A 72,089-nucleotide genomic window follows, 5' to 3' on the forward strand; every position below is an offset into this window, starting at 1 on the left:
TGTGTGAGTTGCTGGCGTATGGAACTAATAAGTTATAGATTATATCACGAAACATTGAAAAAAAATGATCGAGCATAGATGTAGGGATGCGATAAGGGTGATAGAACTAGGTTGGTAGGACTGCTATAGACACTAAATTTTCTAAGAAGATTAATAGAAGTTCTTGGGGGAGAAAATGAAGGATCTTCAAATTTATAGTTATGACCTTGAGAAAACTTATATAGTGCAGAGGAAGGTCCTTTGGTGAAGCTTGGAAGAGAAACGAATGCCACACAGAAATCAAGAAAAGGAAGGAATAACTATTAAATGCGTAAATGCCATAAAAGATGTATAAAAGAGCCATCATAAGTGTGAATGTGTGATAACAGTTGGAGGGAATATAGAGGAGTTTGCATCTCTTGTGCCGTGGGCTTACGACTTGTTTATGTTAGTCTAGGGATTAGTTAAGTAATAGGTTCATGGTGTACAATATTATGTGAGTTGATGAAATTAGCACAAGAGTCATTTAAAAGCTTGAAATGGAGAAACATTTTAGAGAGTAAAATGGTTTTAGAATAAGTCGAAGTAATATAGAAGATATGCTTTTCAATTTTGTCCAATATAAAAATTAATGAGATTGACATTCAAATCCAAGCAGAGTAAAAAAAATACTAGGTGATTTTCTGTCATCTATCTAAGCCTTGGCGGGTAGAGTTATTGATACATGTTGGTGGGAGATAGCAAGTGTCCGTTTTAATAGTCGAGGAGTGTTCAAGGCTTCAAGCTAGCATGTACGCCATCATTACAAAAAGATAATGATATTGAGGTGAGACTTAGTGGGATTGCGGTTTCCAAATGCAAATGATCAAAATTGATTCTATATATTACATCTCATTGAATTCTGATTTCTCCTTCCAAAAAAATAGAAAAAGAAGAGTCAGGCATCCAGAGAGATGTAAATATAGAATCAAATATAATGATTATATGGTTTCAAATATGATGATTGAAATGTTAGAGTGCTATGGGGAGTGTTTCTGATAAGAAGCCAGGTATCCAGTAATATCTTTTCTTTTTTTGTTCTAGTCATCATGGGATCAAAGTAGAATTATTGGCAGAAATTAAAGGAACAGAAAGTTGTGGAAGAAAGGCCCTATGAACAGAACAGAGATTTTGTATGCCATGAATTTAAGCAATTTTTGAACACAAGAAATGTTTTGTTTTCAGTATATTTGGAAAAAATATGCCCCCTATCAGCCTATCTGGTCAAAATTGTACAACAATACCCCGTGAAATCCCAAAAGTGGGGTCTGGGGAGGGTAGAATGTATGCAAACCTTTGGGGTGGCCCAGTAGTTTGAGCTTGGGATTTCCACGTTGGAGGTCTCAAGTTCGAAATTACTTGGCAGCGAAAGTAAGGGGTTTGCCTTCTGGGTCGAGCTCGTCGCACCTGGCTTGCCTAGTGCGGGTTACCTCTCCTATGTGGTGTGCGAGCTATTGCATAGGAGTGGGTGTTATATCCTATGCGCACCCAAAGGGAAGCGGCTGCAGGTTTTCCTTGTCATCATAAAAAAAATAAATAGATGTAACAATTCCATATACAAAGAAGAAAATATAGCTGGTCAAAATTGTAGGCCCCTCGATTTTCTTTTTTGCTGACAGCACATATATAAGCTTCTAATTGTTGTTTCTTATTGTTTCTGTGCTTTTTACTGGAAGATATGAAGAAACGGGATTTTGTATATTAAAATTTGAACTGAACGGTGAATCCATATCTTTCAAGGAAATAGTGCATGTAAAAAGTCAAGTGATTCCTCTATCATCAGTTCTCTGTCTCTGAATCCATATCTTGCATGAGATGTTCACTATGTGAAACCTTCAACTTTCCTTCTCTACTAAGAATTTCAATTAGACAAAGAGGGACCATGACTTCACTTTCTACATGGACATGTATTTTCTAATTTGTATCATTATGCATCATAAAAACACCCCAGGCATTTCTTCAATGCCATTGCTTCTGTATAGCCATTATCACTTATAATATATTCTGCTACCCTCTCTTTTATCTTTCCTTGTACTATTGTTATTGGGCAGCAGGTGTATTATACGTATGTATGCTTTGCCTTTGTGTTTCTCATAACCTTCTCTTTCATCATCTTAAAAGCTTACTGATCAAGAGATTCTTTACTTGCAAATTGAAACTTAGCAAAATGAACGCCTGCTTATCGTGAATTGCAACTTGGGCTGCTACAAGAAATCTCTTAATATTTTTGGTTGATCTTAACATAGTTTTACCTTCTTTTGATGCAGATACTGGATACAAACCCCCAGCTCTTTTTCCACCTCCAGCAACAAAGGCTGATAGAGTTGATAAGGAATGGAAAGATTGAGGAGGCTTTGGAGTTTGCTCAAGAGGAGCTCGCTCCAAGGGGAGAAGAAAATGTAATTATTAATATATAAATCTTTTCTCTTGCTTTCCCAAATCTCCTTTTTTTAGGCAACGATAGACCTGCTCCTTTAGTAACATGTAGGTCGCGAGTTTGAGGCATGGACACAACACCCCGTAGCAGTTTCCCCTACTCAATCACTTGCTAGGGAGATGCCTTTTATTAGAGCAATACAAGCCTTTAATCTAAATGACTGTTTAATCTCGTAGACTATTTATTATAAATGTCCGGAGAATTTTGATGCGTGGATGCTAAAAAAACCTACGGTCTCTTAAAGATTGCTGAATTTCTAAGTGGTCTTTCCCTGTCTCCACCCCTAAACTGCCAGCACCACGGGTTCCTTTCTCTTGGTCGACCTCCCTAGGAGGGGAGGCTGACGAGGGTAATGGGATGTGGGAAAAATCTGCTTTTGTTTCTGAAGAATTGGCTTGAGATTGACACCATCTTTTACTCTGAAAAAAAAAAGAAGCTTTGGTTGGCGCTATCCCATGTGTAACCCACCTCTTTAGTACATGACAATTTTTTAATTTCTTTTCTGCAGCAAAGCTTCTTAGAAGAGTTGGAGAAGACTGTTGCATTGTTGGCCTTTGAAGACGTGTCCAACTGCCCTGTTGGAGAGCTCCTGGATGTATCACAGCGGCTAAAGACCGCTAGTGAGGTCAATGCTGCAATTCTCACCAGCCAAAGCCATGAAAAGGGTTAGTCTCCTTTCCATTAAAGTCTAGTGTGTTTGAAAAAGCTTTTGTCGATTTCATAATTGGGACACTCGAATCAAATCAAAGAACTTGTGTGATATATAAACCTAATTAGGAATATTTATGTGTAGAAGATCATGGGGTGAAATGCTTCTTTTTTTAATGATTATTCTTTGATTTAAACAGATCCAAAGCTTCCAAGCCTATTGAAGATGTTAATATGGGCACAGAATCAGCTTGGTGAAAAAGCTGTGTTTCCGCGCATAACTGATTTATCGACTGCTAAACTGGAAGATCCTCCTGTTTGAAAGAAGACCAAAACTTGGTCAACTGCTTAAAGACAATGTATCTTTTCAACTTTCAAAACCTATAGATGCTTTTGTTCTTGTCAAATTATGGATTCTTAGATTAATGTTGTGTTCGTTTATCGATCACAATGTACATGAAGATAGTTTGTACTTCGTATCGTGTCTAGGATTCACAAAATTGGTTTGTGTTTGAAACTTGTGGAGAACATACAAAGAAGGTAAGCTATCAATCTCAAATCTGTCAAAATAAATACACTAGACTCCCATTTCAGAATTCCAATCATAACATCTTGAATCTTTTCTTATAGGAAGGAGTTTTAATAGTTTATATACAATATTTTTACTTAGGTGAAAGGATTCACATGAACTCTTTCCCTCCATCTTGTTTCGACACGGCTTTATGTCAGGTATAGTTGGTTAGAATTAAACGTTAGTAGATATATCCAAGTGTGTTAGGAGTGCAACTTAGGTATAGTAGCTCCAGACACCTAGCAGCATCGGTACCAAATTAGTTGAGGCATACACAAACTGACTCGACAACACTATTAAAATAGTGTAGACATATGCAAACTGACTCAAGAACATTATCGTACAAAAGAAAAAAGAGTGAGTTAATGCATCTTAATAAAAGAACCTCCAAACTAATCAAATGAAATGAGGTAACAAGTGAAATGACCAGAATTTCTAAATCTCCACCCATACTAGTACATAAACAAATGTAGCAGTACTACTTATTGAACAACTCTGAAGTTTAGAAGTTTGCTGATGAAATGACCTAAATACCCTTTCTCTGTCTCCCAAATCAAAGTTTCCATCATCAAAGTTGAGAGCATAACTTGAAGGATCATACTGGAATTTCACTTGTCTTTTGTTCTTCATTGCTAATTTCTTCATTGCTTCTCTCATTCTCCCAAATAAACACTTGCATTGCTTCTTGCTGTAGTTGTTTACACATAAAAAGCTTCTTACAAATCCACCCATGATAAAATCAAGAAAACACCTTCAATAACCTTAACCTCTATAGCCAAAATTAACTTGCAAGATTTGACTTTTTGTGTTTTTGAACAAGTTCACATTATCATATTATCAATATCTATCAAGAACAAAGAAAAAAGGATAAAAGGGTGTTTGAAAATGGCAATCTTGGACTTGATAAAGGACTTAGGAAAGCAACTGCCTCTAATAACTTAACCTCTATATCTAAAGTTAAGTTCCAAGACTTGATCTTTTTGTGTTTTTGGTCAAGTTGCACACTTGTATGTAGCCAAATCTATCAAGAACAAAGAAAAATGACAAAAGGGTGTTTGAAAATGGCAATCTTGGACATGAGAAGGGACTAAAGAAGCAAAATTAAGAAGCAAGATTTGATCTTTTTTGTGTTCTAATCAAGTTTTCTCATTTGTATATAGCAAAAATCTATCAAGAACAGAGAAAAAAGGCCAAAAGGGTGTTTGAAAATGGCAATCTTGGACATGAGAAGGAACTCATATTTGCATGTAGCAAAAATATGTATCAAGATAAAATAAAAGGGCCAAAAAGGGTGTTTGAAAATGGTAGTCTTGGAAATGAGGGTAAGAAATTTTTGGCTTATGTGTGATGAATGGTATGTGAAGGAACTTTATATCATAAAAAGAACCTTAAGAAAAAATGTGATCTTTTTCTTTTTTTTCTTTTTGTGGGGTTTGGTTGTATTCAATGGAAAGCAAAGAGAAACAGACATGAAAATGTAATGTTTTTGGGTCTTTTAAAGAAGCTGTACCCTTACCACCTGCAGTATCTTCATAGTGTAACACTTTTTATTGCATTGGGAGACTCAAATTCCATGATCCATAGAAAGAAAAAGAGGATTCTTTTGTGTGGGGCTGGGGAGTGGGGTGGGGGGAGGGGTAAAAGGCTGTGGGGTAGAGAGCCCACTACATGGTGATGGTGGTATCACTATCAAAATATGTTGCATGGAAAATGGCTAAAAAAAAGTGATGCTAACTTATTAGAAATAACTCAAAAATGTAAATATGGTATATAAATAATACATTCAACTATTTTTAGTTTAAGGGTGTGTTTGTATGAAAGGAAAATATTTTTGGCAAATAAGTGATTTTCGTACTTATTTTTTGGTTTTCGATTAGAACGAAGAGTATAGTCCCTAAAGCATTTGTTTATAATCTGAGCAAATACTATGACAAGAAACATATATTGACTCCTATCTCGACCCCAATATCAACCCGATACACGACCCTAACCCTATCCTCGACTTCGGACCTGATCGTCGATGCTAATCTTGACCTCGTTTAGAACTTGTTCCTCAACCTGACCTTGGGCTAACCCTAACACGAAACTTGACAATCGGCCCCAGCCACAATGTCGACTTACGACCTAATCCCGACTTGAGATCAAGACTCAAACCCGAGCTAGGACCCGACTTTGATTCTGAGTAGGTTTCGGGATCAGTGTCAGAGTTGGTTGAGTTTTGAGTCCCAAATCGAGGTCAAGAGTCTAGTTCGTTCCCAAGTCGATGTCAGTATCAATTTCATGGTCAAGAGTATGGTCCCGAGTAAGGGTCGGGGTTGAGAGTTGGATCTTAGGTCAGGGTCCAGGTTGAGAGATTGAATGAGAGTTTTAAATCTTTAAACTTTATATAGAAAAAAAATACTCTTCTTAAAATAAATCCAATTAAGTCCATTTGAAAAATATTTTCCGAAATACTTTTCGTCAACCCAAATATGAAACTAAAGTCCGTGATTTAATTCTTGGAAATTAGCCTGCAATGGAATAAGTGGAGGATAAGACCCTCATTGATCAATCAAATCAAAAGTAGGTCTATTTTTGTTAAAACTCCAATTGTCTCCACCAAAAGGCAATCTTGTATAGGGTATAAAATTGTGTTTTTTTCTCTTACTACTATCTTTCCTTATTGTCTTCATACACAAATTTACTTTTAACTTTTTCTACATTTTTTCATCAAAATTCCATTCCATTTTGGCCCATCCTACCTCATGGGCCTATGTGAGTTAGTCCACTATTTTGTCTTTGATATTGTCATCACTTGTAATTTACATACTTTAGGTGAACTTTTGGTATTGGTGAAATTTCATAAGATTGTCTTTGATATTGTGATGGTAACAGAGGCGAAATCAGGATTTGAATTCATAACTCGTCATAGTTTTTATTGTAATTAAATATTTGTATAGATTTAAAATATTTTCTAAGACAAATACATGATCTACCAAATATTGTAGCTTCGCTCTTGGTGATGTGTACATGTTGAAGAAAAAACCCCTCAAGAGCGCGATAAATGCACAAATAAGATGATTTGAGGCAAATATTTATATTTTATCCGAGTTTCAAGATTTTCATTAAAAAAAAATTAAAAGTCTTAATTATTCGGAAAAACTAAAAAAAATCATGCTTCTCAATTGTTCACAAGTATCTTTTGTCAAGTGGACATGACTTGATTACTATCTTAAATATACCTATTTGTCAACTCATTATTAAATTTATTCGCGATTTTGTTTTCTTGAGCTTTAATCCAAAAGACGCGCCTCAATAATTGAATTCTAAATTTGTCTTACAATACCCTTTAACTTTCATTTCCAATTTCGATACGAATTTTCTTAAAGACAAGCTTCATGGAGAATATAACTCCTCTTGTATTCAAACGTCGCAATGACAAAAATCTTATGGTGAAATAAAAAAATCAAGCTAAATCAAATACAAACAAATAATAGCATATTCAGTGTAATCGTCTATTAAAGATGAAATGTACACAATCTATAAAAGGTAAATAAATTATTTTTGATAGATAATCGACTCAAAAGGACAAAATAATATATATATATATATATATTGAATTCAAAATTTTAGATTCCCTTTGGATGAGTGCTTCTTACTTGCAATTGGCCATTGGACTGAGATTGGTCAGACTCACCAGCCCACTTTTAAGGAGATAAAAAGGCTTATTAATTACAAGTCCAATGGTCAATTTTCAGCCCACTAAGAAAATCTTCTCACAGAAATGGATTTATCTTCTTGTTATTTTCCTATGTAGCAGTAATATACTTTTCTTGTGATTTGAGATTCTTTTTTAGTAGTACAAAGTTTTTTTAGAAAGTTGATATTATTTGGAGTCTTGACGTAACTAGAAAATCGATATCATATGATAAAGAGTTTACAAGTTTAAGATGTGAGGAAAATATTAAGTGGTGCTTGAGAATTACAGATAACGATCCATAATATTGCTTGATTACTCGATCACGTCAACTCAATAATTGATCATTATACTTTAATTAGTTACACACTCACACTACTATAGTTTGTTTTAATTGAATATCTAAAAACATAATAATGTATTTCTGTTAGATATTTTTGTCGCTCAAAATTTGAAAATAAAGCTTATTCTTATATTTTCTAGTGTACATTACTTTGGATAAATTAATTAATTCAAAATATGTTATCTCCTTAATTAATTTTTTATATATATAAAAGCAGTCGTAAGATCTAATATTTGTCTCAGTTCATGTGATTTGATGTGTATAATTAAAAAATATAACATATTTTACGTGGTTAATTTATTTAATTAAGAAAGAATAAAGCAGCTTTTTTTCTTGATAATTGCAAAATATTTTAGTATAAATATAATATAATTGTAAAGTGCTGAATTTATGCTTGGCTCGATGAGAATAATGTAAGTGAGATTCTCACATGTAAATTGTAATAGTTTCAGACAGACTGATAATATTAGCAGATTTTAGAGTATCTCATTTGGATTTGGTCCCTTCACCTTTTATTATTTTTTATTAATCGATCATATTTATTGATTTGATTAATTAAATTTGTGTAGTATATTATATATTAAAAAAAATATTTTCTCCTAAAGAAGTTTTATTTTTTAAGATTTTAATTTTGAGATTTTTGATTAAGAGCGAAATAATTTTATCTACTAATAACGATGAAGTTAGAAATTTCATTAAGTTCATAAAAGACGAAGAAGTAAACAGAAGAAAAAAAAAGTAAAGAATTTAAAATCTATTATATATATAAAAAAAATAACTTTAATTTTGAATATATAGTATTTTTTTTCATCGAATGGTTCGAATAAATGAATTTTTTTATTTGGATTTTATTTATTTAGCAGATTTTAGAGTATCTTATTTGGATTTGCTTCCTTCACCTTTTTAGTAGCTTTATCAGCAGTCATATTAGACAGTATAATAATTATAATTGATAATTAATTTTGTTATTCTTTTGGAATTTTTGAAATTTTTTTTTACCTTTTTAGCTTCGAATTATTGTATTGTATCGTTATGATATCTACAATATTTGTTTTGATTGTTCCTTAAAATGTATTGTATTGTATTGTTAAATTTCGTTGTTACGTAACAATGAAAATCCTATTTTATGGAACAACCAATTTGGTGTGTTCCTATTGTTACTTAATTTCTTTTTTCAATTATATATTTACACAATATTTCAAAATACTATTTTACCTTTTATCTCAATTATTTAAATCTAATCAGACCTCGTACCCTAGAATAATTAAGGATATTTTAGTAAATTTATAAATTACAATACAGTACGATACGATCAAACCAAACAATTAAAATGTTATTACCAACAACAAACAATACAATCTAGTCAAACATTGTACAATAGAGTACAATACATTATGAAACTATGGATAACAATGATCCAAACAAAGTGTAAATATGATATTTTCTCTGTTCTCTATCAATTGTTCACATTATTAAAATTTAATTATTAAACTTATTTAGTATTAATTTTTCTCATTTTATTCTTATAATTAATTTTTTTAAATATAAATAACTTTGTAAAATTTCAAAAATATTTTATATAAAGTAAATTAGTAAAATTATTCCTCTATTTATGATTCTTTTAAAGAATGAAAATAAATAACTACTATGGAGTTGACATAATGCATAATTTGTGAAACTACATTAATTCTTGCTTATCAAGTTCTTTTTTTACTCATATTTTATGGTTTTAATTAAGATTTATTGTACTTATACGTAACTATAATATAAAATGCTATTACTATAATATGGTGCATAAAAATTGCAAGCAAGCAAACTCATGTAATATGTAACACATGATTAATAGCTTAGGTTTGAGATAGACATGAAAAGATATTTCGGAGAAAACTAAATTCAAAATCTATAATTGATGATGAACGAATACATATAAAAGCAAAATGCATTTACATAGAGTATTTCAAATTCTCGTAGAGTCTACAAAATAACTTTCACTTTGAGAAAGGACTACATATCAACAAGTGTGATATAAATAATCTATAATGATCTATCTGCCTATTTTTACTGTTCGAATTCATAATCTATACATGTTTTAGAGATAACTTTTACTAATATATGACCTTTATAGCATATTTTATTTTAATTTTGTATGGAGTTAATTTCCTTGCTTTAGAATAGAATATTAGGTGACATTCATTATTGCCATTTTGACTATGATTATGTTGTTTTTCATATTGTTTTCACTCATTTCATAAATGTTGTGAGATCCAATTGTTGTTTCCTTTTTTGGTTCAAGTCCCTCATTCTTTGGATCTTGCCCAACTAATAGAGGAAAATAATAATAACGTTATTTATCGTTTCACTTTATTTGTTTTATTTTAATTTAATATGAAATTTGAAAAAGTACAATTTTCATAAATTATAATTTTAAATTAAAAGGAAAATGTATAAGTATCTTCCTAAATTATGATCGAAATTTTAGAGACACACCTTAATTAAATTAAGATCATGTTACCTTCCGAACTCATTTTTTTTTGTGATTTTGTGCACCTTTTTGACTTAGGTAATATCTAAAGTCTAACAAGAACATAAATAATACAAATATTTAGATCAAATTTTTTCACCAATAAAAACTATGATGCATTTTTGATAAATACTTTTTCTTTCTTAATCATAAGTCTTCGATTTTAACCCTTCTAAATACAAAGTCATAACTTTTATTAATCAAATTCAAATTTAATCGAATGCCAAACGTCTAACAAAAAAAAGGTTTACACTTCAACAATAGTTTTTGCTTTGCAGCTTCTTCTATTATTATTATACTTCGACTAGCATATATATATATATATATATATATACATATATATATATATAGTAAATAAAAAAATAGTCAAAAACAATTATATTTAATCATTAAAAGAAGAGACTTTTGCTCTTTCATCTTAGCCTTCTCCACGTGAAACCTTCAATTACTAATTATAGCTCATGAAGAGTCTCACACGAACCATTAGGTCCACAATAAATATATTTAATATAATTTTACATTTATCAATTTTTATTTTTTATTTTAAAAAAAGTTATTTTCAATAAATTTCTTATTTAAAAAAATACCTTGTATTCGTGTGCAATTTAAGGGCGTAGTCATTCGATAAAGATAAATTCCTTCCGATAAAAGGTTATATTCTTTATATATGATCAAAAATTTTCTTTATATATACATTAGATGTTCAATATCCTTTGACTAGTTTATATATTTATTTATTTTTATGTTTTAGACCTTCATAGTGAAATTTTTTTATGAGTCCACCATTGACGTTTACATATATAACACTCATTTTTATAGTAGAATACACTATATTCATGCTTAGCAACAAAACTAGAATTTCAACTAAGAATATGTTATGGATTAATTTTGTAAATTGAACAAGTATTATTAGACAATTATTATTTTGTATAATGGACAAATAAAGATAAGAAACGTATATCTTTAGTAAGGACAACACGATAATAGGAATGGAGGATGAAGGAGTATCCACCACTATATCATGCCCAATGGCGGAGTCATGAATTTTATTAAGCATAATACATAAATATATCGTTTAACTTAGTCTCATTTTATATTTATGCCCTCGAACTTTGAATGTGAACAAATAGACACTGAAACTTGTCTAAAGTCGAACAAATAGACACACAAATCATACGTGTCATAATACACGTAGGACACAAATTTCCATGTAGGATGCAATGTAGGACGTTTGTGTCTATTTGTTCAATTTTATACAAGTTTAAGTATCTACTTGTGCACACCCAAAGTAGGAGGACATAAATGTGAAATAAGGTCAAGTTAAAAGGCATATTTATGTGTTATTACATTTCATAAAAGGGTGTCCAGAAATAATAGCTTGTTATGTTAAAGGTATCCAAAATATATTATCTAATTATTTCGAATATCATTTTACTTGTATATATATTATTTTTTTCCCGTAAAAATTGGACACCCTTATCACTACGTAATTACGCGACTAATCATGCACATAAGTGTATTTTTGCGTATACAATATAACGGAAACCCCTAAAACCCATTGAATTTCACACGCGATCTCACGTGCGTAATTGACTGTTCATTTTGCATGCGCGTTTGTGTTTTTTTTATTTTTTGACCGTTGAATTGACTCGTGGACCAAGATGATCTAACGGTGGATATCGCACGACAAAAAGTACAGTAACTAATCGTAGCCGTTGACATGTTGAGATTTGTGTGTCCCTTAAACCTGGGAAATCCGACAATAAGATGACATGTCGGGTTAGTAGGGTAAGACATGACATAAATTAGAAAATTATAGGTGGTACTTTTATTTATTATATTGCGTTTTTTAAAAATTAATTTTAAAATTAAATTATATTATATTATTTTGATATTTAAAATAAAATATTTAGATATTTGAAAATTATACGAAAAGAATTATAAATTGTAATTTTTTCATATTAATATAATGAAAAAAAATATATCGTAAAATGTTAGTGATTCTTTTTTATAATTTTACTCTAAATTTTTTTTATAACAATTAAAAGTTAACGGAGATAGTATAATTCCTTTATTTTATATTAGTTGATTATTTTATTATAAATAGTTGTTTCATAAGAGTATCCATATTATTTTATAAAATTTTCAAAAAGTTTTTAGGGTTGAATATTTAGTAAAATTCTTAATATGGGTATAAAAAATAACTAACTAAATATGAGTATTATTTACCTTGTTTGTTAATTATTTAATAATTAATTAAGGTGCAAGAAGTTACATATAGTAGGCGTGAGAAGAGAGATTAAGGTGAAGAATATTGGGGTGAGACGATAAAATTAGACGTGAATCGAGGATATAATCTTAGATAACTGAAGAGTGAAGAGTATGAAGATCACAAATTGTAGAAAGTTGATTGATAGTTAAGAGTTGTTTCACTTTTCAATAGAATTATGCTTCGTAAGACTTGAGAGTGAGCTCAATGTTTGTCGGAATATTAGCCTTATTGGTATAGTTTCTTAATTACTTATAATTTTTGATATATTGCATTTCATATCACATTATTTTATTATTCGTTTTATTAATTTAATACAGTTGAGTAAAAATCTTTCGTAAGTAATTATTACGAAATAAAGATATAATTTACATACTCTCAAACCAAAATTGATTGGACTCCATCGTTTCTCAAGTCTCAATCCCTTTTTGAATAATTTATTTAATACTTTTTGTGAATTTGAAAAAATAGTTCAAATGTCGTTATAATAAATGCAACCAACCAAACGACAAGCATACTATTTAATTTAAAATGCATGCATTATATTATTTATTAATTTGAGTAATATGTTAAGAAGTTGTAGTATAGTGATATTTATAAGATTCTTCTTCATATGATTAGTATGAGTGTAATTTTCACAATTTTCTTTCTGCTATATCCTTTTTTATCTGTTTTGTGGTGATTCGCGATTGTACAAGTGGATGGGCTAACACTTATATTAAAAATTACATTCTTTAAAAGATTTAAGAAAGATTAAATTTAATTGAGAGTGTTTTTTTAAAATGATAATAAAGCTAGATTGTCAAAAAGAACTTTCTAGAATTATATACTTAGTTCATTTTGAAAAATTCAAAGTCCTTTCAAATTAATTTACAGAAATAGTGAATAAGAAGAGGATGCTATTCAAAGTTAGACAAAAGCACAAAGAGTTATTGGGCTGGGCCATGAGTGATGAACTTTGATTTGAAAAAAGTGAACTGATGGGCCCTATCATTTGCAAAGATAAAAGGAAAAAGTAGTTCCAATGTGGCTTGTTCGATGGGTTACCAGAGGCTACCCAACGTTTATTGTGGGCACGATAACTGATACACAAGAGGTGTGTTCTTCCCGGTTCTTTCGTACTAGAAAAAGGTCCTATCAATGCTCTAACACATACATCTGATATAGATCGAACTATCTCACGATGTAAAGCTGGCGAAAAGCATATAACGTGTGTGGTATGCTTTTGCCCTTCATTTGTCCACGAAGTTGAAGTGGCATGAAAATCATAATTGTTTGCAACAAATTTCAAACATATGGAAATAAATAAACCTTACAAATAAAATATGAAGAAACATGATTTTATTCATCAAGATAGATTGTGGGTACAAATTTGTTTCTCCCTTGATTCTACTCTCTAAAATTTATCCATGATTCGAGGGCCGTTAGTAGCGTATTTCTCGAACTAGGATGATTTATATTTGACCTCTCTATATGAATAATCCATCAATTTGCAGATTATTCGAGATGTTGATCTCTTTATGGATTTTCCGAGAGCCCTTTTAAGAGAATTAAGTACCCTTTATATAGGCATAAACTAGGGTTTAGGGTTGAGTAGCCTACAAGAATCCTAATTTGAGTTGAACACAATTTGTAGAGTCCCAACTCGAATTGAACGCATTTTGTAGAATCCCACATAATTTTAATGTCTACAGTTATGCCTTAACGTTATAGGTTAACGTCAAAGTAATCACTCTCTCTTTTTGGTATAAATTATAAACGACCCCTTTAACTTGATTTAACCTGGCATCTATGTCCTTCAATTTTGCTACCCAAAAGTAATTCCAATATTGCTTCTTCAATGGGTCGATAAAGGTAAGGCTAGCGAAAAATATAGAGCTTGCGTGATACATTCTTACCCTTCGTTCGTCCACGAAGTTAAGGTGGCATGAAAATCGTAATACCTCCATAGGTCAACATCAAAGTAAATCACAATTTTTGGCATAGTTTATAAACGAGTCCTTTAACTTGACCTAAACTAATATGTATGTCTTTTAATTTTAGTATATGCAAGTAGATACTTAAACTTGTATAAAGTTGAACAACTATTAATTAACAAGTATACTACATGGAATCCTACATGTCAATTCACATGAGATACACTCAAATTAATTCATATTATTCAACTTTATCAATTATCAAGAACAAATATAGGAATAAAACACAAGTACCCCTAGACTGTGACATAATCCAGAGACACAATTTAATCAAACAAGTTTTTATTATCCATCTGAACTTTTCTTTTTTGTAATTTTGTACACCTTCTGAGGTACGCGATACACTTCGTGTCTCCACGTAATTAAAACGCATGAGAAATATTTAAATGTCACGTAAGTCAAAAGAAATACAAAATTACAAAATAAAAGATTGAAGAAATCTTAATATTTTTTAACTTAATTAAAATGTATTTTTAAAAATTCGATCATAGTCTAAGACTACTCGTGCTTATTCCACCAATATAAAAGAGCTAAGAAAAAGGACAATCTTGAGACTTGGCTGCTGCAGTGCACTAGTCTTCACAGGGTTAAGCTAATTTCAGCTCAAATTTCTCTGCTTTCAAATCCCAAAGTTCTCTTTTCTTTTTCAAGAAAATTCATGTCACCTCTGTCTGTAAAGTGAAAAATAACCCAACCCCTCTTGTGTTTTTTGCTTTCTTTTCTTTCTCATTCATGTTTTGACTAGTGTCTAGTACTTTGTTCCCTTTATATAATGGTGTCAAAATCTTGAAAAGCTCATAAAACTAGTGTTTCCAATGTCTTGAGTTTCTTGAAGAAAAAAAAAGTTCAAAAGACATGATCTTGTTTTTTTTGGATGACATTTTTAGCTCTTGTTTTGGTGATACCAATGGTGTCAAAATCTTGAAAAGATTATAAAACTACCATCAAGTGTCTTCCCAAGTTCTTGGGAAAAAAGAGGATATAATATTTGTTGGTTTTTTACTCTTTTAGTGTTTCATTTGGGATTTTGAAAAGCTCATAAAACAACCACAACCTCCTCTCAATTTATTGAAAAAAGACTTGATCTTGGTTGTTGTTTTTTTTTGAACATTTTGAGTTTTTGGTTTGGTAATTATAATACCATAACTATCTTCCCAATTTCTTGGAAAAAAGAAGAGTTAAAAAGACTTGATCTTGGTTTGTTATTTGACATTTTTATTTGTTGGTTTGGTACTTATAATACCATAACTATCTTCCCAATTTCTTGGGAAAAAAAAGAAGACATGATTTTGGTTTGTTTTTGACATTCTAAGTTCTTGGTTTATAAATGGTGTTAGAATCTTGAAAATCTCATAAAATTACCATCAACTGTCTTCCTATTTTCTTGAAAAAGACATGATTTTGATTGGTTATTGACCTTTTTTGGAGTTCTTGATTTTGGTATAACAAAAGAATGGGAGAAGTGGAGGGGTGGGGTTGGCCACCATCACCAAGTGGATCACCAATGTACATAACAAAAGATGATCATTGGACACATTTTGATAATTCTGTTAATGCTGTTTCTTTTGGTTTTGTTGCCACTGCCATTCTTATTTCTATGTTCCTTGTCATGGCTATTTTTGAGAGGTTTCTTTGGCCCAATTCACAAGCTTTATCGACGTCTCGTGGCCGGAATCTTGGTGATATTGAGTCTCAGATGAGCTTCAATGGAAAACTTGGTCATCAAACATCTAAAGTAAGTGTCTTTAGCTTGAATTTTTGGTCTAAGAAGTTGTAATTTGTAAATACTATATATGTTGTATCTGTGTCCTTGTAATTGTTAATCAACAAGTAAATAATCACAGTTAGCTCAAAGGCGAGTTACGATTTAGAGTTTATGAGTTCTGAATTCTAAAAAAAATGTAGAATATTGGTTTCTTGATAAATTGTTTATACATTGAATCAATTTTTAAATGCAAATGCAGAAAGCTATGAATAGAAATTTAGTTATTCATAGTATTAGTTTCTTGACTTTTGATTTTTGCTACTATATGTTGATTCTTGTACCTCGATTATCATCGTATATTTTGTTGTAGTTGATGATCCCTTTTTCGTACTGCTTTCTCATTCTCTGTATAGAAATTTATCATGTCTGGTTAACTTCCGTCATTTCTTTTTCTGAACTGCTTTGAATTGCTTTTCCTTGAGCGGGTTTCTATCAGAAACAACCTCTCTACCTACCAAGGTAAGAGTAAGATCTGCGTACACTCAACCTGACCTAGATCCCACTTGTGGGCTACGAGGTTTTGTCGAACCTGTAGGCGAAGCTCTAGCTCCGGCCCTGAGTCGGGGCTTCTCTACTATCTATGACACATAGCTAATCTAAACACAGTCAGGACACTGAGGCTAAGTAGTAAAAAAGTAGTTCTGCAGCAGTATCTTAATATCTCTTTGAACTGATCTTACATTACAAAGAAGTGCAATTTAGATAACTTCAAGAAGTTCAACATTGCTGAAACCTTTTGCTTCGTCGAGTGAGCAAGACTATCTTGGTGAATACAATTAGAACTGGCTTCTATGCATCGCCTAAGAACTCAAGGGGTTCATGCTTAAATGTCGAGTTTGCATTCCTTTTCAGCCTAAAAGGAAGGGAAGTGACTATCATCGGATAGTCATGACTCACGAACACTTAGAGGTATATATGAAGTTGAAGCGAATGTTACTATCTCAAGAAGCTTAGCTTCTTAAAGGACTCTTAATAAAGAAGGCAAGCCTTTCAAGTAGGGCTTGAAAGAAGGCAGTTGAAATCCGGTCAGTGTAAACATGATATTAATTAGTCTTTGTTGCTTAATTGTCGAGTTTGGACCGACAGTCTCTGCCATATCTTCATTGTAAAACAACAATCTTGGAACATTTATGATAATGAAAAAGGAACAGATAGAGAGGAAGGCTCCAACAACGGTTGTTTCTCTTGGTTTCAACATAGAAATGAGAGCAGTTTTAACAGATGCCTTTTTCCTTTGTTGAATCAGTCAAATCAGTAGCCTTTCTTTTATATGGGGGAATGCTTTTCTTAGTATGTCGAGGGTAGATTTATGAATGACTTCTTTAGCTCTATCAATAGAAGCCTCCACCTAATGTTCTGACCGTTGCTTTAAGCTCTGCAACGGAAGAATGCCCTCACCCGTTATGATCAATCTCTTGTTTCATTTTCTGCTTTACACAACATATATAAGTGAATAGATGAGTCTTAGGTGTATTCTTCACATACTTCAATTGATCTCTTGCTTCCAAATATTTTCCTGACAATCCAGGATGCCTATTGTGGTTATATGAACCCTGGTGGTTGTTGCATGAACTATTGGAGTAATCACCGGTTTGTCTCCGATTGTGTCTCTACTGCCTACAGGCTTTCTGATTGCACCCTAGAGCTAACGAAGCTACCAAAAATCACAGTTGGATTCTTTCTTGGTCTTCCATATCATATCCATAAGATGAGTATCGCCGAAAATGCAAAACCTAAGATGGACTTGCGGTCATTCAAGGCTAGATAAGATTGAAAATGACCACATTCGTCAGAAAGTGAAAGTTGCACATATTGATGATAAAATGAGAGAAGTTATGGTTTGGTCATGACCTATGTACACCAACGGTCCGTACATGTGACACAATGATGAGTAAACGTGTTAAAAGGAGATGGAGTGTTATCTAAATTACATAGAGGAAAGTTTGTCTCGAAAGACGTACAAATCCTTGGAATCAATACAAACTTGGCTATAGATAGAATATGTTGGAAGAATAAGGCATAACTAGAATAGTTTTCAGTATTCGTCCCTTATCATTCACTACTCATATAGTATACTTTAATTCGTCTGATTGAAACTCGTGATGTGCCCTTAACTCACACATCATGAGATGCTCTCTTAATACTAAACTAATGCCCTTACAGGAGGGGAAGCAAAGTGTCTTCAGCCATATGCCCCTTGCAATAGTTTTTTGAAAATCTTGCTCCGTGATTTGGCAGAGGTAATATATGGTGAAAGGGGCCAGCCTAATGTTTTTCTTGAGCTGAGGGTCTATCGGAAACAACTCTCTATCTCACAAGGTAGGGGTAAGGTCTGCATAAACTCCACTTGTGGGATACACTTGATATGTTGTTGTTGACGGGGTCAGCCTACCAACACTATTGTTCTACATTCGTGTGCTAAATAGATAAAACAAGATGGCCTCAAATTTTATCTAGCTATGTTTTGTTGTTTCGACTTCTAATCAACTCGATGTTTTACAATCCAGAAAGATGGTTGCTTCAGTACTAGTACTGATTCTGTTACATGACATGATCAAGTCTAGCTTGCTTGGTTTGTACTTCTTTAGTTTCTTGAAAGATTTATTAACAATGTGGTTGTTGATTAACTGATGAAGTGACTTGGCTTATGGCTTTAGGTGTCAACGAAAGCTCGAGAAGTTTCTGTGTTAATGCCAGGAGAAGATGTCCCTACTTTTCTAGCCAATCCTGCTCCCGTACCCTGTCCTCCTGAACGCGATCCATGGCCTCTCCATCAACAGAATTCCTTGCCCGGTCTCTTGAACTTGGATTCGAATGCTCAATCCTAGCTAGCTCAATTTGAAGGCAATATAAACATTGACAATACCAAATTGATGGAGTTCACCAATTGGTTTTTTTGTCCCTCCCCTTGGCTCCTTAATTTAATGTGCATATAGCATATAGGTATTGGCTTGTTAAAAGCTTTTCTTATCTATTTAATTGAGCCGAGGGTCTTTCTGAAATAATTTTTCTATTTTCGTAAAATGAAAAGTTGCATACCCTTATTCAGATCGACGATCGTAATTGTTATTATAATTGTGTTTCTTGTCTATGATTGGATCCCAAAATTCTTGACCATGTTATTGTATTTGATGCAATCTTACAAAAGTACCTGTACATAGCAGAGGCGAATTGAGAATTTTATGGATTATGAATATTAAGAAATGACATCTTATTGGATTAGAATATTATTTATAAATAAAATAATGTCTTTTAACACAAACATAAAACTTAAATCAAAACTATTGAATTTTATCGAAATCGTAATTTTCTGTTCTTTGTCTTTTGCCATGTTTTATCATTCTTTCATTTGGCCATTTGAGGGTTGTTGAGATGAATATTGTAAGCATAAAAGCTAACAGTCATAGTGTGAACCTACCCCATGGTGACAACTGACAAGTAATTATATGAAACAGTTTGAAATTCGAAATTCAGATAAATCTATATTTTATCATAATTTTTTAAATATATTTTTTAAATATTTTGAATTGATAATTATTGTGATTTATAGTAATTTTTTTGTAGTTTACAGATATATAAATTTTATTTCGGAAAAAATTAAAGATTTCATGCGCAAATTCTTGATTAAATTTAAATTGATTGACTCTCAAAAAATTAAATACGTCAAATAAATTGAGACAAAAAAGTATCTTTTTTGTTTTTTTTTCTTGGGAGGAGAAATCAAAATTTTAACAATTGAATTTTAGAATAGGATATTAAGTGTTATAAATTATAACAAAATTCTAAATTTAGTATTTGTATATTTAATAAGTTTTTTTAAATATAAAAATACTTGATCAAAATCTATTAACTCGATTGAATCGATATCCATGCTTCTAGCTCTGCTTTATTTACATATAATATTCAATATTTAGTGTGTCACCTGATAAATATCGATTCGCTCAAATAAAATTCATTAAAAGAGAAAATATATCGATTATCAATTCTTTATTTTAAAATTTTTTATTAAAAAAATAAGAGATAATATTAATTCCACCGTAACCTCAATAATTACAAGCCACAATTCAATATTAGTCAAAGTTTCCCAATGCAGAAATTGTGTATCAAATATATATAAATGCGATCTCATTTAAGTTTCCCTTTATTATCTCACATGCTATCTCCTTGGTAGATATATCTCTCATTTTATGATAATGTTTAATTGTGTGTACACCTATTTATTTTAAAAAATAATACTCTTCACACACATGAAATGTGTAATTAATATACTCTATTTATGATCATTTATTAGCTCATGATGAGTAAAGAAATAATTTTTGAATTCAAATAGAATCAGTCAAATATATTTTAAAAAATGATTTATTAATAATATACATAAAAAAGTGAAATAATTTTAAAATTTTATTTCGAGAAACATAATTTTTTAAAAGAGAGAGCAATGTATATTCTTGAAAAATAATGTCATTCATTAGGTTATCACGAACGGAACAGACTTTCAGCCCAAATAGAATCTATTCAACATATTTACAAAAATTCATAGATTAATATACATAAAAGAAATAAAGATAATTTAAATTTCCCATTTTATGATTCATAAACTCTAAAAAAACTATGCATAGACTTTGTGGTCTTCAATTTATGGTAATATCTATATGTAATATAATTACAAAAATTTCTCGTTAAAAATATATATATATATATATATGTAATTTGTTTTTCTTGAAACGAAATAAAAAGAATAATATCAAAACAAAATGAAACACAAGAAATATAACATAAGATTAGTTAAATATCCAATCTAACATTATGGTACAATTTTTTCTCAAGAATTATTACTTCCAACAAATTTTTTATTTTTATTTTTTAAATAAAAATAAAACATTCTAAGGTCACAAGTGGATTTTCAATAGATTCATTATTTCCACTTGTTAAAGACCTCTTGTAATTATTATTATTTTCTCTATTACCATTTCCAGCCTCCGCCGGACTCCGGCGCCGGTCACCCAATTCCGATCTCACCCTTCCCGGTGACTTACCGGATTTCCTCGTAGACGGGCATCGACTTATGCTATTCCTCGTTCCTCCGTTATTTTGATCTCCACATATCACCGGTGACCTCGATCTCCGGCATGAACTCTCACCATTATCTTTTCTCGATAACCCGCCCGTATTCTTTCTTGACCCGACCCGACCCGGAGAATGATTCCGAATATGACCCGACCCGTATAAGTGATCGGATTTTCTAGCGGGAGATGTGTTTCGAATCTGACCCGACCCGGATAGGTGATTAGATTTTCTAGCTGGAGATGTGTTCCGGACCTGACCCGACCCGGATAAGTTACCGGATCTTCTAACTGGAGATGTATTGTTCCGGTAATTTGCTGGAGACCTCTGCCGGAATTCTGTGATCATCTCTTTCGAATCTGACCCGACCCGAATATGTCCACCGAGATCTTTGATCGTATCTGACTCGACCCGGATGCTCTTACTGAGTTCTTTGGTAATCTCTTTCGGGTCTGACCCGACCCGGATTCTCTTGCTAGGCTCTCGGGCTATCTCATTTTGATCCAACCCGACCCGGGAGAATTCGTCTTTTGGATTGAAAATTCTTGCTATTTTGAAAACATGAGTGTCATGAATGTTATGGGACTGACTTTTTTCGATAGAGAATTTTTTTTCGAGAATATTATTTTTTTGGTCATGAATACTATGATTTATGGGGTTATTGATAGTAATTGGAATTTCCGATAGAATTTCTTTGACTTCTTCTTCTTGTTCTAGAAATGGAAGGGTTAATGGTGGAGATCTATGAGTAGTTGTGATTTGTAATTCGATATTAGATTTTGACGGAGTTTTTTCAATAGAACTAAGAACACAACCCATTTTCTTGTTGGATCTTTGACAAATTAAAGAAGAAAAAAGTTTGACGATACAAATGTTGCTTGAGCTTATAAAAAAATATTTGAAAAAGCTAGGTTATGAATTTTAAATCTAGGAAGAGAACATCAAAATTCGATAAAATGGATATCAAAATATATCGAAAGATACTATCGATATGAAGTTGTGCTTCGAAAGTGATGTAGCATAGACTAACACATTAGAGCAAGTGTTTAGATGTGGAGGAGTTTTTTAATTGAAAGAGAAATATAACAAAAGTTTGAGGCAAAAATTTATAAATAATATATTTTATCAGATAGAGTAACTTATCGATCAATAACCTTGCGATCTAAATCATGTTTGATATTAATACAATAATAAGTAATAGTTAAATCAAAACTTAGAAACTTAAAACTCGAAACTTAGAAAGAAAAAAATTGAGAGGGAGTGAATGGAGGGAAATGGAGGAGAATGATAAGTCAATGAAGTGTATATATCTATTGGTATATAATTTAATTAATTATATTATGTATAGACAGGTAGGATGATATTGATTTGCATTAATTGCATGGGGTTGGCTAGTCAAATAATTAATAAATGAATAAATAAGTAAATAAATAACATTAATTTAAAATGAATGTAATTTTATTTCATATTTGACTTGTCAAAATAGTCTTTGAAATGTTTTTTTTATTTTAGAAAAATAAGTTTTTTTTTAAAGACGATTCAATCAATATAAAATATCATTTACAGAACTTATTTTAAGCTTCCACAAAATAAGTTATTTTTCTTAAAAAAAATAATTCTAAATAAAATATTTTTCAAAATTTAATTTATCAAACATGAAAAAAATTGAAAATATTAACTCAACCTTAAATGAAGGGCAGGGGTGGCGAGTGGTGGTAGGGGTAGGGGTAGAACCATAGGATATGGAAAAAAGGAAGAAATTAAGTGCCCATTTAGGGAAATTCAAATTAAGAAATGATTAGGGTTTAGTAATCGTATTTTCTCCGTCCACTATTATTTGTTATGATTTTTATTTTTAAAGCAAAAAAATTATAATTTATAATACTTTCATAGAGTTTTTTGAATATCTAAATATTTTGCTTAAAATATCGAATTGATATAATTTAATTTAACTTTGAAAATGAATCAAATCGACTTTCGAAAAGCGTAACATGACAAATAAAAATAAACGGAGGCATTAATCTTTATGATTGTTGCTGCTAGATTAGTAATCCGTCCACTAATCACATGCAGAATTTAAAACATATACATGTGAAATTATGAAATTGATCGATATGGATTGTGGTGGAATAATTAGGATTCAACAATCCTTAATTAAACGTCTAAAATTCAAACTCCTTAAAATAATTGAAAGTGCCGCCCTAAAAAATAGACCATGTAATTCATAAAGTAAACTTAGTTTAATTCTAATGCGAATATCAGACATCAAGTAATACCAAAAACTACAACAGTGATACAACAATATGTATAACATTGGTTACTAAACTTTGTTTGGCACAAAAATATCTTAATTTTTTGACAAATTTTTGAAAATATTTGAAGTAGTTTTCTATTAGTTGACTGAAATCGTATCGTTCTTATTTAGAGTCTAATTCTTTTATCAATATAGATCTCTCTATTTTTAATTAGAAGCCCTAGGTTTGAGCATCGAAAATGAAAAAATCTTATCGAGTGTACCTCTACATTTTTAATCTGTTCTCAAATATAAATATTGAACCACGAATAAAAAATTATTAGCTTGCATAAATATTATGTAAATTGTGATTGGTGGCACTAGATCTCTCTCCTTATGATATTGTAAATTTAGTGATAGGGGAACTCCATTCTTTTAAATTAAAAACTTTGACTTGGATTAATCTAATGTATATAATTAGATCTGATCTAATCCTTTTAAATCTCTAAATTTGTATAACTATAATATTTTAATAATTAATATTTTGAAAGTTTTTAAAAAGTAAAAAAAAAAAGAAGGTGAAATTTCACATGGCTTAATCATATTTGTAAATGTGATTTTTTTATACACATGGCCTGTTTCTATTCCAAATCCATTAAATAATTCTTCAATTTCCTTGATACAATATAAAAATCTTAAATTCGTATATGAAATAATTTATTAATTCGTTGAATTTTACTTATTTCTATTATTGATCAGAATTGAGTTCTGAACTCTGAAAATCAAGAAATTTTTGAAAAAAAACACTCTTTAAACATAAAGAATATAAATTTAAATATTAATCGATGTTTAATAAAAACAAAATTCAAATTATAAATCCGTCTAAATTTATCTTGGGATTGCTTGTGAAGTCAATTGGCTATAAATGGTGTGTGTGACAGAGTATAATAACAACAACTTCACAAATGAATTAATGAGCTTCTGAATTTCCTCAAACACATGACAATTCAATGAAAAGATTGGTCCATGACACAAAACAATTATGATTGAAGTTCATGGCTTTGTCTTTTGTATAATAATTAATTTATTTGAGGTTCGATTAAATTGAATATTGAAATTCGATTGAATTTTGAATTTGCGTATTATATAGTTTATTTTTAAAAATGACACTCTCGACACAGTTTGGGAACTCTGGAAGGAAGGCAATAGCAGTAAATTAGAAAACCCAATATCTCAACCGGCTGCTATTATTCAAAAAATTATTGACTGGCTGAAAGACTGTTCTCAGCTTCTTGACATCAGATCATCTTGGACGTTTACTGATTCTATTCTTCTGGATGCGCTCTACATAATTTTTTCATTTTTAAGAGTGTGATCTTTAGTTAAAAATAGAGAGCTCGGGATGGAGTAAAAATCAGTGCTTCGCTCCATTATTTTCAAATCTTAAGTATTTATAACGTTATTCGAAAATAGAACTAATTTCACTCCTAGTTCTGATAGCCAAATTTGAAAACAACAAAACGTTAAAATAGTTTATAAATATTTTTTTTTTTTCAAAATTATCAACTTAAATTAGGGTTCAAGACTATACTTCAATTGAGGAAATAAATCATGATGAGGATTTCATTTATTAAATGAGGCAGCATGGTCCATTAAGTTTCATCATCTAACATTCAGTCCTGTCCATTTTGCATTTAATATATGTCACCTACTAATTTTGTTTGGTTATATAGGACTTTTATTTATTTTCTCTTAATTTATATGGTGATATTTGACAGAAAAATTTAACCCCTTTCTTCTCAAAATAAGTATTTTTCAAAAAAATTAACTTAACTAATCTTTAAATTTAAATTGGATTAAATCGATACAATATCACTATCACTTCAAAAAAAAAAAATAGAACTCTCTACTGTCCGAGCAATTCCCTCTTTGTAGTCACGTCTTATCGTCCTTTTATGGAATGAGGCTTTAGGGTGAACCATGAGCCCATTCCAATTTCTTGAATTTGTTGGGCCAATGGAAATGGTTGGCCCAATGAGAAACATTGAGGAAGAGGATTACAATTATGGCCCAAATAGAAATATTGACATTGAGGAAGAGGATTACAAAAATAGCCCATTTGTGTCCTAATGATGTGTGTTAAAGAATAAAACAATACACAAATATAATCATCAAAAATTGTTTGGATAATAAGACACTACTTGTTAAGCAATTTGATCAACACTTCATCATGGTTACTTGAAAATGTTAGAGAAACTTGGAATGCAAGATGTTTCTTCACGGTGATCCGTCATTATTGTGTGTTCTCTGTCCTCCCTAGGATCCAACTAACTTGAATTCGACAAAAGATTCAACTTTCAGAAGTAAAACACTACATACTAAAAACGACTTAAAGGCACTACCCATTGATTCGAAGTTGGGGATTCGAACTATCATTCAAACTTAAAATTAGGTTTTAGTAATTCTAACTAAAAATCGAAAGTGCTAGAACTCATATTAACAATTTTTAACTTCTATTCCGCAAATCTAAGTTTGATTTTTAGGGCTTAATTATTTTTTTTTAAAAATATGAACTTTGTCCATGATACAATTCCCCATATTTTTATTGTACATAGCAAAGAAATAGATATATTGGGAGATGAAATATCAAAATCTTATCAAATTCTTTTTAGCGTCCGTCTTTTCCTATCTTTTAACAATTTCATATTAATCAATTTTTATTCTAAGAATTGCATCCTTGAAATGCATTTTTTTTTAAAAAAAATCTTACGTGAACGCAAGATATTTTATATTTATTTATTTATTTATTGAAGAACTCAAGATGATTAGCTATAGAAGAAGTTCATTAATTTACATATTAAAAGTCACTTGTAATAATAGTCAAAGCACCATTTCTAATCTCAAAAATCATGGTTAGGTGTGTTTTGTATTTATTCTTTTGTCCTGTTCTTAATTATTATTGATTAAACATGATTTGGAATTCAAATATTATTATTGTGTCATCATGCATTTGTATTTGTATTGTAGAAGTGCCCAATTAATTATGGAGCCTAAACTAAACCAACCTAATCCATTTGATAGAATTTGATTTATTAGCATTATCAGTTCATAACACGTATTATTCATCATAAAGATATATTTTTCGAATTATTTCATTTCGAACTCCAAAAATATAATGTAAATTCGAGTAATTCTAATTTCTTTTTTATCGTTTCGATATGTGAAATATCCACCTAAAATGTGATATACACCTCATCATCAGAATATCCACCTAAAATGTGAAATATCCCTTTAATTTCTTTCCATATTATTCATAATACAATTGTATTATAATTTCATTAATTTTTTTTAGATGCATTAATCACATTTTAAGAAGAAAAAAAAAACATAAAAATAAATATTTGATACATTTTTCCTAGATCATGAGAAGATTACCCATCACATCCAATAATCTTTTCTCCACTTCATCATGGTGTGAAGTGTGAAGCATTTCTCCACTTTAGTGAGTCATGTATCAATTTTATTTTTAGTAAAAATAAATTTGATTTTAAATTTGGTATATTAAATTAGATTTTAAAAACAATTAAACCCAAATTCATAATAAATAGAGAAAACTTAATTTAAAGCATAATTATGAAAAAAAAAACATAATTATTACATCATACATAAGAATTGTATGAGTTAAAGAGTTGTATTTAAAGGATGAGTATCAATTGTATCAAAGCAGAAATCAGTTAAAAATGTGTGAAAGAATTGTATCAAACACATGTATATTATAATACCCAAAATATAGCTACATTTCATATTTTTTTGAAATTATAACTATTTGTATCATAAATACAATATAACACGTTACATATTTTTTCTTTAAATACTAAGTTTTTGGTTCTTCCAAAACTTTTTTTTTTGTGTATATATAAAAAAAAGAGGGGCTACAAGAAGAAACATGATACCTTTTCATATTCTTGAAAAGCTTTATTGTAAAGTTTAATTTTTAAGATTTTTTTTTCAACATCTCAGATAATAATTCTTAAATACATTGACAAAAAAAGATAATACATCATAATTTCCTTCATAATAGTGTATTACAAGTCCTTATTGCTTTAATTATTACTTTTTTATTATTCATTTAGTCAGAAAAATAAAAATTAATTTCATCTTTCAATCAAATTATTAGTCGAAAATAATTATACCACTCTTTTCATATACCATTAAAGGTCCGATTTTTTTGTATTGTATAAAAATGTCTTATCATAAATTATTAATATTTACCTAATGTTCCAATGTTCCCCTTGAAGGTATTACTTAATTAGTACTCCACTTAGCAATAAGGTTATCTTATTTTTATTTTTTTTAAGGAATATCTTCTTCGTATCTTGTCAGACACATTTAATTGATCAAAATGACTAATATTATTTATAATAAGAGGAAATAACATATATAGGAAAAGTGTAATGTGTAATATTCCAATAATTTTTTTTAAAAAAAAACACGATTTGAATACTTTTATCCTTAAAAGGAGTCTGATAAATATGAAAACGAGAATCGAATCGATTAAATTATGGTTCATGTAAGAGTGGAATAATCAATTGACTTTTTATGTTTAATTTAGAAAAGTATTTATTTAATTTAATAACTTTTTTTCTTTTTTTGTCTAAAAGTAAAATAAAATAAAAAAGTGGACCCACCTCCAATAATAAAATAAAAATAATTATTTGTTTATGCATGAAAATTCCAACTAAGAATAACTACCAAAGACGTCCTCTTCCACGCGCAAAGATTCCAATATAAAGCCACAATATATGATTTTCATTATTCATAATTATTATTATTTTTATTATTTTAAAAAAAAAAAAGTTGTCCACTTTCAAATTTTCTTCTTCTTCTTCTCTACTTTCTCTAAATATTAGAAATAGAAAGAAAAAAAAAGTTTTTTTTCTTCTTTTTTTATAGTTTTTTGGGATTTAATTCCAAGATGAATGAGAAATCAAGAGTTTCAAAGGAGCTTAATGCTAAACATACAAAGGTAACTTTGAATTTATTTGGCCTTTTTTTTGTTTAGTTCATATATGTTGTAAGAGAGTCGATGATTTATTGAAAATAGTTTATTTATCTTCAAATTAATAGGATATAAGGTCTGCATACACATTATTCGAGATAACACTAGTATGTTGTTTTGTACATATGTTGTAAGATTACTTAGAATTTTTTTGTTGTTGTTGATGATTTTTTAATTAACTTGAATTTGATTGTTTAGCTATAGAATTTGTTATCATATATGTTGATAACTTATAATCATTGTTCTTGGTGTTCTCTTTTTCTGGGTTGATTGTTGGATTATGTACAAATAAACTCGTATTTCTGTGTCAAGTCAAATGTCGTCACATAAATTGAATCAAAATTAAATTGGGAGGGAGTAGTATTTGTTGCTCAAATACCTGAGTTTTTCCTTATTCAAGTAAATTTGATTGTGATTCCTGGAATATATAGTTCTAAAAAAAAAACAGAATTTTTCTGGTTTATGAAATTCTTCAATTAAAAAAAAAAGAAAATAAAAATATATGAACTTTTTCTGGTATTTTGAAAATTTTTCTTCGGGGTGAGGCTACGTACACAACATTCGACCCAAAATTTTATTTATAAAATTACACTCGAAATGTTATCGTTGTTGTTGATATTTGACTTTCTTTGACAAGTAGGTGTTTTAATATTTGGACTTATTATTCCTTGACAGACTGCCACATATATACATGTATTTCAATAGATATTGATTTATACAAGTCTTATTTATTTGACATGTCTGAGGTTGGTTAAGCATGATAGACCACATTTATCTGTCCAAAAGAAATAAAATATATAAATAAAACGATGTCGAATTTCGAGTTCTTTATCCTTTTAGAATATAAAGGATCTTGATTTATATTTGATGATATTTTTAAAGAGTATGATGATTGTTCTTTTGTTGAATTTGGTGGTATCTACCAAAAATATTGGGTCAAATTATTATATTGTGGCTGTACATAGCTGTATGTATGTGTTGAAAAGGTCATTAAAGATTTTCTTTTTACTTGTTTAATAATAGCAATCTTAGGTGTAAATGGAATTTTAATAATCTTCAATTTTTCTCGTGTCCTTTTTTTTATACAGTGCCTTAGCTTTTAGTCCTACGTGTGTCGGACCCTCCAAAAATAGTGGATATCTTGGAGGATTCGACATGTATGCAATAATATTTTGAAAGAGTCTGAGCAACGTAGCTTATGAAATGTTATTTCGGGCTGCTGTTGGTTTGGGAAAAGGTAGTTCTTTGTAGACAGAACTGAGACAGAATTTTGAGGCTGGATATTGATTGAGTTGCTAAGAAGTTTTTTAATACTCGCTCTGTTTCAGTTTGTTTTTCTGGTTTGGACTTTACACGTAGTTTAAGAAAGGAAAGAAGACTTTTAAACTGTGTTGTTGTAAAACGAAAGATATGTAGAATGTACCAAATGCTCTTTAATCATATGATGCTAAACATGTCATGTGGAAAGTTGGAATCAAAGAGTTGCCGAAAAAGAAAGAGACGTTATTTTTGAAAAGGACTAAAACAGAAGCAAGACAAACAAACTGTAACGGAGGGAGTAGTACTGGTACATATTCTTGTGATTTGCAATGTAGTTGTATTAAAGCATTTCTCTATCTTCAAAATGGACGACTTTGAAGGTAGATTTCCGAAAGGTATTGTAGAGAGAAACATGATCAATGTCCACACTCAGTTTGGGACGGAGGCATAGTAGTAGTTGTTGTTACATTGCAAAGTGAACATCTACGTAACATGATCAATATCCACGCTCAGTTAGTTTGGGACGGAGGCATAGTAGTAGTTGTTGTTACATTGCAAAGTGAACATGTACGTAACATGATCAATGTCCACGCTCAGTTAGTTTGGGACGGAGGCATAGTAGTAGTTGTTGTTGTATTGCAAAGAGAACACCTACGTAACATATATTCAGTTAGAAGTATTCTGTTTTCCCCTTTAAGAAGCTAGCAATGTCTCATTTTATTGCAGATACTTGAAGGACTACTCAAATTGCCACAGAATCGAGAATGTGCTGACTGCAAAGCCAGGTATGTCTACGAGCATTATTATCAGTAACGTGGACTAGAAATGAAACGGAAACAAATGACACAAGTCAAACGTCGTTTATTGACTACTTACTGTATGCAGAGGTCCAAGATGGGCAAGTGTGAACTTGGGAATCTTCATATGTTTGCATTGTTCCGGTGTTCACAGGAGTCTTGGAGTACATATATCAAAGGTGTCGTCTTCACAGCTCTGCTTCATTTTGTCTTCTTTAGCTTTATGCTTTCGTCTTGTCATTACGACTGATCACAACCCTTGTGAACAATTATATTTACTGTTTCCACGTCCGTTCATTTGCATACTGAAGTCTTGAGTTCAAATTTTAGACGTTTTCTCATAACCTGCTGATGGAACTTTATGCATTATCTGTATGCAGGTAAGATCTGCTACATTGGATACTTGGCTTCCAGATCAGGTTGCGTTTATTCAAAGTGAGCCAACCGTGTTTTCCTTTTCTTCATATTATAGTATCAGCAGTTGTTTCTTCCTCTTGAATAACTTAACTTCTTCTTGCTTTTAGCAATGGGAAATCAGAAATCGAATAGCTACTGGGAAGCCGAGCTGCCTGCCAAATCCGACAGAGTTGGTATTGAAAATTTTATCCGAGCAAAGTATGACATCATAGTTAATCATTCCCCGAATTATCTTACTATTACTATAGTGAAGCCTTTGGTTTCTTAACCTGAAATTTGAAATAGTTCACTACATGATCAACTTTACTAAATACCGCGAATGTGCTAGATATGTGGAGAAAAGATGGATACCACGAAACGAGAGTGTGAAATCATCTCCTGGTGCCAGAGGGGAACGTAATTCAGCTAGTAAAACTGGGACTGCCAGGGATGCAGCGTATATCAAACGGACCATGTCGTTGTATCAAGAGAGGAAATCTTCTCCATTACCGGATGCAGATAGAACAACGCTAGCTTTGAGGAACAGATTACATAATGCACCTTCCGAATCACCTAAGCAGCTGGTAAATACAACTTTTAGAATCATTTTGGATTGTTATATGCTCCCTTCCTTCCGTTTCAATTTGTTTGTCTTGTTTTGATTTGACACGGAGTTTAAGAAAATAAAGAATACTTCTTTTTCAAGGAAAGAGGCATTCTTTTTCAAACAAACTAAAAACGAAAGTAAAACAAATTGAAACGGAGGGAGTATCTAGTATGAATTGATGTAATCTTGGTGTTCAATGTTCCGAGCAGGCTGCTCCTGATCCCAAACCAGAAGTTATTCAGAATGCAAAACCGGTAGCCTCCGTGGAAGAACCAAAGGCAAAAGCTAATGTAATACGTCGCTGTCTGAATAACTACTGTTTTTTTACTTTCTCTTCATACTTTCATGATAGATAAGGAATTTGATGTTTAGACATGTTTAACAGGTTTCTCCTGATCCCCGGGAAAACGTTCATCAAAATGTAGAACCATCAATCTCTCAAGTTGCAAAAGCAAAGCCGGAAGCAAATTTCTCCCCAACTCTATCAACCGCTACCATCAACCATGCTGCTAGCGTTTCTAAAAGTTATACAGAAGCCACGAAAGCAAATGATTCAGTTACCAAAACACAGCCCGTTGCAAGCCCCAAGCGTATGTTCCTCTATCTAAATGATTTATGTGGAGTAAAGTGGAATCTTTATACAGTCAGGCGGATCCAGGATTTGAAGTTTATGAGTTCCTAACGCGATCTCAAATTCATATAAAACACTAATTAGGTCCACAGTCAAATATTTATAGATATCTTACCTACTAGTTCCCGTTACTCTCTGGATCCGCGACTGATTATGCTCAACTGCTTACTCTTCAAAACTTTCATCTATCTAATAACTTGACTAGAATTGTTGATGTAAGATGCTTGAATCTTTCAACACTGACATCGTCTCCGACATTTCCAGCAGCGGAACCAAAAGCAGTAGTAATCCAGCAGAATGCTACTATAGAAAACAAGAACAAATTTGATGCTGGAATTGAGGAACTGATCAAAGATTTTCAATGGAATACGCAGCCGGTATCAGCAAACCCCTTGAACAATGTCACTAATGAGGTAATGGATCTCTTCGACCAGGTCTTTCCTTTGTCATTTCTAGTTATAATTGCAAAAATCCATCAGTTATAGCAATCATTACTCGCATATAATCCCTTTTAATTTGGCTTGTTCGTGTGTTTGCTTCTTTATATTCTGAATCCTCTTACTGAAAATCTTAGCTCCGCCACTAACTACTGTAATAGCACTTAGGCTGATACTTGACAGAATCGATCCTGCCCCTTGTAGACATTGAGTCTCTCGTCAGATAATAATCTGGTGCGAGTCACTGTTAAAACGTGCAAATGTGCTATTATCCTCTACGCTTCATTTCTTTATCTGTTTTACTCATTGTACTCCGTCATGGATTGTCCTTCTTCTGTGCATCAGCAGCAAAAAACGTCGCCAGCTCCACATCAGCCTCAGCTCATGCCTGCTACGATGAATCATTTCAGCGGTTCACAAACCGCCTATCAATCATCAAATGTTAACCAGTATATTCCTCAAAACTGGGGAAGCATTGGCACTCAGGTGATCCATGGGACTAAACAGGTTAGTCCATTGAATCGAACGAGTTTTTCTAAACCTAAATCAAGCATTGTTTCTTACTCATCCTCGATGTTTCATCCAGATGGGAGGCACTCAATATATACACGCGTCTACACCACCAGCTTATGCTATGAATCCCAGGTACTCGAAACATTATCTAAGGTTTACAAATTGTTCATACCGCGCATTCTCCTCCTTGTTGAGAGTTTAGACCACGTATAACAGAGGAGGATTGCCCAAGCCGATGTGGGACTTTTATGAATCTTTAATACCCCACTTCACGCCCAGTGCTTACATTTGGTGTGTGGACAATTTTGATGTAGGAGGATTGCCCAAGCCTTATAAGAAGTCCACTCATCTCATTAACCACCGATGTGGGACTTTTGTCATTCTTTAACAGTTCATACATTGAGTAGATAAACGATAAGTTAATAACTTTTTTTTCGAATTTGCAGCATGTTTTCTGCAATGCAAGTAGTACCAATATTGCATGGAACAACAACAACAACAACAACAGGAGCTATTAGGCCTTTATCAAGTTTTCCAACAGTTCCTGTTGTTTCAATGCAATCAGGATATAATTACGATTTTTCATCGTTAACACACCAAATGTTATCGAGACGATAAACTATATGTACTGCTCGATTATTTATCGCGATTTTTTTTCCGATTTATTTAGAATCTGCAAATATTGTAAAGGTATACACATTGTTACATAAATTTCTCCAAAAAAAAATTTCTTATAGGTGTTGAGCATTACAGGGGAACTATACTTGTGTGCAATGAATTATTGGTTGGTCAATGTTATATACAATTTTTTTTATATTTATGTACATATATATATATATATATATATACACTCTCTATGTCCGGTATTGACATTTTAAGATGTATTTTTCATCATATTGATATGCAAAAAATTACAATTATAATACTTTTCATATAGTTTTTGAATATTTACATTTTTTGTTTAAAATAATGTAATCTAACTTAACTTTGAAAATTAGTCAAATTGACTTTTGAAAAGCGCAAAATGACAAATAAAAGTGGACGAAGGGAGTATTAGATAAACTAGAAATGTGGTTCTCTACGTCATTGGATAGGGAAACACGTATTCACAACTGATGTTTACATCAAACCAATCTGATTTTCGATGATTGTGTGTATTTTGATACTTAAATAAAATCCTAGATCAGATAAATTTCTTTTGGTAGGTGAGTTTTTTGATGAATCTTGAAATTTTGAAGAGGAAGAAAATATTGGACGACAACAAATCACAAATATTTATTATTCCCAGTCCAAATTTATGTGAAAATGTTTCTTTGGGAGTGAAGTTTAAGAATTTTTTAAAAATTAGGGTTTAAAATAAGTCATACACATAAATGTGGATGTATGTAAGTGTTATTAAAGGTAAAATAAAGTTTTTTAAACATTAGATTATTTATGACACATAAATTGAAACAGAAAAAATATTAGATTGGACTTATCTTAAATAGTCAACATTGTATATGACCATCAAAGGTTACAATGGAATCGTAAGTACTTTTATATTTTTATTTAAAGATTTTGAATTCAAGTCTTGAAATAAATCGAATTATCTTTAATTTATAACATTTAACTCTTAAAATAAAACTTTTTCATATAAATTTAACGTAGTTAAACTCAAAACGACTATCAAATACTAGGTGAAAATCAAAAACCATCATGTATGGATTAGTTGGCCTAATTTGCTACCATCAACTTTGGACTAAGGTTTCCCATCAATTATTATGTCATTATCTAACATTAAACTAATAAGTTAACATTTGACTTATATATATTTTTATTTGACCTAATCACTTATCTTTCCACATTCCAATTAATGTATTATTTTAATTTGTTTTATGAAATAGAGAAATAACTTCTATGAATCCTTGACAATTTTTTTTTTGTATTTCTGAATTTGATATCGATAATTTGAATAAGCTCATGTAAATATAGTTAGAATCTTTACAAAGTAACATATTTAATTAATCCATATCAATGTATGATTATAGAGTATCCCCATAAACAATTAATTAGTCTAAACAATATATATATATATATATATATATATATATATATATATAAGAATACTAGTAGCTAGTTATCAATGAATTAAAAAATTTAAAAATTTTAATAAGTTCTACCTTTTTTATAATTAATTAATGGAGGATATAATAGGTAATCTTCTTTCTTGATATGTTAAAATTAGTAAAAATAAAAAGAGATAATAAAAAAAAAATGGACAAATAATTAGGAACAAAATACTTTAAGTTTTAAAATTTATTTTTATTTATATTTTTGTTTTACATTTCAACTACTTTTGTTATTTTGTGTTTGTTCATAATCATGTTTGCTTTGTTGATTTTAATCCAGTCTTTGTTTGTCTAAACCATTCTAAAAGTTTGAGCCAAATGAAAATTATAATAATTGGTTAGAACTTTAGTTAATATATTTATTATTTCATTATGTATAATTAGTTAATATATGATTTCTTACTTTAATTCGTGGAAAACCTATCTTATATCGTTAAGTGTACGTATACTTTATACATGTGATTGAGATGTTAAGCAACAAAAAAAATGGACAATATTATATACACAAATAATTACGATTATAATGAGATGAATATATATATAAAAAAATTAATCAGAGAGTTTAAATTTAAATATAGTATATAAAATCTAATCTTTAAATAAACCTTATACAATAGAAAAACAGATTAAGATATCAATAAGAATGTCAAACGCGAAATGAAAAAAACAATATCATACACAATTATAAAAATTAAAAGAGAATTAACCGTTAAAATTTGTTTTGAAGGGGCAAAAATACTACATATTTTTTTATTTGTAACTAAAAATCTCAAATTTAAATTTTAATATGAAGTTATTTTTCATAAAATTTATTTTACTTTCAAATTAAAAATTTTAAACATAAATTTAAATTGATCGGACTTCAAAACGATAATAATAGAATATAGTTAATTAAATTCTTCGTACTTGTAAGACCAAAAAGGTCATCTTCAATATGATTCTATTATAAGTTTCTTCTTTTTTTTAATTGTACTTTTTCTTCAACTCATTTTTTTTCATTTTTCTTTTTCTATTATTTAAATTAAACGTATTAAACATTAATACTAAGTAATTTGTTATTACATTTAACGGAACTTACAAAAAGATCATGTTGATAACAAAATCATTTTAATACAATAGGTGTCAATCTTTAAAGGGTTTATTATGTATTTTATCTTGTCCCTACATTGTATAAATGGGAAAAATGGAGTCCTGCCGTAGTAAAACTGATTTTCTTACGTAAATATCAATTTTATTTGTTTGATTTGCTTTGTTATCAACGATCGATACAATGAATTTGATTTTTTCAAATAAAAATGAAACTAGATTTAATCATGAATATTTTAGGAGAGGAAATACAACCAACTAGTCAAGAGGTTTAAAATAAGTCAATAAATTTGTTGAACAACATATCTAGAATCAATGTGTAATTATTCCTATCTTTATGGGGTAGTAAAATTACTTCTAATAATTAATAGATAATCAACTCAGTTACCTAACTTTTAATTTGTGTTTAAAGTTCATTTACAATATAGATTATTTATTCAAAATCAGTACAATATCCTTTTTATAATTCAGAACTCTTAAAATTAAAATTATAAATTCATCACTACTACTAAAATCTACCGAGTTAATACATAACAACCTCCCCCCCCCCAAACAAAATCCCCAAACAAATAATATAACAATAATTATATACTCAATGAAATTCAATCGAGTAAAAATAAAGACACAATTTTCAAAAGAACCTGAAGTCTCAAATAAAGAAAAAAAATAACAAGAAAGTATAGTCATTAATAAGAAAAACAACACAGTCTAAAAAAATTTACTAACAAACATCATAATAATTAAAAATAAAATATATAAAAAAAACTATGAAAAATACAACTAGTACTATGACTACTAACCACAAATACAAATATAAATTAGTATTTGAAACAAGTTAGAAAAAAATTAGTTCTTTTATTTTGTTTGACCAATGTTTATCATATGACTTTAAAATATTTTTTTTTTCTCAAAAACTTTATAATCAAGTAAATTATATTAAATATTTAGATCAAATAGTACTTGTTTGTATTTTGTTTGACCAATTGTGCACAAAAAGGCAAATTGGTCGGCAAGAAGGCAGCCAACCACGAGCCGGTCCACATAATACCGGCGCAGCCATAGCCATTGGTTCCCAAATTTTTGAATTTTGACTTTTTCAATGCTAAATTAATACTAGTAACTTTTTAATTACAAATAAATAAAACTTAGGTTAAAGTAACATACATAAAACCCAATTTTTCATAGTAGCCATTACGAAATTATATTTAATATTAAAAAATGAATAATTGTTAAGGATGAAGGATATTCGATTGGCTACTTTAAGTTCTGAACGTGCGAATATATTATAAAAAATAAATACTTTTCAATTTAACTTATCATTGAATCCAAATACAAAATACGAATTGTCAAGCGTTATGTAAAGATACTGTTCGATTTTACATTAGCTAATATGAGAAACTTAACAATTGTTATAAAAGATACTTCAGATTTGATTCAATCTCAAAAGTTAACTTGTTTAAATAAAGATATAACTTAACCATCACACCTGTTGTGCACAAATGTGGGACTCAACACCGAATGAACAATCGAATAAGTCTAAATTTGATATTATGATTAAAAAAAAAAACACAAGTAGTGATAATTATCGTTATCCCTTTACTTGATCCAACAATCCATATCTCATCATATCCAACGTGCCTTTATTTAACCTTCTATGATTATATAAACACTAGATAATTACATTTTCTATTTTAATTTATATGACGCAAATAAAATTTAGATAGTTAATTAATTTTTTTAAAAATATTTTGAGTAATAAAATTTTGAAAAATATGAAGCAGGCGCGTGGACCACCAGTTGCATGGTTCTAACCGCTTATTAATAGTTGTTACACCCTTAATTTCAATCATCTTCACTCACACAATAATCATTTTTTTCATCTGTAAAAAAAAGCTTAGAAATATCAAACGAAATCGAAGAAAATGGAATCATCGACGAGCAATTTGATGTTAACGGTGAAATTTCTGTTGATTTCAATCGGAGCAGTTTCTTCAGCCATTGCTATTAAATCCTATGTTCCGTTGATTTTGTATGAATTTCCTACGATTTGGTCCGGTTTGATTTCATGGCTAAAGCCTCCGTATCTCTACATTTTACTCAACGGTATAATCATTATCATCGCCGCTACTTCTCGATCAAATCGTAAGGAACAACAACAACAATCCGGCGAGCAATCACGGTCCTTAATTTCTGCCGAAACGCCTCCGGTGTACTCAGATTTGGTAACGATTTCCAGATCTAAAATGTCGGAGTATGCGCCGGAGCTGGTAGATGAACCGGAGGTGTTTGAGGTTGTGCCGTTGAATTCTATCGGAACGCCTCCGGTGAACTCAGATTCGGTAGAAGTTTCTACATCGGAGATGTGTGAGTATGCTCCTGAAGTGATAGATGAACCAGAAGTGTTTGAGGAGAAGACCGAACCGGTAATTGAACCGCTGGAGTTGGTTGAAGTAAAATCAATGGTGACTGTAGTGAATGAAAACGAAGGTGAAAATGATGAATTTGCGAGTTCGAATTCGGTTTTTACGCCGTTGCCTGAAGTAGAAACGGAGCTAATTCAACGGCTAACGACTGAGAAACCGCTAGTTACTTCGAGGTTCAGTCATCGGAAACCGCTGATGAGGACGAGTCCTGAAGGTACGAAAAATCTATCAATTTTTTTCATTACGTTACTCCGTCGGCCTAAGCATCTGAATATATGATAAAGTATTTTTATTGGATATATTTAGATCAACTTTCGAAAAAATTTCTATATATATTTTCAAATGTTATAAGTTAATTACTTAATATCATTTTACTTTTACGACATAGATAAGTTAATTATAATGCGTTTAGATTCAAAGTAAAGGATAAAAACCATGCCTAAAATATCTCGATTTTTTCAGTTTCTTAAATGAAGTATCATGTTAACACGTTAACTATTAGTAGTTGTTTGAACAATCCATTGTTCATGTGTGTTTCGAGGTATGTTTTTGACATGAAATATATAGATATTCGATTGAAATTGATCATGATTCAAGTATCTAAATAAATATACTCGTTTAAAAGATTATTTATGTATTCCGTCTTATGTTTAAGGCTAATTTCGTAAATAATTGAATTTTTAAGGGGTGAAATCACTAAGGGTGGCTAGAGTAAAAAGGCAAGAGACATTAGAGAGTACATGGAAGAAGATAACGGAAGGGCGTCACGTGCCTCTCACGAGGCACCTGAACAAGTTAGACACGTGGCAACATCAGAACAAGAACCGGGGAAGTGAATCCCCGGTTCAAAACATTAAAAAAGCAGTTGAACCATCACCTAGTCAAGATGAGCTGAATCGGCGAGTTGAAGCATTCATTAAAAAATTCAATGAAGAAATGAGATTACAAAGAGAACAATCATTACAACAATACACGGAGATGATTAATCGGGGTGTTTAAATTAATTTAGCTATTTATACTATTTTTTATTTGTTAGAAAAGGTGAGAGTTTATTTTATTTTTTGTGAATGTGTGTGTATATATAGGGGAAAGATAGTGCAAATAGGGCTAGAGCTTATGTAAATAGAAGAATTGTAATATGTTCTATTATTCATAAACTTGAGATAAATGAAAATTTAGTTAGTTATATTATTTTTCGTTTTAATTTGTTTGTCTAATTTTGACTTATATGAAATTTAAGAAGTAATAAAGATGGTTGAATCTTGTGGTCTTGAACTCAATCAAAAAGTTTTCGAAGAAAAAGTATGTTAAAAAAATAAGATAAATAAATTGAAGCGAAAGAATATAAAATATCTCCATTATCAAGTCAAAATTTTTGGCACCTCAAAACACTTGTTTCTTCTCGTGCCAACAATTTATTAACAATGATTTGTGTGGTTAGTATGAAAATGTAGGGCCCGACCCGTACTTGGTGATTTCACAAACAAAAAGTCATGTGTTTACTATGAGGCTTCAATAATTATAAATACTCGGACGAGGTTAGTGACACGTAATAAATTTCTAAATAAAATCAATGAACATTGGTCGATGAGATGTGAAATTTACGTATACCAACAAAAATCTAATATTAATAGTTGAAACTTGAAAAGAAAAGATAACTACACTGTATAAAATATCAAAAACACTTCTAAGAGCATCATGATTGTGATGCAATAGTAATATTATTTCAACCTTAAGCAAAGGTCTCATATTTGAGCCCTAAGTATGAAGAAAATTATGTCGGGAATAGGCTGTACAGTGTTCTGATACTTCTTTATTCTTTCTTTTATTTACCCTTTTTATTATCATAGTATATACATGACTTTGTTTAATCACAAACAAAAAAAAATCTCCTTCAAGAGAAAAATACAAGCCAAAAAATGTTATTAAGAAATGATACTAGGAGAAAAAACAGTAGCCAACCCTTGATCTACTTTTATATAGAGTTTGTCATATGTCATCAGTGTCTTGTAATTTGACTTGTAAGTTCCTTTACCTCTTGCAAGAACCTCACCATCTACATCTATAATCCCTTCTTTTGATCCATCATCTAACTGTGTGCCAGGCTCCAGAACAAACGCTTTAACCTGTAGACGTTCAAATTAATTATAAAGCATGCATTTTATCAGTAGTTTCAACACATCACATGCATGGATCGGAGCAGGAAAGAGGTATTATGTCGTTCATATCTCACAGGCTCACCAAAATCAAATGATATTTCATGAGTTTGGTGTAGGAAGAAGAATCAGCAAAACACATGACGGGGCGTATTGAAACAAAATATCAAACAAAATAATGTTGATATATTTCAATAAGTAACACAAAAAAATAGAGTTTGCTTGAGAGATGAGAGCTAGCAAATGGATGAAGTGACAACTCTACCTTGAAGTACAAGACATGTGGTGATTTTACATGGCTGCCTTTGTTCAACTCGGTCATCAATGATAGCAACGTTAACTTTGGACAGTCCTTTATCACGACCAAGTCCAAGTAACCATCTGAAAACTGCAAAAGTACCAAAGGGTTATGTGTGGGTTCAGGAAAAGGGCGGACCACAAGGGTCTATTGTACGCAGTAGTCTTACCCTACAACAGCTTTAACCAAGTGACCTTTTAATCACATGGCAACAACTTTACCAGTTATGTCAAGGCTCCGTCTTTCAAGTAAAGGATGTACTAATAGGTACCAATATGTTCAAAGTAACAAACACCAACCTTGGCATCAGGTGCCGCGAGAGCATCTTCACCTCCCCAAGGTACATTATGAAGCCAAACTGATACAAAAGGCCCCTCAATCTTACGGTTGAAATCCTTCATCTGCAAAGCAGGACCACAATATGCCTTGTGCTGAACTAAACTCGATTTGACTTCACTAATAGTTTCACCTTTCGGATCAGCTGGTTCTCCAAAAGTTTCATAGCCTGGTGCAGCCAGAAATTTTATACAACCATTGTACCTCCTAAGGCGGAATATTCGTTGTATTGCCTGATCAAATAGTATCAAACTAGAGTGTAAGAAGCATAATGATGATGCTTTAAGCAACCTGTGTACTTAAAGTACTCGGTACCACTGCCTTAAAGCAGTGTTAGCTGTTATGCCATTAAATATGATGATACGAACAAAATCCAATTTGACATTAAGAGGTAAGAGAATAATCACGAAACTCAAAGGAAACAGAACCTGAAACATACATAATAATCTATTCGAGCACTGCCCATCCATCTATACTTCTCAGACTCGATATCAATATCAGCTATAAGTCCTGGAAAACAAGAATCTTCAGAGTCTATATAAATCTCAGCTATAATTGTCTATTCTGATTCGTTGAGTACTTAATTATAGGACGAAACTTAAATCAGTGTCTGTGAAACCACATGAAAGAACGGAAGATGTAATACCCCAGGCGAGCATCAGCACACTGAAAAACCTGTTCTGCCCCTGTGAGATAGTAGCTACATCTAGTGATTGCTTCTGTCCTGCAAGAAACGAAGCTTCTTAGCCATAATTGATAAGGAAAGAGTAATTGAAACTTCACCACGCAGATACTACAGGTTTTTTTTCTTTTAAAAGCCTAGTATTCTCCACCTCTAATAATAGCAAGTGTTGCATTGGACGCAGTACAAGATAGACCAACAGCATCTAGAAGAGACTTTGCCATGCCATTTCCGGTGCCTGTATTAAAATTATGACTCACAATTAGAAAGAAACTGAAAGGGTTTCTACTTTCTATATGCCAAGCTTTTCCTAAAAGTTACTAACCAACCACCATGCAAATCATACTATAAAAAGATCAACCAAAAGCCAATGATATCAAAAGCGCACATAAATCAAAGTCATTAGACACCGAAGTAGCTCTGAGTTCACAAGTTACAAGCCAAATATCTTCAAACAGTTAAAACTAGTTTACCAAGATTAGACATAATGCATAGTGAAACTAAGACACGTTAGCTTGGTGAATTCCTTTTGTTGGAAGTACAGACCTTGATTAAACGAGAGTTATGTTTTAAACATTGGTGTCCGCACATTCAGGGCATCCAATTATATGTTGAGATGTTATCATCAATATATTGGTTATGAATTATGATTACAAACCTTAATTCTAATATGTATACTTGTGAAAACAATCACTTAGTACAGTAGAAAAACAATTCATAAATCACACATCTTATTTAATGTGGTTTCCACATAAAGAAAACCAGGCCTGATGCCAAAGTGAAAAAATGTCGAATTCCAGTGATAAGAGCAATCTTAAAAACATGGGACAAACAGTAGCCCATAAAAACTACAATGTTTAGGCAATATTACACTCATTAATTCTACCGATAAAACTCCCAGTTTATTGCCCAAACAAATCAGGGAGGTAGTTATGCAATATTAGGGGGGTAAATCTGATGTAATCCAGCTAAAATCTACATACAACAGTGTGCATGATGTGATTGAAATGAGAGCTTGGTTTCCCACGAGTTGCCATATAAACTAAAACTAGTATGAAACAACAGACTAAAGCTTAAAACTGGTCCATTCTCATCCTCTATATATGATCGATTGGTTGCACCATCATTTTTGTGCTGGAACAGGTTGCGTAGCATCTCACTTATCCTACAATGTCCTTGAGGTGAAAGGATTGTTTAGTGTCCAACTTACCTAACCTTACATGTTCTTGAGATGCACCTCATTTTTATATTTCTGTCAAGTGTCGTTAGCTTGTTTGTCAGGGCTCCCTTACCTTCCGCAGGAGTTCTCTTAATCACCTGTCTCTCATTCAAGAAGTCTTTTATATTTGCGGACATTTCATGTGTTAGTATATCTATCCTACATGTACAGGTAATAGAAATGCGTAGCAGCACCTCATACTTTCCATTACTTGTCCAAGAATTATATTTGATCAATAATCCAGTAGTTAAGAAAACCATTTTTATTATTTGTATAAACATGAAAGAAAACTGGCTATGTAAGAAACCAAAATACTTGATATCAAGAAGCTAATCAGAATATGCAAAATCAGCTTAGCGTTAATTGAAACGAAAAAAATAAAAGGAGACAAACCTGCAGGTACTACTCCAAGAGGCATCTTTATTGCAGAATCCCAATCCTCTCTCTCAAGAAGGCCATTAACTACCTACTAAAAGTTGAAAAAATGGAAAGTGTGACCATGTGGAATCACTGATATATTTACCATCCATTCACTACAAAAAAAAAGTTTGAGCTGAAATATATACTTTGCTCATGAACCAGCTACTTTTCCTTTTATGCATCCCTAGTGTCAACAATAACAACAACATACCCAATGTGATCACAAGTGTGATTTGCGTACAGTAGGATATACGCAGACTTTATTCCTACCTTCTGTCTTCTGTGGGGTAGAGAGGTTGTTTCTAATAGACCCTTGACTCGAAAGAAAAGAGAAGAATTTGACGCATGGCAGCACGAAAACATTTTGAACTTGTAAGAATCTTGAAAATCAATTTGCTTAAACGTCCAGTGATGCCCCTTTTCTTATATTGATAATTATTTAAAAGGTTCATGTTTGATCTCCTGTTTTGGATTCGCAGCGAATCAATTGATGTCTTGAAAACAAAAATCATCACCAGGAAGGAGAAAGTATTACATGTATTTATGATACTTCCGTCTTTGACATCTTCGAATGGGAATCATGTTTCAAATAAAAAGAATCCATTTAGCTTTGTATCTAGAGAGCATAACGCCAATCCACAAACAAGTAAAGCCCTTCCTTCGACAAGTATACAATGACAGAAGCTCTTGAGCATAATTGTTCAACTATGACTGTGCAAACGCAAAAAGACGATAGGCTTGACCAACCAATAAAAGAATAATAAATAAAAAGTTGCAATAAAAACCTACCTCAACCAAAATTCCATCCCCGCTGACACAAACAACTCCATCATATCTCAGAATATCCAATGATTTAGCAACTTCCTTTGCATGTAGCTGATATTTAGTTTCTAAGGGCAAAAATTAAGAATAAAAATCACAACACAGACTGAAAAATCATATAAGAAACACGAACTAGAAGTAGATAGCAACCTTATTAAAAAGGAAAACTAGAAGCGGATGGAAAGAAAATTTAACACTGCTAACCTTGCACTGTATAGTCGATATTTGCATCGTCAAGTAGTGGCTTTACACTATCAATAAAAATCTTTGATGCAGATCTCTTTCCGCCATAAGGATTCACAAACACAAAAAGTCTCTTTGGCCGACCTGAAATTCCATAAAGTCACATACCTCATATCCATCATATAAAGATCCATGAAAGTAAAAAAAAAATAACTACAAAGTCAGCCATTATAAAGAATACTATCAAAAGTTATGCTTTTACTAATATTGAGAGCTAATGAGTCAATCATTTTGAACTATAATCAGAGTGAAGCATGCCTGAAATGTTAACTTAGCTAAAGAGATCACGGTATGTTTAAGAACAATGCAATAATGAAGAATAAGCTTTTCAGCCACTTTTCAAACATTAATTATGTAATATTTGCTAGTAGGATATCTCATATTTCATGTTCAATTACGCAATGAGATCAAGCGTTGAAATAGAAGGAAACAAAGAACCTCAATTGGAAAAACAGAGAATTTATATATAAAAGGGCAGCCCCGTGCACGAAGCATCCAGGGGACCTGCACGCAGAGGTAGGGAAAGGGCTTGCACCACCACTTGACTCTTATAAAAAAAATTGAGGGATTTGATTCAAAAGTCGAAAATATCTAACTCCAGTTCCCTTGAAATCAAAAGTCAATCCTACTTCCAATGATCTCCTTATAACAAACCATTGAACAATAGTCAGACATGATAATGTCTTCAACTGTCAACCAATGAAACATTTTTAAGTCAAGAGAACTCTTAATCCTAGAAGAGCTACTCTGAACTTATATCATCATTTTTGTTCAATGAGCTCATGAGTGTTCTAATTACAACTACAATTACATACCAGTATCATTCCACAAATAAGGTCTGACATGGATAGAATGTATGCAAACCTTACTCATACGGTCCTACCTCATAAAGTAGTTGTTTTCACTAAAGCAAACAGAGATGCACTCAGATATTTTCTAGATTCACTATCCAGTAATAACCAACCAGATCTTTACTTACATATCCTACATTAAATTTTTACCAATTCTATAGTATCATTTTTATATAATACAAGCACATACTTTTACCAAAATCATAGCCACTTTCCTCCATGAATCTAGGCTATATACAATGACATAATTTTTGTACTATATGTCTAGTTAATAACCTCTTTGTCTGTATACAGAGGACCCACACCCACATGTATTCAAGGTGTCATGGTCAGAAAATTACTCTGGTAGCTAGGTTAAAAAAGTTCTTCTTTTTATGTATACTTTATATTGACTCCCTTCGACTATTTAAGTGAAAATTCAGGTTCCGCCACTACATATAACACCATACTCATAGCTTGTTTCAGCTAATTGGTTCGCAATTAACTATTTATACATATTTTACGGATTTTCTAGTACAAATATAAAGTTTAAATAAAAGCTATTGGGTTTATCGAGTACCGGTATAAAAGTTAAAGATTTTAAATTTTTGCATTATTGTGGTATTAAAGCATGTTATTTACTTTATTCTCAAGCTTTTAGGCATAGTGTTTATAACTCAAAAAGTTTATTCTGTAGCTTTATTACTCAATAAAGTGGGTTCTCTTTCTAGTGACACATTATTATGTTGCAACTACTAAACAATAAATATAAGACCATCATCATATCACCAAGTACGTGACCTAATAGTCAATGAAATCGGATTAAGAGCCATATTTTTAAGTTTAACCTCTAGTAGAGGCAAAAACGCTTACGAGTCATTTGGTAGGTTGGATAAGCATATATAGACCTAACTCCTAAGATAGTGCTACCTTATCTCTAATTTGCTTACCGGGTTAAATCAACGAAAATGACAAAACTACCCTTGACCTTGAGTCTCAAACTCTTTTTCTACTCCCTCTGTCCCGATTTGTATGATATACTTTGATTGTGCATAAAGTTTAAGAAATACGAGAAAACTTTATAATATTTCAAAATTAAAAAAGTACACCTTAATAGATATTTTGCAAGTAAGTAGGACCCAACATAGATAAAATATTGATAATATCTTTAAATGTTTGTCAAATTAAGGAATTTTTCATTCTTTTTATTTTTAAGAATCATACCTATAGAAACCGCAAGACTACTAAATAAGTTCAAATAGTATTTTTCTCTCAAATAAACAACTTTTAATACAACAAATCAAACTTTTAATAAGAAATGAAACAAATACAATTTATCTCAAACATAATTAATTTTGATATTGTGATCATGAAAAGGTATCTCGTTTAATTAGCGGAGATGCAAATAAAACTAATTCAAAAAGTTTTAGTAATTTAAAAAAAAATTACCAAGTGAATCAATGAACTCTTGAAGCTTTTGACTCCAAATTCGAAGAGAATCCTCAGTTAACATTTCCAAATTATAACTCCTCCTCACAGTACCTTTAGTGTTCCCACCGCAGCAAATAATTCCACCATCGTCCTTCTCCTTAATAGCCCTAATTTTAATTTTCGAATCTTCGACGGTAATCCCGAGAACCTCTTTCGCAATCGACAAGCGATTTTCACTCCATCGGAGTATACCTTCCTCCGCCGTAAACGTCACCGGAGTTTCAACTCCGTTAACCCGAACCCGGTCCGATAGAATCGGAGCTGCAGTAATGGGCTTCGTGTTACCCATAATTTAGCGTTGATTATTCTCACTCTCTGTTGTTCATGGAAGCTCATTTTTTTTATATATATATATAATTTTAAAAAAGCTTCTCTTTGAATTTATCGCATGATTTTTGTTGTTTCTTTGTACATTTCCCTTTTCCTTGTTTGGAAATGGCCGAGCTAAAAAAAAAAAAATTACTTCCTCCGTCTTAATTTATTTTTTGAATTTTGAGATTTAAATAAGTCTGTCTAACTTTAATCAATCTTTTTGAACTGATAATTACGATAACTTATAATACTTTTTACGTAATTTAGAAATATATAAATTTCATTTCAAGAAAAATTAAAAATTTCACGTATAAACTTTTTTTTACTTTGAAAAAAGGGAGAATGTTACATAAATTGGATAATTTGAATGAGTCATGGTTTTTTTTTTAGAATCAAATTACACTAATATTTTGTGATGTATTTTGTATCATATTAATATGTAAGAAATTGTAATTTATAGTATCTTTTTTATAATTTTTGAATAATTAACTTTTTTGTTTAAAATATTGAACTAATATAATTTAATTTAATTTTGAAAATTAGTCAAATTAACTTTCGAAAACATGACAATAAAAAATAAACAGAAAAAAATATAAATTATTTTTTGATTTCATTGTAGCTAAATATATTACTAGGTAATATCTATTGATGTGGTTTTATTGTTATCTTATTTTTAAAAGGTTGGCTATGTATTAAACCATTCATATAGTGATCAAGTTGATTGGATGATATTATTATCTTATTTTTTGAGTTGAGCGTGTCGTAAATACTCTTATATAAGATATAGATAAAATTTATATACATATAAAGATGATTCTAAGTTTATTATCATTTTTATTTTTTTATTTTATTTTATTTATTATTATTTTTGTCTTAATTTGTGTGAGATGTTTCATGTTTGATTAGATATTAAAATTTAAGAATAAAATTATATTTAAAATAAACTATGCATACTTATGTAATGATAAATTATTTCATTAAAAATAAATAATAAATAGATTTAAATTATTCTTAAATAAATATTAAAGAGGAAAATCCCATAATTTTTAAGAGCGATATATTGAAATAAAAGTGACATTTAATACCATCCTATTTTACGTATAGGTTAAAGCTTTTCTTTGGATTGCTCGCACAATTTTATCGTTTAAATTATGTTTTTAGTTGTGATACGTTATGTATTACATTAAGGTTTTATTAAATTTAAATTGATATGTCATAAAGTTCGTTGATTACTGAAGTTTAATTAAGAATCTTTTTTTTTCAATCATATTGACCCAACTTATATTGACGTTAGCGGTGATTTTAAATATAATATCTATTTTGATTATTGATAAAATATTAGAATACTTGATTGTTAAATTAATTGTTATGGAATGAAGTGTTAACCATTAATTTTTTGTCTTCTTCTTTTTTTTCTTTTTTTTTAATCTTGGCCATATTTTATTTTTTCCAATTGCTGTTTTGATTGAGGGTGAAGTTTAAAAATAAAAGAAAAACTTTTCAATTCAGAAATTAAAATAAGATATAAATAATTTTTTATAGCTACAAATAGTCTTACTAGGGATAAAATAGCAAGTACAAAGCAAAAGCACCACAAAATATAAAAATATGTCAAAAAATACTATCTTCTCAGTCCGCTCTTATTTGTAATGATTTTTATTTTTAGGGTCAAATTATAAAATTTTAACTAACATTCTAAGATGTATTTTTTCATCATATTAGTATGCAAAAAATTGCAATTTATAGTACTTTTCATATAGTATTAGAATATCTAAATTTTTGTTTAAAATATCAAATTAATGTGATATACTTCAACTCTGAAAATTAATCAAATTGACTTTCAAAAAACACAACATGACAAACAATACCGGACGAAGAAAGTACATACATTGAAGTAAAGAAAATATTTAAAACCACCGAAATATAAGGAAGAAAAATGAAGTAACAACTCAATCACACTAAATTAATAATTATTTAACTTTTTATTTTTACGTAATAATAAATTCAAAAATATAATATAACATTTAAAATCAATTGATTAGAACAAGAAACCACCATCCAAACAAAGTAGAAGAAGTAGATGTTTTTTGCACGATTTGTTGACATGACTCATGAAGTATTCCTAATTCGTGCAAGAGATAACATTTTATTTAATTTAAGCATGCTATTATTGACTTACTATTACTAGATATAATGCAATGTATATAAACATATTTAAATGAAGCTAATTGTAATAAACGGAAAAAGGTTATATCTACTTCTCAAACTCTTTGGATTTGACGTAAAGAAACTCTTCATTAGCTTGATAATAATGATAGTGATATATTTAATGTAAATATACGAACAATATTCAGAGAATAAAGTATGTAAATTTTATTTTTATTTTATAAAAATATATAAATCGTATTCAGATTTTAAACTCAAATGTATTAGATGAAGCTAGTAATTAATTTGTATGTTAACAACGACTTTGTTTATGTATATAACAAGTACAAGTGCAACAAAATTTATTATCCTTATAAATTCATTTTATATGTATATATATTAAAATGATAAATTACGCGATTTTTATTATATTATTAGGCATAAGCAAATCATGAAAAGATATTAAAAACTACATTATTTTTTAGCCATGGAATTTGCAATAGGGTTATCTATCAATCAATCGCTTACAAATTTGGGTGTAATATAATTATTTTTGATATTATTGAAAATTCAAAAATGATATAACTGTGAAATAATATTTCATTACATTATGAGGACATAAATTATTATAACTTTAATAGAAGTGAACACAAATTAGGGGTCACAAAAAAAAAATGGGAGAGACATATTATTCGACTTTCCTCACTAGTTCAAAATTCAATCTCTTGTTTTGTAATAAGAATATTAAGTAAAAGAGTAAAAGCACAAAGAATATTTAATAATCTTTTCTATAGACTTTTTATTCGGTGTTTGAAATTCGTATTAGATCTTTAATTAAATTCAAATGCATATACTGCAGAGTTCATTCAGGATACACTCTCAATATAGTGACTGGCGGGATTCAAACCCTCGCCAGTGGCTTCGCGCGCCTCTTATTGCAGAGGTTTAAACCAACTCACCCACAGCTGCTTTTGTTCTATAGGTGCTTATTTAAATTACAATAACATATGTATCATATTTTCTATATATATATATACAAAAAATTTCGGAAATCAATAGGTGCTCGAGCACCCGCGTCTGGCTTACTGAGTCCGTCCCTGTCTCAATATAATTTTTTTCATACTTCAAATTTAAACTTCTAATTAAGACTAAATTTTAGCTCATTCAGAAAACATTTTTAATATAATTTTTCTTACTTGAATAATCTAAAATTTCTAATTAATAATAAAACAATTTTATCGCTACAATTTTGACTCAAGTTGAGAGCATGTTAGTTCATCATTTGCCTTTTTGGGTTAATAAAAGTTATATTTGGTGTAAAGATGTCTCTGACACATAAAAAATAAAGCATAAGATAAAATAGAACATGGATGAAATTCAAAGAATGTTCTACGAATAGAAACTAGAAAGAAATATTAAGAAAGAGGGCCCTTATATTCTTTATATATTTCGAAAGAGGTGAGATCTGCTGATTGGTTTTATATTAAAAGAAAATTATATTATGATTATTCGAGAGATAAATAAATTATTTAATAATAACTAATAATAGAATGGACTTATATATATATATCAATGACGAATATAAATTTTTATGTAAATGATGTCACTTTTAAAAATGAATATATTAATATAGACTATGTTCTTTTAAAAAAAAAACACAATTAAGACATAATTCATGTATATTATTATAATTTTTTCTTAAAAAATTAAATAAAAAACACATTTTTCATGAGTTTTTTTTATGAAATATATTCAAATTAATTTCCTTAAACATAAAAAAAAAATGTGACTATGTAGAATTGACATACAACCTAGCCTAAGGAATTTTAACAGAAAACAACCTAAATAAGTATCAAGTAGAAAAAAAGTATCAAGTAGAAGAACTAATTTTGAATTTGATTTTCATATTTTGTTTTTATTTACATTAGAAGACAAATTGTCATGAAGCCAGTAAACTTTAATTTTTGTAACTACTTAAGATAATTACAAAAAGAAAGAAGCAAACACTTATTTAAAGTGGTTCAGCCAGTGATTTTCTTCAATTCTCTTAATTTTTTTTGTGAAAAAAAAACTATGTTCTTCGATTCAATTGTGAGAATGAATTCTCTACTTACTTCGAATGTATCGGAACATCAACCGGACTATGGATTTGCGTTTAATAATAGAAATTACTCAGGTCGAATGTTGATGATAGAGGTCGTACCAAATTTGATGGAGCTCAAATCAGAAGGTTGTTGCAATGTTGATGATTCAGCGTGGAAAGGCAAGCGTAAGAGAGAAGAAATCAAAACAAGAAGAAATGGTTTGTTTTTCTTAATTTTGAATTAGGTTTTAGTTGCATATTTTTTCCATTTTTGGGTACATCTTTTGTTTGAGAAGAAAAAAAAATCACGAAATGCTTGCCTTTTTGAATGTTTGATGATTTGATTTTATGTAAAAGATTTTTGCTTTTAAATCGAAGAAAATGACCGGATGATTTTACACAAGTGTTCAATATCTTTAAGTCCATAAATTTTTACCTGTCATGAGCAATTTCAGCATAAATATACTTCAAATAGTACCCTATTTGATTTTTAACTTGATGAAGTTTTTTAATTTACAATTTTATAGATATGAAAGGAAAAGGAGAGGGTTGGGAATAACAAGTGTTTAAATATTTCCACGATTAAACTTTGGTGAAAACATTTTCACCAATGCAAAATGATTATTATGATGATACAATAGTAATAAGAATATTAAGTATATTTCATTTGATAACTCAAAATCTCAATATTTAAAATTTTAAATAGATTTTGAGTTTGAACGTTTGCTATTTTTAATTAATTTTTATTCAACCCACTGGCCGGTTCAATCTATATTGCTCAAATCTCACAGACTAGCAAACTTATCCGATCGTACTAAAAAAGTTATTTTCTTAAATAAATTTCGAAAATCTTTATTCAACCCTATTATATTTTGAATTATATCAGACCAGCCCAATAAATTTAACCCATATTTACAACTCTATAATATCATACACTAGAAAATAGTTATAAACAAACAATTTATGAATAATATCAATACGAATACATATTTTAGCTGATAAAATATATTCACTTGACTTTCCACCGAGGCATTTGCTAGTTAGTTGAATAGAGTTATATAATAATTAATTATGATTGAATTTATATATATAGATATTAATTACGTAGATTTATATAAATATATATTAGTTCTTCTATTTTTTATTTTATATAGTTTGATACATAATTCTTTTCAAAACTTGTATATATTAGTCATGCGACTTTTAAATTATAAATTAAATATTATATTTATGAATAATTTTTCTTCTAACCAATTATGATATTATTATACAAATTATGTATTCATTTTAAGAAATTTTACTAGATATTTAATTGTAAATTTATTATTATTATTATTATTAACTTAAAATTAATCTAGAACTCAAGGTTTAATTTGAGTCTTGAGAATGATGGAGACGGTTCTAGAAACTTGACTAATTGTATCCCTTATCAAATCCTTGTACGTATTCATATTAAGAATTTTTTTGAACTTTTGATGATAAATTAATTATAGAATTAACTTAATTGACGTAGAACTCATAACTTTAATTAGAGTCTTGAAAATAATAGAGACGGATCTAGAAACTCTGACTACATATTCACATGAATTTAATATTTTCTATCTAAACCTAATACATATTTATAAAGGATATTAACTAAATATTTAAATGTAAATTAATTATTATAACAAAATTATCTTAGGATTAATCTAAAACTCATAGTTTAATTCGAGTCTTGAATGATGGAGATGGATCTAGAAGCTTGACTTCATATTTACATAAATTTAATAATTGCTTTTCTAAACCATGTAGGTATTTATTAACAAAATTTACTAAATATTAAATTATAAATTAATTGTAGAATTAACTTAAAATTAATGTAGAATTCATAGTTTAATTCGAGTCTTGAGAATAATGGAGATGGATCTAGAAACTTGACTAATATTTACATGAATTTAATATTGCTTATCTAAACCTTATACATATTCATATATAAATTTACTAAATATTTAATAGGAAATTAATCATTATTATAGAATTTGACGTAAAATTAATTTAGAACTCATAGTTTAATTCGAGTCTTTAGAATGATGGAGACAAATCTAGAAGCTTGACTAAATGTCCACATGAACTTAATACTTGCTTATCTAAACCTTTTGAGTATTTATATTAAGAAATTTACTAAATATTTATTGTTAAATTATTATTATTATTATAAAAATAATTTAAAATTAATATTTATTTAACTCATAATTTAATTTGAATCTTGAAAATGACAAAGACGGATCTAGAAGCTTGACTATAGGTCTGTTCAAAATCGAATCGAAATTGATAAACCGAATCGATAAAAAAGTTATTGGTATATAGTATTGGGTTATTGGCTTAGTGGTCTTGATAACGGTTTTGATTTTTTTTGTTATCGGGTTATTGGTTCTTAACGGTTTAAAATTTTTTCTTAATGGGTTAATCGATAATCCGATAGTAAATTAAATAATTATATTTATACCATTTTGTATATAAAGTCCTCAACTAGGTTTTAATTTCCTACTTTTATTTTTGGTTGTCTAAAACACTTGATTATTCTACAATGTAAAAGTGTTTGCTTTTGAGCAAGATGTAACTTGTGAACTCAAGTACATGGTTTATTTTGTTCGTCACTTTGTTTCTAAGTGATTTTCAATGTTTTTTCTTTTGTGTCAAATCTTAACGGTTAAACCGATAACCGAATCGATAACGATCAAAAAACGATAAACCAATAACCGACAAGCCAATATCTTAATGGTTCTATAACGGTTTAGCATCTCTACAAACCGATAACCAATAAACCAACCCAATAAACTTTAAAACCAAACCGAACCGGCCGATACACAGCCCTACTTGACTACATATTTACATGAATTTAATATTGCTTAGCTAACCTTGTAAGTATTCATATAAGAAATTTGCTAAATATTTACTTGTGAACTAATCATAATTATAGAATTGACTTAAAATTAATGTAGAACTCATAAATTAAATCATTAAACAATAAAGGCAAGAACCCATTAGAACATTTTTCCTTTTTCTCCATAAAGAGTAATTGTAAAAGTATACTTTTAATAATAAGGTAGTTAAACCAACTCCAATTGATATAACATCTAGTTTTAGTTGAACTAAATCACAACTCAATTTTCTTGACCATATCTTATAATTTTTGTATTTATTAGGACCTAATTGTCATAATTTTAAATGTCATAGCAATATAGGTACTATAATTTTTTAATACGGAAAAGGGCCTAAAATATCCTTAAAATATTAAAAATGGTATAAAATTACCCTTCATCCACCTATTGGCTCCAAAATAACTTTGTCATCCACTTTTGAGTTCAAAATTGACCACTTGTTTAATTATTTTAAAATTAAACTCTTTAAATATTTTTTAAAATACTTGACGTTCAACTATTGGGTATAATTTAATTTATTAATATAATTTATAAACCAACCCACTACCCACTCATTACTAATTAAACCCCACCCAATTAATAATCCAATTATAATATCAAAATCGCCATAAACACTACTGAAACACGATGAAATTATAGATTCCTGAAAATGACATTCAAAATTATTTGAGTCCGAAACGAAACCCCAATTAAATTTAGGTTGAGCCGCTTATTTACGAGGACACTTTCAATATCATTCTCTTTCAAGATTGAATTAGAAATTTATGATTAAATGTAAATAAGTAATACTCCCGAATTAACTCATTCACTTTTTTAAATATAATTTTATAAATATTTATGATTTATTTTAAAACCTTTAATATATTATTTTGAAAAAAAGTTACCTATGAAGTAATATCACATAATTTGAAACGTAAGAATAATTAAGATGAACAAAGTCAGACTTTTAAGTTTATCGGTAATTTTTATTTAGACACTTGAATGTATGATATTTTCGCCTCAAAATTTTTAGAAACATTCAATTGGCAGTAGCTTTTCTATTGTTGCATCAATAATGTGACGGGTTTATTAATTTGAAGGGTTTAATTAGTGTGGGTACTGGATTGATTTATAAATTATACAAAATATGTTAAATTATAACAAATAGTTGAGCGACACGTATTTAAAAAAATATTTAAATAGTTTAAATATAAAACCGTTAAATAAGTGGTCAATTTTGAAGTAAAAGGTGAATGACAAGGGTATTTTGGAGCCAATAGGTGATAGAGGGTAATTTTATCCTATTTCCAATACTTTAAAAATATTTTAGGCCCTTTTCTATTTTTAGTATCTGAAATATTCCAAAATATTTGATATTAATTTATCGATACAACAATATGTTTAATTTAAAATATTTGATATTATTTTATCGATACAACAATATCTTTAATTCTTTACACAATTTTGAAGAATTCAAATTTATTTAGAAAGTCTTCAAATTTTGATTTCTTTGAATTTTAAAATAATCAGAGTATACAATATGAATCATCTAACAATGAGACAATTATATTTATATTCAATTTAGTCGAAGTTATTGATACATAATTTTTTAAATTATCATACTGTTCTTTTAAAATTCCATATTTTTCAAATATTACATACTAAATCGACTCCAAACAATATTAGGTGTAACGTTCACTATTGTGTTATGACAATAATTATCTTTATTTACTTATTAAATATTAAAAAGTAAATAAAAAATTGTTTTATTATTAATAATATTAGTACTATTATTACATTTTTTAGAAAAATATTTTCCAGCCAACCAAGTACACCTTTAGCTTCTACTTATATTACTTGCACACCTTTTAATAGATCCAATCATGCAATCAAACTTTATCTTATCTTAAATTATAAATATAGTTATTTTATTTCATATATAATCACTTTATATCTCTCTCACTCATTTTGTGGTTGGTATCATATGCAGCCTATCAACCATATAAAATCTCTAATCAAGACTATAGACTCTTGATAAAATACGAATATGATAAAATGGATAAATGAACGAGTATTGATTAGTGATCAATAAAGTAAGTTGAACATTATCAAATTTCAGTAAAAATAAATTAATATTAATTAACCTCTTTTTATTTATTTAAGTTTAATGAATATGAATACCTGATGAGTATATATATATATATATAACATAAAATTAATTAAAGTACGCATAAACTATCGGAAAAATAATAAAATTTGGGTGGTCATTACCTTTGTGGCTCAACTTTTTATTGCCCCCACCAAAAATCTCAATCAAATAGATTTGACCCCACCCACCCCCACCCTGCAAATGGGGTGTTGGTGACCTAAATTTCCACCAATGAGAAAAAAATATTATTAGCCACACATTTATTGCAATTTTTTTTTTCCATTTTGCAATTTGCAAATAAATTGACAACTATTTGTCCACCCCTCACCCAACCCACTAGATAGAACCAATCATAACATGTTGTACTTTCAATCACATTGTTTAATTTCATTTTAGAAAAAAACAATATACTCATAATACATGAACATATAATAAGTTATAAGTATTTTAGTTTTAAGAATGTATATCTAAATTTTATTTTTTAAATGGTACATGATAATCATTTAAAGGCCAAATACATAAATAAATTTCTAAACTTGTTGGCTTTTTTCCCTCAGGTATCTCAACTACGTTATTTTTCAATTGAATCATTGAACCACCCATAATTTGTTTCTTTAAAACACTGTTGGTTGATTTTAATCAGTTTTTTTTATTGTAAATGTCTTCAATTGAATTCGAATTGTAATAATTTTGATTGAATGAATGAAGACAAACCGTGCTAGTCTCATTTGTTTTCTAATGTGTTCAAATGACTCAAGTAAAACACAATTATTCTCAAACGTTTTTCACTATCAATTGGACTAATGATTTGTGGAACACCATATGTATCCTCTATCAATACCCCTCAGAAATCTTATTCCACATCAGATAACGGTGTTTGTTTAAACGAAACAAATTATGGGGGTCCAATGATTCAATAGAAAAATGACGTAGTTGAGGTATCTGAGGAAAAAAATCCAACAAGTTTAGAGATCCGCTTATGTATTTGGCCTGATTTAAATGTATTATGATATGGCATACCACGTACATCATGAAATAATTTGTAATATTTAATCGAATATATAGTTATGAAATGGTATGTGATGAGTATTTATATTTATACTATGAAATAATATATAATAACTATTTAAATATAGTATGAAATATTAAGTAACAATGAAATGAATTAAAAAATAATTTATACCTTTTAAGGGTTAAACATTACTTTACATGCTAATTATATCTAAGGGTTTTGCACAATTATTACAACAACATTGAATGTACTACAAAGTGAGGTCTTGATAAAACAAATATTATTTGAAATATTATCTAATAAAAAATTATTACATATACTCACTTTGTAATCGTGTAATTATGTTTTTTTCTTTCTTTTGTTTTACTTTTGCTTATTATCTAATAATTAGTCTTATTTTATCTTTTTATAATAAGTTGTAATAACGAATGGTATATTATACTATAATATAATATAACACGATATGTTATAAAATATGAGTAACAATTATATGGTTATATTATGAATTAATACATAACAATAATCTAAATATATTATAAAACGATATAAAATAATACATGATATTAATTAAATATATTATAAAATAATACGTAATAACTATTCAAATACATTATGAAAAACGACATATGATAACCATCCGAATATATATTATGATAAAGGGTGTATAACAACCATTTAAATGCATCATGAAACGATTCGTAACTATCATCCAAACGAGAAGAATTAAGAAAAAAATATTCATACCTCCAAAAGCTAAACTTCACATAATAATTATGTTTGATATTTTTGCAAAATTATTGCGATGATAATATATTCAATATTTCTTACAAAGTAAAATTTTAATAGGACAAATTTGGATCTTATTTTAAAGTTTGAAAAACTAATTTCGATAAGATTATAAAAATTAAAAAAAGATATTTTACATTATTACGTTTTACAAAAAATAAAAAATACTACTAAAAGAGATTTTAATACTTTATTCAAAATTAAAAATACTGTTTTCGATATAACCTCGTAAAATCGTTTTGAACAATTATTGAACTTTATATAAAGGGGATTTTTACAACCTTTTAAAGGTGTAGAACATGATAGAAGCTACCGACATACCAATGTGGACAGAACAACTCGCCACATCACTTTAAAATTATTTTATTCGTTTTAATTTATCTTATACTTTTCGTATTACGATTAAATAAATTTATTATAGATAGTAAATATTGAAATATTTTAAAAATAATCTTAATCGATAATTATTAGGAGATATACTAATTTTCACATGATTTTTGAGTATATTAATTTTATTTTAAAAATTTAAATCCTAATATATAATCAAATTTAAATTATTAGACTCACAGGTGTAATAAATGTCAATAAAAAATCACTTGAAAATTCACTCCTAAATTTTGTATATATAAATTTTATTTGAAAAAATTTGAAGAATTTTAATCTAATTATTTTGTCAAAGTTAAATTATTGTTATATAAATTGTGACGAGGTAATATTAATCACAAAACAAAGCCTCCCTTCCCTCCCCCCAAAAAAAATCACAAGAAAATTCGACTTCTAATTATTTTAAAAAATTATGTTCAAATATATAGTCAAATTAAATTGTTAACTCTTAGGATCAATAAATGTCACATATTTAATTTCTGATTTTTAATATATAATTTCATTATAAAAAATTTAAAATATTTAAGTCAAAATAAGTCAAAAATAAATTGATAGACTTGAGAATAATAAATACCACATAAATTTATATAATTTTATCTTAAAATTTTTTAAAAATTCATGCTAAATATGTAGTCAAAATTAAATTAATAGACTTTCAGGAGTAATAAATATCCCATAAATTGAGAGGGTTAGTATTAATCACATACAATACCCCTCCCCCCTCCCCCCCTCAAAATAAAATAAAATAAAATAAAATACCCCATTCATAAGAAATCACTAGAAAATTTGACTCCTAATTTTTAAATAAGTAAATTATATGTATAATTTTTTTCAATAAAATTGATATATAAATATATAGTCAAAGCTTAATTATTTGACTTTTACGAATAATAAATGTCATATAAATTACGACAAAATAGTATTCAATCGCATCACAACCCCCCTCCCACCTCCCACCCACCAAAAAAAAAAAAAAACTCACATGAAATATCGATTCCCTTTTCTATATCATAAAAAAGAACTTTACCATTTAAAAGAAAATACTCCAAATAATTATAATTTCTTAGAGGCAAAGAAAAACAAAAGGAGGGAAAAAGAAAAAAGAAAAAAAGTTTTAATTTTTTCAAGAATCTGTGTGTATATAAGGAAAAAAAAAGTCCCATTTGAGTGAACTGTCCAACAAGTGGAGGAATTTTGCTGTTTGAGGAAGGTGATTCTTGTTTCCTTCTTCAGAAACAACTGTTACTTCAATTTTATCAATTTAATTTTGCCTTCAATTTAGGGTTCTTTTTACAAGGTTTGATTCCTATATATATTATGTGGTTAAAAAACACAACTTTGATGTTGAGACAGAGTATCTATTAGGTATTGGTTGATTGATTGATTATGATTTGATGTTTTTGGTGATTTGGGTGTTTTTAGTTTTGCTTTAATTTTACAAAGATTTGATTTTTATGGTGTTAGATTGTGCTTTTAAGAGTTTGATTGGATTTTTGTTTCTTCATTGTTGGGGGTTTTGTTTATTTTTTGCTGAGTTTGGGGGAATGGTTTATGTCCATTTTCCAAAGATTTCATTTTTAGTGTTGGTTTGTGCTTAAGAGGTTGATTGGATTTTGGATACTTTGTTCATTTTGCTGAGCTTGGGGGATGGTGGTCATTTTCATTTTCCAAAGATAACATTTTTGATGTTGGGTTGTGCTAAAGAGGTTGATTGGATTTTGGTTTCTTGATTTTGGATGCTTTGTTCATTTAGCTGAGTTTGGGCGGTGGTTATGTCCATTTTCCAAAGGTTTCATTTGTAGTGTTAAGTTTGATTGGATTATGATTCTTGGTTTTGGGGGTGTACTTTTTTGTTCATTTTTTGCTGAGTTTGGGTGATGGTGGTCATGTTCCTTTTCCAAAGATTTCATTTTTAGTGTTAGAGTTTGATTGGATAATGGTTCTTGGTATTTGGGTACTTCTTTGTACATTTTGCTGAGTTTGAGGGTAGGTTAAGTCTATTTCAAAAAGATTACATTTTTAATGTTAAGAGTTTGATTGTATTCTGGTTATTGGTTATTGGATCTTTTTTTGCTGAGTTTGGGGGTTGGTTATGTCTATTTGCAAAGATTTTGTTTTGAGTTTTTGGGGTCTTTATAGTTTGGTTCATTGACAAAGATTTCATTTTTAGTGTTAGATTGTGCTTAGAGTTTGATTGGGTTTCTGTTTCTTGATTGTTGGATACATGCTTCATTGTTGCTGTGTTTGGGGTTGCTTATTTCCATTTATAAAGTTTTGGTTTTAGGTTTTTGGGTATTTATAGTTTAGTCCATTTACAAAGATTTCACTTTTTATTGTTAAATTATGCTTAGAGCTTGATTGGATGTTGTTCTTTTGGTTATTGGATACTTTATTCTTTTTGCTGAGTTTCGGTGTTGATTATTGGGATAATGCTGATTGATTATTCGTGTGGATCTTGCAGTTGTTATTGTGAAGACGAAGAAGAAAATGGCATTGGGGAATGATTGTGAGAATTTGGGGTTAGGCATTGTGAGGAGTACCTCAATTGGGCGAAAAAGAGTCACTTTATCAAACTCTGGTGATGTCAATTTCGTTTCAAGGACACCAACGAAGAGAATCTGCAGCCAGAACTCGTTTTCTACAGACGACAAATCTGACCTTGAGACGTTGCCTAAAGATATCTTGGTTAGTTCATAATTTGTTTCCTTTTTGTGTTTCTTATATTTCTGTTCCCGCGAGGATCAATAGTGTTCCCACTTGCCCTACCGGTTGATTGTGGATGTTCTCAGCCACATGAACAAGCCTCGCTTGTCATCTTTCTTTTGTGCTTTGTGTTATTTATGCCAATTGTTCATGTTCATATTAATGCTGTCTCAAATGTTATATCGCTTTTATAGTTCAAGATTGTAACAGTATGTCTTTCCTTTTACACATTATTACGCAGATCAAAATAGTATGTCGAGCTGATCACGATGATTTGAAGAGTCTGTTTCATGTATCAAGGACACTTAGGGAAGCGGTAAGCTTTAATTATCATCGTAGTATAGTTATATATTTCGTAATTAATGAAGTGCTTATTAGTTGAATGAAGCATTGATGAACTAATGTTTTTCCTTATGTATGATCAGTCCATGATTGCAAAAGGGTGGCATTTCGACTTCAGCACTCCAAAAAAGACACTTCCTTTTCGAGATGCTCTTGATGTGGAGGAGTTCGGTGATAACGATGAGGAAGAAAAAGCGCCTAATGCTCCAATGCAGTCGAAAATGGCAAGGTCTCGGTTTAACAGTAAGAAGCTGGCTGGCATCTCTGTAGCATTGTTTACTGACAGTTAGGCCAAGGAAATTGAGGTATATATAAAACTCAAAACAGATTATGTATAGGTTATTGTTATAGGAGAAACTCAGAAAGGATATCGTAGACGAACAAAGGGCTTGATTTAAAGCCCTTGAAGATCATTTACTGGCTTTTAGAATTGTTTTATAGTAGAAACTCAGAAAGGATATCGTAGACGAATGAAAGGCCTTGCCCTTGTAGATCATTTACCAGCTCTGTAAGTTGTTTTATAGTAGAAACTTAGAAAGGATATCATAGACGAACGAAGGGCTTGCCCTTGAAGATCATTTACCATCATAGACGAACGAAGGGCTTGCCCTTGAACATCATTACATGACCTAGAGACTCTAGTAGAAACTCAAAATGGATATCTTAGTCAAGTGAAGGGGTTGATCAGATAGATATCTTAGCAGGAAGAACGGATTGAAAGGTTCCTTCGACAATGACTTAACGAACTCTAGAAGGACACGAGTGGAGAATTGTCATTGGATTTGATCATTGATAGAGGAAGCTGTCTCCTTATCATGCCATTCCCCTCATGTGACTAGGCGACCGCGACTCACATACAACAATGGCTGAAAAGGAGGGGAACGAACGGACCAAGTACGATAACAAAGACGAACCATGGTTGACATAAAGCCATTGTTCTTTAAACCCTTTCATTGAAGATTAGCTATGGGTTGTTTGTTCATTGTTGATGAGTACATTTCATTAGAACTTCTCTTGTTTGTAAATATGATAACTTTAGCCTTTCTCATTTTACCAATGCTACTGTTTCATGTTTAGTGGAATGCAAGTAATTTCTTTGCATGTATCTATAGTAGCATTCAAGTTTGCGTCTACCATTTCACCATTAAGGCATCTTGAAAGTGAATCGTATTTCATGAATATGATATTTATGTAGTATGATATGTATGGAATATAAGTAGGGCATTCCCGCCTACCAAGCAAACCTAGTGGTTTTTGGTCACGATCAGCCAAAGCTAAAATTTTAGTCAAAGAGTGTTCACATGTGGTAGAACGAATGAATAAAGGAAAACTGAAATCAATTTAATTCACCTTCCACTTTCTATCATGTTACCTTAAGACAATCATTTACTTTTCAATAAGACTGTATTCTATTTGTGAAAAATATCTTTTTCGTATCAAACACACCCTTCATTCCACGTCAAATTATATCAAAAGTGTGCTAAGATCTATATCAAACAAAGTAATGCATTCAATCCTATTTAAACTTGATTTCATTGTATTAAAAGTGAGCCAAAGGTATATATTGTAAAAAGTTTTTTCTACCTCGAAAAGTAAAAATAAAATTCATATACATTCGATCCTTTTCAGACTTCACGAGATATATCATTTTAATTATACAAAAGGCATGTGACTTTTGTGTATACTGTCACACGAAAAAAAGGACAAAATAGGGAATCCTAAGCTAAAAAACAGGACAGACTAATTTTTTCACTGTTCACGTGTGGCACAACTATTAAGGTGATTATAAGTAATAATTGCCTTAGGGAATAAGTTCAATTTTATTCATATTTCTATTTTTTTTTAAAAATGAAATAAATTTATCCTTCGATAAAAAAATATATTATTAAGCCTTGTTTTTATAGCAAATATGAAACGATTTGTTAAATATAAAAATATTTAACCTAACAAAAAGATCACTCGCAATGAAGCTTTAACCTAAACCTATTTTGACGCTTTTACCATTACTAAAAAGATCACTCAACTTCCGCAGTATTTCTCCTAATTAAAAAAAGCGATTGAATCAGTTAAAAATTATTTGTGAAATGACATATTTTGGTTTGTTCTTTACAACAATGATGTTTTCTATCTTTACTTATATCACTTTAAAAGTTACTCTATCAAAACTTGTATAATTTAATTTCGGTAATCAAAAAACTGATTGTAATATATATTATTAATATTATTTTTATTAACATCTAATTGACTCGGCAATATTTAAGAATGTAATCAAGTCATCAGTACAATGAGTTGAGAATAATGAGGTTCCAAGTTCAAAATTTAAACAGAGATCAACAAAAATACTAATTGTTTTTTTTTCTCAACTGCTTACCTTACCTTAGTAAACATATATAGTCATCTGATATATGTTACCGATGAATACTAATACTGATAAAATAGTGATTAGAAAAGTGACAAGTATCTCCTGAAATAATAAAAATAGTCAATATATTTATATATATAACAACTAAACAAGTAATTAATTAGTTCACATCAACTTTATTTCCTCTAATAATCCACATGTAATGAATCATTTGTACCACTTAAATTTGATGAAAAAGTTGTATTATTGTATTGTTAAACACAAACGAATGAGTATTATGCATGTGGGGTACAACTTGTTATAACTAGTAATAATAATAATTATTGTTGTAAAGATAATTTGCGGCCTTCATGCCATTTTTAAAGCCTTGATTACCTTTAATCAGTGATTAGTAAAGTATTTGTCAACTTTACTAACACTTTCGGCTGACACCTCTATAATTTGTTGGTACCGCACGAGTGGATGTTGACTTCGAGTTGCGTGCGTCGGTTGGTTTAGTTTGATTTTAAATTTTTAATTTATTTATTTAATTTAATATTATTTATCGATCTATAGATATATATGCGAAGTGAATTATTATAAAACTATTAAAATATCAGTTTAGAAGTTATTGATGATCCTTATCGATTTAATCGTTAAAATTTCACTCAGTTTAAAAAAATGTAAATCACTTATTAGAAATAAGTTGACAGACCAAATAAACCAAGAATATAAGTTGATAGATAATTGTATCTTCTCAAAGCAAACATTGATATCTTGTACTTGTAGAATAACTGGAAATTTGAGAGAGAAAAAAATGAAAGTATGAAACTAAACGTTAGAAAAGAACTTTATATGTTAAAAAGATATAAGTAATAAGTATAATTTGCTAATTTTCTATTGAAATAATGATTAACTCATTAATAAATAGACCAAACTATTAAGAACCAATAACTCGATATAAAAAAATAATAAAATAGACTTAAATATATTCTCGTTGTTATTAATTAGTTGGGAGTCAGATTTGCCCTTCTCTTCAGAAGGTTTTAATTGGAGGGTGAATTTAAACCTTTTCCATACCACCACCTACACTACTAAAAGAAAATGAAGTAAATGACCTGAACATACAATGTGGATTATTTTTTTAAAAGGTATATTACATAAATATTGTCTCGAATATATTAAATACTGATTCGGATACATTAATATATAATTTAAATTTATCAAATATTAGCTCGGATATATATTATGTAACTCAGATACATTAAATGGTACTCGAATACATTAATATGCAACTTTGATACATTAAAAAAGTATAAAATTTTGAAGATTTTTAAAAGTCATTGGGGATAATAGAAATAAGTGAAACAAAAAATGTGTTATTTCTATAAAAAAAAATTTAATTGCAGATATGTAAATAGGCCCAAAATATTACTTAAGTAGCTTCGTAATCTGGGCCTGATTAAGAAAATAGGCCCAGATAGTTTTATTTGGACAATGTAGGAGAAATAGATAGGCTTCGTAATTATAAAGACAGCGGTTATATGTATGGAAAAATTACATAAATTAATACATTTTAAAAAATAATTACTTATTTTAGCAATACTTTTTGTTTATTACTATTTATAGCAATATTGTGATAAATATATAATATGTATTAAAAGTGAATTATGTATGCAATATATTTGAATTATAATTGTTTTTGAAATATATTATGTTTGTTTCGTAAAAAATTGTCGCGTTGTATTATAAGTGTATTAAAATGTATGATAAATGTATTATCCATCATTAAAACTTGTATTATATGTGAATAATAAATTGTTCTTTGTAATATGTATTAAACTTGTATTATAAATGAATAAAAAGTGATCAAATGAAAAAAAAATATTATTGCTATAAATGGTAAATATATTTTTACTATAGTATATTTATGTAAGTTTCCCAATATGTATCTTACTATAAATTAAGAGTTGTCTATTATTTTTATTTAAAACAAATAAAAAAAAATTATCTTAATAGATATATATTCATAATCGTATATTTATACCAAATATAGTGCTTTATTTATACTTTTAAAAATAATTATGTATCTTGCTACAAATGAAGAGTTTCCTACTATGTATTGAGGAAGATACACGAACTTTTGTTATCAAATACACTAAAATAGGGAGAGAGGTGAGCAAGTTTGGGAGGGAGATGAACGAGATGGGGGAGAGAGATATTCATGACTCCTAGATGCACGCGAATCACACTAAATACATATATTTGTATGTATCTAGAGTGATTCACGTGCATCTGGAATACTAGATATCTTGAAGAGTGGCGAGCGAAACGGAGGGATACCAAGGAGATTTGTCTATGTATGTATCGCAAATACATGAAAACTTACTTGAATATAGTGTATCTAGAACAAATAATACATAATTTTGACATTATATATCCTGAGATACATGTATCGACACATATCTAAACGCACCAAAATATGATAAGATTTGTAAGATTGCAAACTAAAAAATATATAAGTAATTAAATCCTAAAATAGTGAAAATTCCGTAAGGCTTAATGGGTAATTTTTGTGATAAATAATTTTTTTTGAATAATTTTGTTTTTACTCAAAATTTTGTCTAATTTTCTCGAAAGAGATTTTATAACTTTTTAAGGGCTTATTTATGCAAAAATATTCATATATGTTATAATTCAGATTATATTTTTTCTTGAAAAATTACGTAAGTATAACTCTGAAAAGTTATCGTTTAGATAATGATATATATTAGAAATATTGTTTGCTCATATATTGTTCAACTTTATAAATAAAATATTTAATCGTGAAAAAATTATAGAAATCTCGATTTTAATTTTTCTTATTATCATTGTCTCCTATTAGTTTTGTAAATTTTCAAAATTCGTCATTTTTACACAGCAGATTAATATATCAACACATCAGATTAATGTATCTCATTTATCAGATTAATGTATCTCGTGCATCAGATTAGTGTATCATGTATAAGATGTACATCAGATTAATGTATCTTGTATAAAATTTAATATATCTTATGCATCAAATTAACATATCAATACTTATATTATTGTATCAGTTTGAGAGATTTCTGTAATTATAAACTTATAGAAGACAAATGATAATTTTATCTTAAAAATATATAATTTATGTCCTTTTTAAATTATTAAGTCTAGCGTTTACTCCAACGGACCTTTAAATGATTGTTTAAAAGATTATTGTTATAATAAAAAAAATGTTCATTTGTTAAACAATTATCATAAAAAGAGAATCGGCTAAAAAAATATGCTTTCTGAGCAATGTTGCTAATTAATTTCTAAATTATTTAACCATTAGTGAATTTATTACACTTTTAAAATTATGAATCGAAAACTAAATATTTTAGAAAATTTTCTTATATAATTATTTATATTCAGTATTAAGTCATTTTTTCTTGTACTCCTAACTAAACGTATGCTATTACATTTAAACCTCATCATAATAATTATTTGTTATAATAAAATTTGTGTAAATAACCTGTTTAAGGATTATTTTTCACGTTACACTATATTTTATTTTATTTTTGATTCTACCTATAACAACAATTTAACACTTATAAAATATATCAATACACTCTTTGTAAAACAATATAATTACCTTTTTATAATAACATATTCAATTTTTTTTATAAAAAATATATTATGTATAAAAATTAAATTCGATCTTTTTAAATTTTGTCCTTATAACGAGGTTTGACTGTATTCGAATTCCAACTTTGACAAACTCGTATATCTATAAAATATTATCTCTTAACTAATTAAGGTAAGTAATTAACTCAATGACTAAATTTGATATGACGGTGGATCATAAATTCATAATTGATACTTAATATTGCTAGGACGGTTGTAACGCGTCTAATATTACGTAGCTTTAAAGATGGTAATGAAATGACAAGTTTTAAAATTGAATCGAACTGAATTATTTATCTGGAAAAAATATTATTGATTTTATGATAATAAGTTATTAGATGAACTAAAAACTTTAATTTTATTTTTATCGAGTCATTAATTTTGTAATAGATATTTGAATTTTTTTTGCTTAACGAGTTAATTGATAATTCGATAAAATAAATTAATCATATTTTACTACTCCAATTATTCAAATAATGTGAAAATTAATTTATTCAGTTTGTATCATATGTTATGCTTGCTATTTTGAAACTTGATTTTCAAGTGTAAATTACTTGATAATTTTTGAAATACCTATCTTATTTCAGTTATCACATTGTTTATAATTTTCACATGTTAACTCAATAACTAAATCGATAACAATTCATAAGCAATATCTTACTACCCTTTAGCGATTTAACAATATGCACAAATCGATGACTTAAGTTCATGAACTAATAACCTTCAAAATCAAATCAAATCGATCAATAAATCTTGGTTGATAAGTATTCCTCCGTTCTTAATTTAATGTTTCAAATTCGACCCTCGAATATAAAGTCGCTTTTGATAGTAAAATATTACCACACAAATATGGATTAGTTGTGTTCCAAAAAAAATATCGAGAGGATCATATGAAAAACCAAGAAAATCATTCTTTGAAATAATCTATTATTTATTAATACACTACAACGATAAAAAATACGTTTAACACTAATTGAGCCAATATCATTACATACAAAATCACATTTATATAGAATGTTTAGTATATTATTATCGCAAAATCCTTTATAGCGATGTCATCACTCATGCCTAATGATGTATCAATGTTTGGTTAAAAAAAGAATTATTGCCACGTAGGTGACAGTTCACTACCCAAAATATTAATTAAAAAAAGATAAGGATAAATTTTTATTGACTAATTGCTGACGTGTACGTGTCATTAATTAGTGTAAATTCTTTTGTTTGACTTAATTACTACTTCTTATCCCAACTACAGAACCCAATGAAAAATTATGGATAATCTTTCAAATATTTAAATTACTTAAAAATAATTTTTCAAAAAGAAAATAAAGATAAGAATCCTTAAACAACATGTTTTGTTATATTGATTAAATACTTTACATCATCGATATATATATATATGAATTTAAAATCGTTATCAAATTAGCTTACATTTTTTAATAACGTCGTTAGTAATATTTTATTAGTCATGTTTGTAATAGTTCAGAAGTATATTTAAATTTTTTTCTTAAAAAGGAAATACTAAATATATTTAGTGTGATGTAATAATAAAATACAATGAGAAGAATAATATAGAAAAAAAAACATTAGTTTCATGAAGAATTATTTTGTGAAGTGAATAAAGTTTATCCTCTTTCATAAATATTTTCCTATATTAGTTTCATATATCTTGATATTTATAGAAAATAAATACAATATTTTTACAAAGTGCATCATTACTTTTTTGGTAATTGGTTCACTGTACAATTTTTTTTGACAGCTAATAATAATTAATAAATTTAAATTAAACTTGACAGCTAAGTAATAAAATTTGAATATATCTGAATATATATTTTTTCTATATATATACTCCTATATTGACTCTTCATATACCCTATATTCTAACTCTTTTCTTCTTTATTTTTCGAATTTTTCTCTCTAAAAACATATAATTCTTAGCACTATAGTTTTTATTATTTGTTGAAAAAAAAAATATGGCTGGTGGTGGTGGAATTAGTAATGGAAATAATGGAAAAGAATATCCTGGAAATTTAACTCTTTATGTTACTATTACTTGCATTGTTGCTGCTATGGGTGGATTGATCTTTGGTTACGATATCGGAATTTCTGGTACGTGTGAAAATTTAAAATTTAGAGTCAATCGATTTAGAATATGTATATATATATATGATGTATATCTTTTTTTTTGTGTATGAATATGTTATTTGTTTGTCAACTTAAGAGTCACTAGATTTAGAATATGTATATATCTCTTTTTTGTATGTATTGATACGTTGTTTTTAAAATTTAAATCTATATTCTATCTTGAAGAATATGAACTCACAAAATATTGGATTATAAATTTGCTTTTGTGTGTGTCAAACATTTGTGTACTTATATACTATATTATTAGAGAATCCGAATAACATAACTTTGTGTCATGAGAAAAATATTGTCTCACATGTGTTTGATTCTCCAAAATATATATTTTTGTAAAAAATTATCCATATATATAATTGGAGAATCTGAATAACATAACTCGTGTTATATGAAAAAAAAGGTGTACTTATAATCTATGTTGTGTGGATTCTCACTCATCTAGATAGACATGGTGTACTTATAATCTATGTTGTGTGGATTCTCATTCATCTAGATAGACATTATCAGGAGAATTCAAGCAGCATAACTCGTGTTATATGAAAAAAGAGGAGAAATTGCACACTATATTTTGCGTTGCTCGGATTCTAAACACATCTAGATTGACATTATATGGAGAATTCGAGCAATATAACTCGTGTTATATGAAAAGAAGAGAAGAAATTGCTTACTATATTCTATGTTGCTCGGATTCTCACACATCTAGATAGATAATGAGAATTTGAGCAACATAACTCGTGTTATATGAAATTAAGAGAAGAAATTGTACACTATTTTTATGCTGCTTGTATTCTCACACATCTAGATAGACATTATCAAGAGAACCCGAGCAACATAACTTGTGTTATATGAAAAATAAGAGAAGAAATTATACATTATTTCTATGTTGCTCGGATTCTCACACATCTAGATAGACATTATCAAGAGTATTCGAGCAACATAACTCGTGTTATATGAAAAAAGGAGAAGAAATTGTACACTATATTCTATGTTGCTCGGACTCTCACACATCTAGATAGACATTATCTGGAGAATTCGAGCTGAATTAAAAAAAAAGATGTACTTGTGTTCAATGTTGTTTGAATTTGGTCACACATCCTGTAAACATTGTTGGAGAATCCGAGCAACGTTTGATGGTGTTTGTGTGTTTTTGGAACAGGGGGTGTGACATCAATGGACACATTCTTGGGCAAATTTTTCCATTCTGTTTACCTAAAGCAAAAGGCAGACACATCAACAAACCAGTACTGCAAATTTGATAGCCAAACACTAACTATGTTCACATCATCATTGTACCTTGCTGCACTATGTTCATCAGTTGTTGCATCAACTGTTACAAGAAAATTGGGAAGAAAACTTTCAATGTTGTTTGGTGGTATCCTGTTTTGTGCTGGAGCTCTGATCAATGGTCTTGCTAAGGATGTTGCTATGCTCATTGTTGGAAGAATTCTGCTTGGTTTTGGAATTGGTTTTGCCAATCAGGTGATTTTTTCGCGATTTCAGTTCACCACGTGACGTGTTTTCTTTTGTTTGGTTAACATGTTTCCGTAGTTCTTGCTTTTGATATCTATCATCATCATATGTTAGTTTATTGCGTTTCGATTATCACATGATTTTGCTGGTGCTATTGTTCTTGTATGGTCTGCACTGCTTGCTCTTTATTGTGTTTTTCCCTACTTTACTTGTATTTGTTACACTTGAATCACGATCTTTCAAAAACAACCTCTCTACCCCCATGAGGTAGAGGTAAGGTATGCCGTTTGACGGTTGACCCGAG

General features: G+C 29.4%; 8 protein-coding genes across 14 annotated transcripts in view; 6 read left to right on the forward strand and 2 right to left on the reverse strand.

Annotated features, from left to right (window-relative positions):
• LOC107015411 (protein GID8 homolog) overlaps nucleotides 1–3,705 on the forward strand; it is a 9,906-nt gene extending 6,201 nt beyond the window's left edge. The window contains exons 4-6 of the mRNA XM_015215666.2: nucleotides 2,286–2,417; nucleotides 2,964–3,120; nucleotides 3,304–3,705. Of these exons, the coding sequence (XP_015071152.1) occupies nucleotides 2,286–2,417; nucleotides 2,964–3,120; nucleotides 3,304–3,425 (411 nt within the window). The 3' untranslated portion in view covers nucleotides 3,426–3,705. The remainder of the gene's footprint in view (nucleotides 1–2,285; nucleotides 2,418–2,963; nucleotides 3,121–3,303) is intronic.
• Nucleotides 3,706–15,015: 11,310 nt separating this feature from the next.
• On the forward strand, nucleotides 15,016–19,374 carry LOC107012813. Its single transcript, XM_015212741.2, has 2 exons — nucleotides 15,016–16,194; nucleotides 18,882–19,374. The coding sequence occupies exons 1-2, from the start codon at nucleotides 15,913–15,915 to the stop codon at nucleotides 19,050–19,052; spliced, it is 453 nt and encodes a 150-aa protein (XP_015068227.1). The 5' UTR covers nucleotides 15,016–15,912; the 3' UTR covers nucleotides 19,053–19,374.
• A 1,713-nt stretch (nucleotides 19,375–21,087) lies between these two features.
• Nucleotides 21,088–22,107, reverse strand: LOC107013088 (translation initiation factor IF-2). The gene has a single exon (XM_015213075.1). The coding sequence runs from the start codon at nucleotides 22,105–22,107 to the stop codon at nucleotides 21,088–21,090; it is 1,020 nt and encodes a 339-aa protein (XP_015068561.1).
• Nucleotides 22,108–28,335: 6,228 nt separating this feature from the next.
• LOC107012707 (ADP-ribosylation factor GTPase-activating protein AGD5-like) lies at nucleotides 28,336–34,041 on the forward strand. 3 transcript variants are annotated; one of them, XM_015212613.2, is made up of 12 exons: nucleotides 28,336–28,547; nucleotides 30,567–30,625; nucleotides 30,726–30,816; nucleotides 31,018–31,072; nucleotides 31,162–31,252; nucleotides 31,383–31,617; nucleotides 31,850–31,930; nucleotides 32,026–32,230; nucleotides 32,536–32,684; nucleotides 33,054–33,215; nucleotides 33,295–33,353; nucleotides 33,668–34,041. In XM_015212613.2, the coding sequence occupies exons 1-12, from the start codon at nucleotides 28,497–28,499 to the stop codon at nucleotides 33,837–33,839; spliced, it is 1,410 nt and encodes a 469-aa protein (XP_015068099.1). In that variant the 5' UTR covers nucleotides 28,336–28,496; the 3' UTR covers nucleotides 33,840–34,041. The 3 variants fall into 3 exon arrangements, with proteins under 3 accessions (XP_015068099.1, XP_015068101.1, XP_015068100.1); XM_015212615.2 differs by having other exon boundaries at nucleotides 33,057–33,215; nucleotides 33,668–34,023; XM_015212614.2 differs by having other exon boundaries at nucleotides 32,539–32,684; nucleotides 33,668–34,023.
• Nucleotides 34,042–38,251: 4,210 nt separating this feature from the next.
• LOC107013767 lies at nucleotides 38,252–40,024 on the forward strand. The gene is made up of 2 exons (XM_015213644.2): nucleotides 38,252–39,052; nucleotides 39,524–40,024. Exons 1-2 carry the CDS (start codon nucleotides 38,338–38,340, stop codon nucleotides 39,835–39,837), a joined length of 1,029 nt encoding a protein of 342 aa, XP_015069130.1. The 5' UTR covers nucleotides 38,252–38,337; the 3' UTR covers nucleotides 39,838–40,024.
• A 499-nt stretch (nucleotides 40,025–40,523) lies between these two features.
• On the reverse strand, nucleotides 40,524–47,677 carry LOC107012868 (sphingosine kinase 2-like). Of its 3 annotated transcripts, none has more exons than XM_015212825.2 (10): nucleotides 47,294–47,677; nucleotides 44,976–45,098; nucleotides 44,739–44,839; nucleotides 43,923–43,995; nucleotides 42,462–42,548; nucleotides 42,275–42,352; nucleotides 42,068–42,138; nucleotides 41,592–41,861; nucleotides 41,260–41,382; nucleotides 40,524–40,964 (listed from the first exon to the last, which is right to left on the reverse strand). In XM_015212825.2, exons 1-10 carry the CDS (start codon nucleotides 47,622–47,624, stop codon nucleotides 40,764–40,766), a joined length of 1,458 nt encoding a protein of 485 aa, XP_015068311.1. In that variant the 5' UTR covers nucleotides 47,625–47,677; the 3' UTR covers nucleotides 40,524–40,763. The 3 variants fall into 3 exon arrangements, with proteins under 3 accessions (XP_015068311.1, XP_027771038.1, XP_027771039.1); XM_027915237.1 differs by lacking the exon at nucleotides 47,294–47,677 and adding an exon at nucleotides 45,453–45,790 and having other exon boundaries at nucleotides 43,923–43,998; XM_027915238.1 differs by lacking the exons at nucleotides 44,976–45,098; nucleotides 47,294–47,677 and adding an exon at nucleotides 44,485–44,514 and having other exon boundaries at nucleotides 43,923–43,998.
• Nucleotides 47,678–60,163: 12,486 nt separating this feature from the next.
• LOC107012557 (F-box protein At1g61340-like) lies at nucleotides 60,164–63,282 on the forward strand. 3 transcript variants are annotated; one of them, XM_015212429.2, is made up of 4 exons: nucleotides 60,164–60,316; nucleotides 61,568–61,791; nucleotides 62,051–62,125; nucleotides 62,235–63,282. In XM_015212429.2, the coding sequence occupies exons 2-4, from the start codon at nucleotides 61,594–61,596 to the stop codon at nucleotides 62,439–62,441; spliced, it is 480 nt and encodes a 159-aa protein (XP_015067915.1). In that variant the 5' UTR covers nucleotides 60,164–60,316; nucleotides 61,568–61,593; the 3' UTR covers nucleotides 62,442–63,282. The 3 variants fall into 3 exon arrangements, with proteins under 3 accessions (XP_015067915.1, XP_027770928.1, XP_027770929.1); XM_027915127.1 differs by having other exon boundaries at nucleotides 60,196–60,319; XM_027915128.1 differs by having other exon boundaries at nucleotides 60,208–60,403.
• A 6,798-nt stretch (nucleotides 63,283–70,080) lies between these two features.
• Nucleotides 70,081–72,089, forward strand: part of LOC107013925 (sugar carrier protein C-like) — a 3,445-nt gene continuing 1,436 nt past the window's right edge. The window contains exons 1-2 of the mRNA XM_015213801.2: nucleotides 70,081–70,285; nucleotides 71,472–71,794. Coding sequence (XP_015069287.1) covers nucleotides 70,150–70,285; nucleotides 71,472–71,794 — 459 coding nt within the window. The 5' untranslated portion in view covers nucleotides 70,081–70,149. The remainder of the gene's footprint in view (nucleotides 70,286–71,471; nucleotides 71,795–72,089) is intronic.

The sequence above is a fragment of the Solanum pennellii genome, chromosome 3, assembly GCF_001406875.1.
Source record: "Solanum pennellii chromosome 3, SPENNV200".
NCBI lineage: Eukaryota > Viridiplantae > Streptophyta > Magnoliopsida > Solanales > Solanaceae > Solanum > Solanum pennellii.

Excerpts from the sequence above, each read along its gene's own strand:
- LOC107012813 (XM_015212741.2), top strand. The coding sequence starts at position 15,913 with ATGGGAGAAGTGGAGGGGTGGGGTTGGCCACCATCACCAAGTGGATCA. Across the intron at positions 16,195-18,881 it reads TTGGTCATCAAACATCTAAA|GTGTCAACGAAAGCTCGAGA; the intron begins GTAAGTGTCTTT and ends TTATGGCTTTAG.
- LOC107013088 (XM_015213075.1), bottom strand. The coding sequence starts at position 22,107 with ATGGGTTGTGTTCTTAGTTCTATTGAAAAAACTCCGTCAAAATCTAAT.
- LOC107012707 (XM_015212613.2), top strand. The coding sequence starts at position 28,497 with ATGAATGAGAAATCAAGAGTTTCAAAGGAGCTTAATGCTAAACATACA. Across the intron at positions 30,817-31,017 it reads TTGGAGTACATATATCAAAG|GTAAGATCTGCTACATTGGA; the intron begins GTGTCGTCTTCA and ends ATCTGTATGCAG. Across the intron at positions 31,618-31,849 it reads CCGAATCACCTAAGCAGCTG|GCTGCTCCTGATCCCAAACC; the intron begins GTAAATACAACT and ends TGTTCCGAGCAG.
- LOC107013767 (XM_015213644.2), top strand. The coding sequence starts at position 38,338 with ATGGAATCATCGACGAGCAATTTGATGTTAACGGTGAAATTTCTGTTG. Across the intron at positions 39,053-39,523 it reads GATGAGGACGAGTCCTGAAG|GGGTGAAATCACTAAGGGTG; the intron begins GTACGAAAAATC and ends TGAATTTTTAAG.
- LOC107012868 (XM_015212825.2), bottom strand. The coding sequence starts at position 47,624 with ATGGGTAACACGAAGCCCATTACTGCAGCTCCGATTCTATCGGACCGG. Across the intron at positions 42,139-42,274 it reads TGTGCTGATGCTCGCCTGGG|GACTTATAGCTGATATTGAT; the intron begins GTATTACATCTT and ends CTTGTTTTCCAG. Across the intron at positions 41,862-42,067 it reads GTGCTCGAATAGATTATTAT|GCAATACAACGAATATTCCG; the intron begins GTATGTTTCAGG and ends CTATTTGATCAG.
- LOC107012557 (XM_015212429.2), top strand. The coding sequence starts at position 61,594 with ATGGCATTGGGGAATGATTGTGAGAATTTGGGGTTAGGCATTGTGAGG. Across the intron at positions 61,792-62,050 it reads CGTTGCCTAAAGATATCTTG|ATCAAAATAGTATGTCGAGC; the intron begins GTTAGTTCATAA and ends ATTATTACGCAG. Across the intron at positions 62,126-62,234 it reads CAAGGACACTTAGGGAAGCG|TCCATGATTGCAAAAGGGTG; the intron begins GTAAGCTTTAAT and ends ATGTATGATCAG.